At 47.1% G+C, this 72,089-nt stretch overlaps 1 protein-coding gene across 1 annotated transcript; it reads left to right on the forward strand.

The window, feature by feature from the left end:
* Positions 1-4,883: 4,883 nt before the first annotated feature.
* Positions 4,884-26,900, forward strand: LOC146207402 (uncharacterized). Its single transcript, XM_084587104.1, has 2 exons — positions 4,884-5,740; positions 25,549-26,900. Exons 1-2 carry the CDS (start codon positions 4,932-4,934, stop codon positions 25,856-25,858), a joined length of 1,119 nt encoding a protein of 372 aa, XP_084443230.1. The 5' UTR covers positions 4,884-4,931; the 3' UTR covers positions 25,859-26,900.
* The last annotated feature ends 45,189 nt before the right edge of the window (positions 26,901-72,089 follow it).

Here is a 72,089-nt window from a genome sequence, read left to right on the forward strand (position 1 = left end):
GTATATGTGCGTGTTTGCAGCGGCATGGGTTTGGTTCGTTGCTCGACTCGCCGCGTCTTTCGTTTTGATTTCGTTCCGACATATCCCCCACGTTATGCGCGTGCTTCGTTTTAATCTCCCGCCTCCTTGCCATCCGCCGGCAGCGAACATGGCGAAGGAAGAGAGGGACTTGATTCCGGTTGGCCCCTGCGGCGACTGCTGATGCTGAGGCACGTGCATTTCCTATATATGCTCCGCTGTCTTCGGTGATCAAAGAGCGAGCTATGAGGAAATACCGAAAGCATGAGCTGTCATGCTGACATTTGAGGATGCACATATATTCATTTGTTCGTAATTCCTCGGAAGTATACATTACATGCACCGCAATAATAATTGGTGAAAATACTTAACGCAAACATATGAAGTGATAAACGTTACAAAAATATACTGTAACGGATTATGCATCGACGTAATAAAAAGCATACAAAAGTATAACTGCGGGTAAACAAGAGCATACGTGATACGCCAACGGGTACAGTTTATGGAATTTAGTCAGATCAGATTTTATGGCAGATTGGTCTGATGGTACAAAGTGTTACACGCTGAGTTATCGTGTGCGGTACGAAAGAATATGCACAACAGGATGACTAGCAGTTACGTACTGCCTGTCTGGCTTTATATGAATGATCATGGCTGCGTTGGATGCTTGTCTGGGATTAACATATAACATATTGATGAAAAATTTCCAGGCTCTAAATGATGACAACTACACCAGAAAGACGCCACCATTTTTAAAGTGTGTCGATGCGCAGTATATGCTTACACGCGAATTTGGCCTGCGATTCCGCTAGCTTTCTTTCTTTCTTTTTTCTTTTTTTTTTTTAACCCTGCTTAGTTACAAAACATCCGTTTTCTGTTGAAGTACTCGTGTATTTGTATTTGGGGGGATGCTGTAATTTATCGATACAGTCAAGTTAAGTTTGTCCACAGAGTACCTGTTTGATAGTTGGCGGTCGTGGTATAGTGAAAAGTTCCACCACAAATCTTGAATGGCCTTTAAAGAAATGAGTACATAAATGTGGGCTCAACATCCCTAATAACTCACACCACTGTAGGGTTTCATCTCGATCCAGAAAGATTACCGGCACTTAATTTTGTAAGCTCGATTGGGGAAACAAAATTACCGCGCCAGTTGAATTCTGAAGCAACGCTTTCATCTCCCTTTATCCACGCGGTCGGTTTATAGGTGAGCGCTGAATATAACCCGGATTAAATGCCAGTTGGAATCGGTAAAAGCCAGTTATACGCTAACCGCATATGCTGGGGGTTATAAGCCACTAATCTAACTGATGACCGAACACATGGTCGAACCTGTGCGCCATTGCATGAGGTATCATTTACTGAACGGATACATGAACCAAATGCGTGGCAGACATCCGTTCCGTGTACACGTTTTTCAGCAGTGTTACAGTTTCGGGTTAGCAAGCATATAATTGAATCAGCCTCGTTTGCAACTGTGATCCACATACATAAAGAACGGAATACCGAGTGATAAATTATGCAAAGCCGTGAATGCACAGTGAAGGACGAGAGTTGTGGGTGGAGAGCTTCATGCGGTGCCGTACTGCCTCGGTCAGGACTCAGTACTGCGGAATCATGTGAACTCAGCCCAGAACATATATGAACAAGCGGGTACGCAATCCGCATGCCCCTGTGCATGTGATAGCCTATTTGCCGCGTACGCCGCCCAGCACGCAGTTCACTGTGCGCAGATATATATCCCAGTACGCGTTACGTCCTCAGGTGAAATGCTTCACAATTCTCAGTTCACACTTGTCGATCGCCGCGTGCCGCTTTATCGGACTTCGATAGCTCGCCGATGGCAGGGACCCGAAGGCGAAGGAGCGCGTGCCTTTGCGATAAAACATAACAAAAAGCAGTATAGGTAAGCGGTTGGCGGTGCGGCCTGCAACGCGTCGGTAGCGTCGGCTCCGCCGGCCTCTCCGGAGGCGTGTTCGCAGACCAGGCCAACCCCCGCCCAGCGGCGGCGGGCGACCCACCGCGGCAAGCTCGTAGCGGTGGTCGCAGAGAGTTGACGCGGCCGCCGCCTTCGTAGTAGGATTACGCTACCCAACCCATTCCTCACGCCACCGCTGTTCTTGGCTCGGGTCGCTATACAGTGCGCATCGAAGCGAGCACACACCGAGCAGGCGCGTGCCTATACTTAATGTACGTGTGCTTTGGATAGGACGACGACTGTTAAGTATTTGCTCCCTAGCACAAGATGATTGAACGCACCGAATTAGCGTTGTTACAAATACCCGGACGAAGAAAGCCGTTCATTACCCGCAATTACATTCCTGGACGAGAAGGAGGATGGTCAAGAAGAGGAAGTCCCTGAGGGGGAGGAGTGGACAGACGTGATCCGGGATGTGGTGTGGGTCACGTTGTATTCAGCATGTGTGACACTATAACATGATGCGTAGAGCCACCAGCAAATGTTTACGAAATGTAGCTGTGCCCACAAAATGATTCGCCTGAAATGACTGCTTGTATGGTGGGTGGAATGTATGCGCTCGATCAGACGGTATATCAATACCAATCGAGTGGGCAGCATTGTAGCGCTAGAATATTTTCCTTCCAGAAAACACGCACTCCACACACTTTTGTTACGAACAGTACTGCTCGCAGTGCGCCAAGGTTACTTGGCACAATTTGCGATATTTTTTTTTTCTTGCGTTCCTTTATTCTTTAAAGCCTGTCGTGATGACGTTGCATGCAGATGTCTACATCGGTGGTCCGCAGTACTTCGGATGCGCAAAAATATTTTTAAAATGAGGCGTTCATTCTGCGACCTTCCCCATTTAGTAAGATGCCATAGGGCACTAGCGGCCAAAACGTCAGGCAGTTTATCTAATCAGCTTCAGTTCAACTGTTTTATCCTTGCCATTGAAATGTATGCGTTATTTTATGATGCACTGCTTTACGCAAGCGCACACAAACGCTTCACTGTATAGTTCGACGTCCCCGTAACCATTAGTATATCCATAGCGCACTTCTTCCAGAGAAAAGAAAAAGAAATCTGTCGAAAAATGTTGTATAACAACGCGTTCTTGATAAGCATGTGCTAGAACAAACACTGCAAATTACACACTTTAATGAATACTTCGAGATTTTTAAGTCGGCATTTCTTTTACGTTGCGTGCCTGTACACCCAAGATTGAAGTGTCGAATAATATCCACGCGCACTGAGCTGATTGCAGAACGTAATAACGCTGATGCACAAGCTATAATGCCCACACACTGCTGCGCAAGAAACTAGAAGTATCAGAATCAGTGCACAATCAAGTGAGGCTGGCCTTGGCGCAACCGCGTCTCTGAGAATTCAAGCGTGCTGGAGAAATAACAAAAATAAACCAGTATTAAAAAGTGGCGAGCTACACGCAGGTGCAGTTATCTAAACGTTCGCCTTGTCCGGCCGCACGACACAATCCGTTACGCGAAACGTCGAGAACTCAGACGATGTAAACGGGTGCATACATGCTCAGGCTGGCAGTGGGTGAGTGCAATCAATCACTCCAATTAGAGCAGCCGGATCAGGAAAGAGCGCTGCGTGCCGCAAAAGGTATCGCCCACAGCCAGCCGACCGGCTCTCGCCAAAAGCGGATCCCGAATCTCTTTGGTGCGCGCATGGGCGCGGCGATGCCCGAATGAGCGAGCGCGCAAAAACGATACGCAACACGGCGATCGAGCGACAATAATAAGATACCAGAAAAGAAGGCATACACACACGCAAAGGCGCCCGTGGTGGCCGTGAAGTAATCTCGGAAGGAAGCCCATTCCGTGTGAGATAATTGCCAGGACGCCGAGATAGCGGTCTAATAATGCGTCGCGAGCGCTGAGCGAACTCGCCTCCGAGATTGAACCTGTCGACGATCCATATACTCGTTGTTTTGTACAAGAAGCGAGATATACTCGCCTGATCCGCTGAACATAGGCCACCTGGTGGCGATGGTGGTAGAGGCAAAGGGGAAGGAGGCTGGGATACCCATGACAGCAGCGTTTAGCTGTTTGCCGCTGCCTAATGCGGACATGCACGTCGATGCGTGTGGCGTGGCCGGCGGCGCTCTCATGCTGTTGGCCAAGGTCGGATACGAATGCATGCCTTGCGGGACTATGCGCGTTACACACGCCCCGCCGACGGGAACTGTCACGCTTTCGGCACCTATTTGTATAACGGCGACGTAGCTATTTGCATTTTCATTCATTCAACTTCAGCTGTAGGCGGTCTGCCTCTGCTGCCTCTGCGCCTATATTAGACATAAGGCCAGCGGTGTTATAGATATATAAGTATACACTCTAGGTGATTCGGCAGGTCAGTATCCATGCTGCTTGATTGCTTTACTGTGAATGACTACTATTACTATTTTGACTTGTTGGATATGCCGGATGTTTTGCGAGGATCCGATTCTGGCCGAGTAGAGCATGCAGAAAAACGCATCGCGTTTCGAACTTTGGCACCTCTGATGATGACTGTCGGCTCACTGTTACATGGGATATTACATATTACATTCCTATTTACAAATTCTCACATGTAATCATTATGACTCATTGAAACGTGCCGCCCAAGCGGTATCGGTGCGTTATATTGCTTGGAAATCAAAATCATCACGTAACGAAAAACATTCAGAGAACTCCGCTGTTCATTGATATACATATCTCTCCACTCTGGCTTGCACTGTTACGTTTTTGGGCATAAACAGCTTACTGACCTTACTTCTGCTTCGTTCTCTCCTATATTCCTCATTCCCTTTCTTTATAAAAATATTCTCCCCCCATAAAAAAAGTTTTTTTTTTTTTTTCCATCTCATGCAGCTCACGACCGCTGCCTGCCGACTCCGCCGCTGACCCCCGAATCGCATCTGTGCGGCGGCGTCTCCGGACTCCCTGCCATGCCTCCGTGCAGCTCCACCTCGCTGTGCCTGAGCCCCGGCTCAGCCAAGGCTTACTGCGTGACGCCACCGTCTCCACCCCACCACCAGCTCGGCAGCCAGCCCATGTCTCCCGTGGTCGTGCCCGTGCCGCTGCTACCAGTGGCGAACCCGGCCGCCTTCTCCGCCTTCGTTCACCACCACCCAGCGTTCGCGCCTTCGCTCTCGACGCAGTCGCTTCCAGTGGCCTGTATGACCGCCGCTACTGCTCCCAGCTCCGGCTCGAGCCAGCGCATCGTCCCCAGAGTCCCCGATGTCGCGCCTGCAGCTCCGGCAAGACCCCGGAAGAAGTTCGACTTCAGCAGGCTCGCGGAGTCCGCGACCGCCCCTGACGAAGAGACGGCTAACCACATAGAAGACGAGCCTGCAATTCCATCAGCAAGCTCCCTGCCGTATAGGTCATTCGTGCTAGAACAGATGTATCGTCATCATCACCAACAGCAACAGTTGTCCTCTGGCCGAATTGGTGGCAGCCTTCAGAGGCTCGAAAAACGGTTCTCTGCGGTGTCCTCCTCCCAACCTGCCAGTGCTGCGGTGCCCACATCGCCGTCCTCAGCGCTGATGGCCAGCGCGGCAGCGGGGCTCAGGCCTGCCAGGTACAGGGCACCTTCGCGACCCAAGAAAGAGTTCATCTGCAGATTCTGCCAGCGCCGCTTTACCAAGTCGTACAACCTGCTCATCCACGAGCGGACGCACACCGATGAGCGGCCCTACACGTGCGACATTTGCCACAAGGCATTCCGCCGACAGGACCACCTCAGAGATCACAGGTCAGTCAGTCTCCACTCTCCACGCCATTTATTTCTATACGCTTACTTGCATGATGCTAGTTAAAGGCATGCGATACTGGGAAGTGCATTGTGATGTGAAAAAAAAAAAAAAGAAGAAGAAGAAGAAGCAGAAAAGATTCGAACATAGACTGCATCGTGGTATACCTGTGCAAAGTGGCTGGTAAAGTTGGCACGTTATCCAATTTTCATTCTGAACATTGTCATGACTCATTTGTCTAATTTTTCATTGCTATGAAAATTCATCCACTGGACTTTTCAGCGCTAGCATTTCGTTTCGCCCACGATTCTTTCTTGCCGAAGCCCGTTCCGGCAACTCGCGTGAAAACTTTTGCGAGGCTCTCTCACGTTATTTACGTACTTTCACACGAGCTCGCCCGCTTCGGGGAGGTCTCAAAAAAAAAAAAAAAAAAAAAAAAAAAAAAAAAAAAAAAAAAAAAAAAAAGAAAGGAGGCAAAGGTCGATGACAGTCAGGACAGATCGTCTAACTTGACATGCCCGCCGGGACGAAAGGTCAGAGTTCTCTACAGGCGGGAAGCAACGGCATGCTTTTACGGGGAAGATAGGCGCCCTGCGGCACCACTTCAAACGGCGCTGCCGACTTCCCTTCTCTTATTGTGTAGAGAAGAGAAACACTTTTCTTCCAATTTGCGCACCCTTCCGTCTCGATTTCGAAGAAAGCCTCCGCGCTGACGAAAGGGTTGAGGCGTCGCGGCGCGGTCAACAAAGGCGCCTCCGTTTCTGTATGCGGCCGCCAGGCAAACGCGACAGTTAGAGAGAGAGAAAAAAAAAAAAAAAAAAAGAAACGGAAGGGGAGAGAAAGCAAGCGGAACAGGACACTGTAGATAGAAGCTAGAATACGATGGTAAGAAAAAGAAACGGGTATGGGGGGAGGGTCGTCTCGTCATAGGTCGGCGCACTCACTCATGAGTGCACTCATATCGCCTCACTCGCACTCACACTCACGCCGTGAGTGTGAGTGTGAGTGAGTGGACACGTATGAGAGCGGTCGTGAGTGTGAGTGGGAGTGAGTGGTCATGAATGGCAGCTGCCATGAGTGTAAGTGCGAGTGAGTGGCCGCGAATGGGAGCGGCCATGAGTGTGAGTGCGAGTGAGTGGCCACAAATTGAAGCGGCGATGAGTGCGAGTGGGAGTGAGGGGATGTGGGCGGTAGTGGACGTGAGTGTGAGTGCGAGTGAGTGGCCACAAATTGGAGCGGCGGTGAGTGTGAATGGGAATGAGTGGATGTGGGCGGTAGCGGACGTGAGTGCGAGTGCGAGTGAGTGGTTGCGAGTGGGAGTGGACGTGAGTGTAAGTGAGTGGATGCAAACGGGAGTGCACGTGAGTTTGAGTGGAAGTGAGTGCGAGTGAGTGGTTGTGAGCGAGAGTGGACGTGAGTGCTAGTGAGTGGTTGTGAGCGAGAGTAGGTGTGAGTGTGAGTGGACATCATTGGATAAGTGTCAGAATAGAAATAGCACAAGAAACGTTATGCAATATCAATATAATCTGGTCGGAATGCTTCTCTTCCCAGACATCCAGGTACAGAAAATCATCAACCCGAATTCCTTTATTTTTCCTCAGCAGGAAATAATTTCCTTTCAGGCATTTTTAGGGCATTCAGGCATTTTTATCAAATTACCACGCAGATAGTAAATTCTCAGCACTGCACAGCCACAAGGATCAGCAAATTTTTATTACCGAACAGCCAAACTGATCGTGATGAAAGGAAAGCCTCAGCCCATTAACCAACAGTTCATTGAGAAAACTTGTCTTTGTCAACCCAAGTACGTCCACCATTAGCTGATGCTATGTGCGCTCCTCACTTCAGGAGCAGGGGCCAGCGTTAAAATGGAGAACACTTAGACTTGAAAGAAATATCCGAATGCACAGGCTGTGACTGCTGATCCAGAAAGCAGGGTTACTGGCCGTGATAACCTGAAAAGAGTATTTTAGAAACAATACAAGCAAAGCAATCACGAAGGTGAAAAGTAAATGGCAGCAAGAAAAGCAAAAAAAAAAAAAAAAGAAAAGCACAGAAAATATGAAAAGTAAGACAAATCCATTTGCGCTAGCACTGCCGACATTACAGACGTGGTCAGGGAATACGTAATAGTTTTAATGGGTAGTGTGCTCTGCGTTTCAAGCATGCGTCTGCTGAGGATGAATTGTAGCCATTTAGAGAAGATAGATATTTTCGAAGTGCAGCGACAGCGCGCGCTATGAAGAGCTAGCCAGTGCGCAGTCAAATTAGCATTCTTTTTACTGCAAAAGTTTTCATCAAAAAAGAGCATGTTCAGAAATCCACATTTCGGCTGTTTTCTTCAAACTGGATGAGTTTCGTCTTTTGGGGCGTAAAATAAATACCACAATGTACAAAAAATGCAAATGTGACTATGTTCTCGTGCCATGTTTTGACCTTCAAACTCCCCGTAACTTTAAGGAGGTCGTTAACGAAACCAAACAAAGCAGGCCACCGGTCATATTGATGGCCTGACCGTTTTGTTAGGATCAAGATAGGGCAAAAGCTTGCAACCACACCACCGCCCCTTCGCGCTACAGAATATATTACTGCTGTCCAAATTGCGCGTATGTTGTACAGTCATGATTCTATAGCAAAATTAGATGCCTGCGCTGATATCCGAACCAATAGTGTGACCTCTTTATTCGCTGTGCAACTTTATGCCACTGAACGCTTTCTAGGTTAAGTTAACGCTGCAACTCAGGAGCGCTCAGTCACAATTGCAAATTTTAAATTTTGCAGGCCGGCTTAATCGTTAAGAGGGAACACGCGAATGTTACTAAAGAGTATTATTATCGCTAAGTAGTCAGTGAAATGGCCCCAAAAATAAAACCGACTTCCTGGCTTGGTCAAGGCGACTGCTTACAACCCTGCATTTGTTAACGCATTGTCAACCATGTATCACAGAGCCATAGAGGTCAGCCTAAATTAAATATGTAACTTTGTACCTACAAAATCAAACAAAATGTGATGAACCTGTTTACCTAAAGGTGGCATCAAATAAGTCCGCTTGAATTCTTGCATATCACTTGTCTCATCAATGCCGGCATCCGAAGAATTTGCTTCTGATGTGTCGTGCTGCCGACGAAGTCGTAATCAATTTTCAGGTCAGCCGTCAGCAGGACTTCGATGTCGCGGGCTTGAAATGGCCTTGCCAACTAGACTGTGTACGCCTGTAGCAGGATCTTCCGTGAATATGGCCGAGTTGAGTTTCCCCTTCATGTGGCGATGTGAGGAACACTTGATGATGAAATCGGGGTTTCTTGATGGATTGGTGGTTCGGACTCGCAAACATTCACATCACTCGGCGGCATAAAAAAAAGGTTAACTATTCATTCACACATAAATAAAACAAGCAGAAACAAGCAAGGAGAAAACTATTTACATGACTGACTGGTTGATGAGACAAAATCAGCCCTGACTTCAACCAGAGCGCTTACTTTTAAGCCCTCTGTATCCGCCCTTGGTGGGGACGGCTTCAAAAAGGCAACACTTCTCACCAATCATCGACGATTAGGGAAAGGAAGATAAAGTTTCCGTCAGCTAATCAGAGACTGGGGAAAGGATGTTAATCAAAAACTTGGGAAAGGAGAGGTCCCAAGCAAACTTACAAACAGCATTGACGTCACTGCATTCCGAACCTCTGCTTTCCCCTACGTTTTCTTTTCCACACACGTGCATAGACCAACGTATGCAGCAGGAGCAATCGCTGAAGGCTCTTAGTAAAAAAAAAAAAAAAAAAAAGAAGAAAGTTGTCTCTGAGGGTGCTCGCACCTGCAGCCCAAACGACCATTGGCGCCTCATCGCACAGTGGTCAGCCACTGTACAGGTACCTGCTTGCGCACAATAGCCCTAAAAAAAAAAGTGCACTGGCCACAGAAATGACATTTAACCCTGTGAACACTGCCTGAAGTTGGGCGCTGGAAAGGCGTCTCTGGTAGGAATGCAAGACGAGGGGGGAACGAGCGCTCTGCAGCACAACCGAGCCTCCGTCGTGCGTCCGCGGTCCCACCAATTTGGTAATCCCCGTGACAGGTGCACCTGATTGCTACCTCGCGCCAACCACGGGAGGCCAAATACCGCATCCGAAAGTTCAGCGAACTTCACAGCTATAATAAAAAAATTCACCACGCAGTTATGTGCGGAAGAGGGAACCCAACTTAGAGGGCAGAAAGGCATAATGCCTCTCTGTTAACTTGCCGTTTTCTGTTTCCAGCCGCTTAAATTTGTCGAACAGAATATATATTTTTTGGTTATACTGACATTCACACAACCGAAAAAGACGCAATTATCAGAGTGAAAATATGTCAAAAAACAGAACATTGTTTCTCCCAACATTAGATTATAATACCTGACGGAAAAACTAATGGGTTCTATGATCACCGGTTGTAAGGTAGTCCGTTGCCGGTTGCCTCGCTATAATTCCTCACGCCTTGATATTATTGAAATTACCATGTGTCTGGTGCATATGTTGCTGGACCAGATTGTATTTCCCATTCATTAAGAAGCCAAGAAATTGTTAAATGAAATCGAACTTCACCGAATGCAAGAGGTCAAGCAAAAAACTAGCCTTTAGTTCTGACGTTCATCACGTTCCACATTCTGATAAGGACTGCACAGAGATCGAGAGTTATAATATTTTGTGCTTGTCACCGTCTATTTAGATTTTATCGACGCATGAACAAACCAGCCTAACGAATGCATGAATGTACAGTAAGGTGTATCGATCACCCGTTGTTTCATATGCGCCATTGGAAGTCCTATATTTTAAATCTTTTTATTTGCCGCAAAGAATACGTTGGGGAGACAGGCCACTTGTGTCAGCAAAAGACTGCAGAAGCATATTCACAACGAGAGAAAAAATATTAGGTGACTTGACCATTCACTGTCCTTAAAGTATACGCTGCAGCTGCCGCCCTCCAAACTTTATAAACACAACTATAACGGCAAATAGAAAACCAGCTTATTCGCGAAATACTTGATGCAGCCATAACTTGTAATCAATAAACAAACTGAATTGTAGCACGCGATCGTATCCCTTTGGAAAGAAGAAATTTCGTCAATCTCTGGATCAATATATATTCCACCTGACTTAAGCCCAATGCTGTACATGCCATCATCAACGATCATTTTGAAATTTTCAATTTCATTTTTTTCCTCAGCCTATCAGCGTTGTGCCTTGTCAATTATTGCCTTAGATATATATGACTCCTTTTTAATTTTACGTTTAGTGCACCTAGCCACTTTGGTTGCTGACATTTGTTTGCTCGGCGTTGGCAGAGTTTTCTGATTAAGTTGGTGTGTTGTTGTCTTTTCTCTTTTGTTTGTTTTCTTGAGGATTTAGCCTTCGCGACAAGCCATTTCATGAGTGACTGTTATGGAAATTTTCTACTGGTACCTTCGACCGTAGGTCACAGAAATGTGCGTGTGCGCGTCACTTCCTTTTGTAACAATGTAAAGTATGCATTGAATGCTTCACAAATAAAATGAATAGTTCGGATACCATAGTGAATAGATTTGCTCAGTTCAGAAATCATTCGTCTCTGAGCGCAGCATGCTTTGTTCAAAAGAGTTAAACCAACTCATGTTCTTTCAGGAGCCTAGACTTCCTAGGGGTCTGTTTTGGCCTCGGTATTTGTTTTTTTTTAATCTATAATAAATAATGTGATTTAGGTTATATTGCACGACTCTGTCATTTATCATGCTGTGCAAAATGATCACTATACATGTTAACAGTGTACTCAGCAGCCTATGTTTCGTTAAGTGGGGCATGCCGATGAATGGTAAATGTCAACATGTGCTAATCACCCGTGCACGTCTGCCGACATCTTGGAAGGGTTTAGCATCATACATATCTTGGGGTCGAGTTTTCAGTAAACATGACAAGGAGTAGATATATTCAACATCTTATGCGTATCCTCAAATTCTTAGCCTCATTCGACGTCACTTGCATAAAGTCACCCCCCCCCCCCCCCAAAAAAAAAAAAAAAAAAGAAGAAAAAGAACAGCTTTTCATTACAAATCTGAACGGCATGCGCTATTCGCTTGTATCCCAGAGAAAAACTTGAACACATCCAAACTCGTGCTCCCAGGTTTATTTCTGATCATTATACTCCCGCAGCAATGTTTCAATGATTAAAGGAAACCTTGGCTGGAAAGAGCCAGCTACGCCGCCAACTAGCCGCGAAATTAGGGAAATTTCCAAATTTATTCTGCGTTTTGTGAAAAACAAAAACAAAACAAGAATTCGCACATTTTACCATCATACTTAATTTATAAGCGATATGCGATCACGGGTTGAAAGTTCTCGGAAAGGGCTGCCGAGTCGGCAGCACGTGGTTGATATGATCGCATTCTGCTTGTGAATACAGCCGATGGTATACCGATATATCTGGTAAATATTTTGCCTTCCCTGTAATAGTAATATAGCAGTAGTAAGTGGTTTTATTCACATAAACAAAAAGGGAAGCAAAAAGATGTTCATCAGCACCGATATCTGCTATCTAATCTCCAGAAGCACCTGTACTGAAGCGGCGGAAATAAAGGGACAGTAAAAAAGACGGATAAGAAAAGAGTTGAGTGACAGGAAGAAAGGACAAGGACTTTTGCCATTCCTCCCTTACAAAATCTCCATTTTGGTCTGATTATGGTATGGTATATATAACTTTAATAAAATGCCGGCAAACGACAGTTCTATCTTTGTTAATTAACACATCAATAAAAGCCAACGTCAGTCTATGTCCCTTAAAAGCAGGGCGTTATAAACGCAGAAGACAACAATTAGGCATGGCGAGAATTAAAAAAAAAAAAAAACTGACAACATCCGACTAATGCACTGCAACGACCGGGGCACATCGGAAAGCCTGAGCTCGGCCTGTTTCACATCTGTTGAGACCTATCGGACATTGGGCGTGAGCCGAGATCGACATCCATTTTTATAGGACCTTTCAAGCAGTTGTACTACGTTAATCCGTGGTCTGTGCTGTACTGGTTGCAAGAATGATGCATTACTTGTATACTTTGTCCCTATCATGCTATACAATTCGATTTATTGCTGCTCTAGACTGCTATCCATAGTGTTTACTTTAACTAGCAAAATAAATGGTCTCTTCTACGAGAAGTAAAAAGGCTCCAGGCCAAATATCAGGGAATTTATTACGATGTTGCAGTGCTTGAAAGGCGAACTGGAAATATGCTTTCCCGCCGGTCACAGCTCGCTTGCTCCAGATTTTAGGCAGGAGTTGCCGCGGCTAGCAGCACTCTTTTCCTTCCTTTCGTTTGATTATTCCATAAATAACCACTACCACCGCCAGTCGTCAAATCCAAAGACTTGCGACTGTTAGTGAAAGCCGCGTTCAAAGTAACCGCTGTTAGGGGCGCCTTTATATAATACACCCAAAGGAAATAATAATGCAAAGAAAGGCCAACTTTGAAAGATAAGAGAACTTTATATGAGGGACATGACTGAGAATTCCAGCTCTGGCTTTCTCAAATAAAATGTCTGAATGAAACCCTAATTTTCAGCACTAGCAGTTTTATAATTACGATTATTGTATGTCCTTTTAACTTTTTTCTGCATTGTTTTATGTGTTCCTTCTCGCTCGTATAAAAAGGAGGCAATCTTCAGTACATAATTTTCTTTTTATTTCAGTTTAGAATATCGCATACCTTTTTTGATTGGCGCTTTGCAGTGCCCTCACGGCGAATGCTCAGTTCAAAAGGAATGCACAGCAACACGAGCGATCTACGAAGCCTTAAATGAAGGCGTCAGGCATATGAAGTAGTTTTTTGAACGGCATTTCTTTCTTTGCGCCGGGTGCAGCTCGGGTGCTTAAGATGTACCAATGGACATTTTTCAAGTAGCACTACTGCGCATGTGCGACGCCTCCTCGGCCGCCACTTTCGCCTGGATTTGAACGAGAACATCTTCGACGGAAATCCGCCTGGTTGGGTTCTTGAAACAAGTTTCGGGAACACTATCTCCAACCAAAAATATTTATTAGAACCCGACTTTTCAGGACCAACTCGGTCCCTTCCTCCGGGGCGACTGGTTGGTTGGTTGGGGGCTTTGGGTTATTCTTGGGGGGGGATACCGGACACGGGTTATGCCGGCCTTAATTCGCGGCGGCACTCTTGGTGTCCGGGGGAAGGGGAGATGGGATGTTGGGAGGGGGAGGGGCGACTGAAATGCAAGGCCCGTAGTAGCAAGCAGGGACCTTTGCTTTCCCTCTACCAACCCTTCGCGGAGTCCAGTTGTGTACGTGGAGGGTAGCGTCCCCGAATTCCTATTTACTGCTGCTGCTGTCAGTCGGATGAACCAAGACTTGACGTGTCGTCTTTTGAAAAGATTGGTTTCCACGGCAAGGACGCTCACCTCCTCAAAGACGATTTTGTGGTCGGCGCGTTCGCAGTGCTCGGCGAGGAGGTTGCTTTCATGCCACGGAAAACGACGTCCCTCGTTTCATCGACGCAACAAACTGTTGCACAATAATTGTGCACAGTGCTAGCAACTTCCAGGCCTTCGGAATGTAAGCATTGCATTGTACCTGGCTCCCCTAGCTCGCCTCAAGCGAAGAGACATGGCTAGGTTCGTCACCGTCCTGTTGTCAAGAGTTAAAAGTGTAGAGCGGAAGAAGGATCGGAGGGGGGAGTGAATCACGGTGGGTCCACAGATGCCTCGCATCTCTGCCTAGGTTAGGCGAAACAGCCCTGCACACAACTACTGCTTGGAAAATAAGCCCACCCCACCATTGTGAAATAATTTCTGCACAATAGACGAGTTGCAAAACCTACAAGTCAGCTTCCCTGTGAGGCAGAAATTCATGCACAATGGCGGCAGAACCTGACTCCGCGGCAATAGTTAGGTCCAGTGCATGCATCTACTACAGTCCACGCAGCTTCGGATGCAGTCCCCGTCGCACAGGCCATTGTGCGAGAACAGGTTTTTTGGGACATTCTTGACGCGGGCATAAAGGAAGGGAGAGCACTGCCACACTGGGTGAGGAAAGGAGTTTTAGAATTGGCGACCCAAGTGCGGAATGCTGTGACGAATGGGCAAGGGGTGCGGGAGTTACTCTGCCGCCAGTCGCTGTGCCAGCGCTGCTCCCAACTATTATTCCAAAGTAAGTCTGTGCCGCCATTGTGCAGGAATTCTTGCTTCACAGGGAAGCTAACTTGTAGGTTTTGCAACTCGCAACAGCAAGGCAGGAAAATTAGCTTTTGTCCCCGTGCAGTGTGTGTGTGTGTGTAAGGGGAAGGGGGGGGGCGGGGGGGGGGACAAACGATCACTAAAAGGATGAATAAGCCCGAAGCTAATGTTAACAATATGATCAGTGAGCAGCAGTAGGGCCGCTTCCTTCGCTTTTCAGCTGGCGTGCGGAAGGGAGCAGCGTTCCCAGTAACCTGAGTCGCCTTTGTGAGCTGGGTGTGATACAACTTGAGGGCTGTATGTTTCACAGCTCACTTCCTCGAAGGTGATCTTATGGCCAGGGCGCTCGCCGTGCTCGGCGACGGGTCGCGTTCAGTGTTATTTGACCGTTATTTATGTGTTGCCGAGTTATCAGATATAGGACTTTAATGCGATACATATGAGAAGTGTTGTGGCGAAAAACGAGCAAGTTGGATGGAGGAATGGGCAAGAACGAAAGAAGCCAGGACGAGAAGTATAGATATGGAGGGAAAAAAAGAAGTACATGAAGCAACGAGAGCGCGCGTCCGAAAAGTTGAGCGAGGTGAAATATACGAGTCGATCCGACCCGGCAATCTTCACCTTTCATCCGCTCCAGGAGTGTGGTATTGTCAACAAATGTTCATTAACTGAAAAAAAAAAGGGCTATACTATGCAGAGCTCTAGAACCCAATCTTCTAGAGAACCAGAGCTATACTCGATCTCTGTACTTCTTGGCAGCGCTACCAAAGCTGCGATGAATATGTTCAAACGCTGCCGCATAAAATCGCCATGCGGAAAACTGAGATACCGTACTTTAAATTTAGTGCGCTTGCGCCAAACGAAAATATTGATGTTGATGTTGCAGTGTGATTTTTGATCAGTGCTTTCGCATGTGACGCTTATGAAGTGAGTACGATTCGACCGACACGCAAGAACAGCATGCTTGATGTTTGCATAGGGAATCCAGGATTTCTCGCGATAATGTTAATACGGAATGCGTTGATATTACAATTTCAGATTCAGTGAAAGATTCAATTTAACTAGAACAAATAGAAAAGAAAATAGTTTGACCTCTGCCGCGGCAACTCCTCTCACGTGACCGCACATCAGAGGACGCCCCGGTGTTCGTCAGTGTTCGGACGCAGAGCGAGCACAGTGACGCTGCTCGAACAGTTTGAGGCTAGACATACACTGTTCTGTCGCAGGCTGATGATGATCGCAATGTCAGCGGGTGAAACAGCTCTACATAAAACGGGCGTTTAGCATGCGCGATTCTTGTTCGTGTTTATCGTTTCCAAAATCACGGCTCACTTTGACGCCGGACCCATCGCTTAGAAAAGATCTCGTAGCTCTAATTTTAGTTTATTTGTTATACGGAGTGATGATTTTGCCGCAGAAATGGGACCTAACAAGTGTTATTTTTTTATAAAAACTACTACTGTTCTAGCAACAAGATGACGCCAGTAGACTGAATTAACGGCAGAGCCAAAAGAGCTGACGTAACAAATTGCGTAATGTCCTGCTTAATGCTTTTTTAGCGTGCGTAAAGCTATGTGCTCTATTCTAATACTTTCTTGCATCGGTCGGCGCACTCCCTCATGAGTGCGCTCATATCGCCTCACTCAGACTCACGTGGCTGGGAATGGGAGCGGTCATGAGTGTGAGTGAGTGGCCGGGAATGAGAGCGGTCATGAGTGTGAGTGGCCATGAATGGGAGTGGCCATGAGTGTGAGTGAGTGGCCGTGAACAGGACCGGGCATGAGTGCGAGTGAGTGAGTGGCCGTGAATAGGACCGGGCATGAGTGTGAGTGGGAGTGAGTGACCGCGAATGGGAGCAGCCATGAGTGTGAGTGTGAGTGAGTGGCCGTGAATGGGATCCGGGATGAGTGTGAGTGTGAGTGAGTGGACGTGTATGAGTGTCGCCGTGAGTGCGAGTGTGAGTGAGTGGCCATGAATGAGAAATGGCATGAGTGTGAGCGTGAGTGAGTGGATGGGTACCAGAGTGACCGTGAGTGTGAGCGTGAGTGAGTGGCCGCGAACAGGAGTGGCCATGAGTGTGAGTGTGAGTGAGTGGCGGTGAATGGCAGCGGGCATGAGTGTGAGTGCGAGTGAGTGGGTTGAGAGTCACTGGTCGTGAGTGTGAGTGTGAGTGAGCCCCTCCTCATGGTGCCGACCTATGCGTCTCGTTAAGGAGTCGTGGAAGTCGCGGTATCTTTGCTGCGTCGCGCCGTCACTCCTTCCGTAATTGCTAAAAAAACGGCATGCTTGGCGTAAAAGGAGACAAGCTGGGCACAAGCTGCCGCTGTCGCCGCCACCACGGGCTCCCCTTGTCTTTTTTTTTTCCCGTTTACTGGTGACCCTTGTAGCCTTGTGGGGACGACGTTGGCGCTTATGGAAACAGACGGCGTGACCAGACTCTGTAACCCCGCGGGAGGGGGCACAAAGAAAAAAAAGAAAAAAACGAACCCAGGACATCGTGTTTTTCTATGTGCCCTCCGGCGTCAACGTTTTGTTCTTCCTTTGAGCAGCCGCGTTTCTCTAAGCGTGGGAACGGGAAACACCATGTTTGGTCTTTCAGCTGCATTTTTTTTAACCATCTCTCACCAACCCTTTACTTCAGCCGGGAAAAGTGCGAGTTGTAAGAGAAAGTTGTGTTTTTTTTCCCGCTCTCTCTTTCATTCTTTATGCTTTTCTCCCCCCTGCGAGTTTTTTACAATCAGTTCCGAAATGGATGACAACAGGTTTCTTGATATCCTTGGCACTTTTCTGCACCCTGCATGGACGTCCGTTATTAGTTGTTTTTTTCCTGACCCTGGTGTCAACCTTTTAGCGGCAAAGTTGTAGAGCGGAGACTTTTCTTGAGGAGCTCAGACGCCGACAAGCACTCGTCTTCTCTAAAGCCGCCTTTAAGAGCTATATACCTTTGCTTTCGGCCCATTAGCCGACAAGATAAGAAGCCGAACTTGAGCTACAAGAGAGACACCCATCGGCCGTGAACAGTCCGACCATAGGTTGCTGTTTATTCGTTTCCAGAAGTTCAATCTGCTGACTATATTTATAATGCTGCCACGTGAGTTTTGTCTACCTATACTTTAACTGCATTCCACTGTGTTTAATTGCTGCACTTTATAAGTAAAACCGACGGCGCAATTCATTTATATGCCTGAAAATTCGATCAATAGGAGCTCCCCTTTCAATGCGTCCATTCTTCTATAGTAAACAAACGATAATTCAGCGTTTTTTAATATGTGACGATAGGACTTTGCAAGTAATCGCTTGAATATTCGATGTACCGAGCGTATGCATGCAAGTTATTTAGCTTTATTGGTTTTAGAGGAACACCGAATGCTTTGTGGAGCGCGATCATGCAATCAGCATCAACGTGAGCTGCAATAGAACGATTTGTCTCATTTTTGTAGCTGTGTAGCTACACAGATGTACACGCTATAGTCTAATTATTCCCATGAGTGAAAGTGAGTTTTTTACTCGTTAACCTCCCTGCCTTTCCTCCTCCTCCTCCTCCTTCTTTTTTTCTGTGTACGTCGTCATGTTTCGTTTTCTTGTGACTACTGCATGATTACAGCGAGTACGTATACCTACTGAGAAATTGTCGCAAGCGAACGTGCTAGTCGGTCAGAAGGTTAAATAAAATATTCATGTAAACAGCTCTGTGGAAAAATGTGTAAGAGGAAAGAAACCAAAGAGACATTCCGAAGCAGTGCGGTTCCTATCCGAAAACTAAAAAAAAAAGAACAGTATGCCCGAGCCCTGAGAGCATCCCCACATTCATCCAGCCTTTCTGACCGTGGAGGTAGCGCAGTACTCGCGCGTGGGATCTTTACGACAGCCATTAGCGTTAAGGCCACTGTGGCACACGCACATAAGAAGATAGAGAGAGAGAAAGAAAAAAAAAGAATGTGGTCGCGCATGTCAGCACAGCTGGTACAGCCTTCCTTTTAAGTGCCTTAGGCGCAGCGGAAGCGATTAGGCTAATTGCTGACTCCGGTTGTGCGCGCCTTGCTAACAACACCGATGGCCACCCTGTCGCCAGAGCCTGGTTTTCCGTGAGATAGGCGGGATAATGCCAAGAGCGAGATCAGTCTGGTTGAGGCCCTGAGAGAAACAGCAGCAAAGAAGGAGCGTAAGAAAGTGAAAAGAAAAATCCGAACCCCTATACAGCCCTAGACTGGGTTATTGGCATAGAAGCAGAGCCCATGTTCATTTGTTTTCCCTGTCTTCTCCACAGCTGACAGCTGTTGGTGGTGTATATATAGGGGCTTTGCATGGGATCCCTGCCGGGGGCACACAAAACTTTGGTGATGTTGTGGTTAAAGCCTCGACATTTCGTTGTTGGTGCTTAGTGTTTAACGTGTCGATTCGTGTACGGTAGGGAAATAAATGCGGTATATTTGAGCACTGATATATTTATAGCATCGCAAAAACAACGTAGACAAAACATTCTTGCCGTTCCTGTAAGCACCTGTCCTGTCTCCAAAGAAGTAGATCTTCTATTTCCGAGGAAGCTCCAGACGTCCTCTCCGCGTCAGGTTGCGAGACCTCCGGCGCATGCTACTCATGCATGATTGCAGCTCAGGTCGGCACGGAGGCTAGGCCTAGTGCTGCCGCTGCCACGCTGGCAGAGGCAGCTTCGCCGGAGTTGCTCGCTGCAACTCCTGCCCTGCCGTCGACACCTCAACCTGACCATCGGCCTCAGGTCCAGCTTGGTGCTCCCGGTTCTTCAGCACCAGCGCCCATTCAGCCTTCCCAAAATGGACAACAGCCCGTAAGTGAACTGTTCTCTGGGCGGAGCACGGCTATGGCCACTCAGCTAACACGACGAGATGCACATCCAACAGTGCGTCCTGAGGAGACAAGCTCTTCAATGGACCTATCGGCTCCACCATCCGTATCAACGAGCACCCGTGCGCCTCACAAGCGTCCTTCGGAAGATAATCAACCGAATTCGTCCTCGGCAAGTGGTGGCTATCAAGGAAAGCGCTCCTGTTTAACTATCGAAAACCAGGTTGCACCTACACCGGGATCGTCATCTTATAAAGTGGCGATTAAATCTCTTGCCAACAAAAGCCTCACCGATATACCAAACAGGATCATCCAGGCCAACTTGGACGCGTGTCTCGGAACCAGAGGTTTTCGGGGCTTCACGGCAAGGAAGAAGTCAAACACTATAGCTGTGTGGCTCCCGACACTTACTGCGGTGGAACGTGTCCAAACGCTTAGTTACATTTCAGTCACAAGTGAGATCTCAGTGCCTGTGCAAGTGTATCTAGTTGAAGGCTCCGACTTGCAGCGTTGCGTTGTTTACAACGTCGACATAAACGAAGATCAAACCACCCTTCAACGTGAGCTGTACTGCCCAACGCACCGAGTCATACAGGCCCGACACATAGGAAAGGGGCGTTCCTGCATGATCACCTTGCAAGGCCCTCCGACACTCCCAGCTTGTCTGTACTACTACGGCTGCATATTAAGGCCACGGCCGTATAAACCGAGTGTGGTTTACTGTTATAACTGTTTTCGGGCAGGGCACATGCGCAAATCTTGCCCCTTTGCTACTGCCGATGAAGGTGCGTCTGAAGGAAAAGTTACGTACCGATGCGGCCTCTGCAAATCGGACGACCACGAGATAACATCTCCAAGTTGTCCGACAAAGCAAAAGGCAACGCAGAAGGCTCGTCTTCGGAACACTAAGCGTTGGCCAATAGAGGACATGACGCCGGTGCAGACATCCAATCGCTTTGCAGCTCTTCAGTGGAATGATGACGAGTGGCCAGAGCTTCCTGAGCCCGCTTCGAATGCACCTCCAGCTAAGACAAAGTCTAATGATACGGTGCTCAAGAAACGCCGTCGACAACAGCCAATACAGCAGTGTACTGATCTACCAGACGACGATATGGCTGTAGTGGATGAGCAAATCAATCGTCTCTTAGCAGAGGTCTCTAAGCTCCGACAACACCGCGAAATGCTTGCTCGACGTCGGCGAGTTGCAGAAGTAACCGCCAAATCTAGTAATTGCCCAACACAACCGCCTTCATTCCGCGCAACAGGGCCATTTGCTGCCTCTTCCCAGTGTAGCACAACGCCCAATGATAACTCTGCAACATCGCTGCTCCGCTATATGGTCAACCAGTTATCCAACCTGACATCTGTGATACTACAGCGCTTGGACTAGCACACAAAAATGGCGAAATCCGGTCGTCCTGGTGTACTACAGTGGAACTGTAGAGGCATTTCCACGAAGGTTGCCGAGCTCAGGACCCGACTGCGATTTAACAAGCTTCGGGTGTGGGCTATGTTACTTCAGGAAACGAACGCCTTGCCATCTATTCCTGGCTTCAGCGGCTACGTGTCCCCTTCAATGACCGACCGTCGCGTGCAGACTGCTTCTCCCCCGGGAAAGGCGGCGATATATGTCGAAACGAGTATTCCTCATGTACGCCTTTCTCTCGAAAACTGGTGCACATCATACCAAGAGGTAGTAGCAGTTGCTGCGAAATTTCTGAAAGGAACAGTTGTTCTTGTTTCTTACTACGTTCGACCAGCTGGAGGCGCCTCTTCCCGTATTAATCTTGGCTGGTTATTAAGTGTTCGTCAGCAATACCCCGGGTGTCCAATTTTAGTCGGAGGCGACTTTAACGCCCCTCACCCAGATTGGGGGTATCCGACTGCAAGCCCTCGTGGTAGGCGTGTGCGGGACGCCTTCACTGATGCCCTGTTTGTTCTGCTTAATCACCCTGGGACAGCAACACGGCCTGTGCGTCACATACATAGTGCTGCTTATGCTCCAGACTTGACGTGGTGGTTGGGCGCAGGAACTCCCTCATGGCACATGGAGCCGGACTGCTGGGGAAGTGATCACCACCCTATCCTCATCGGTCTCCATCCCTCCCGCCTCCGCCCTTTACGCCGCAAATGTTCTGTGATAAACTGGGACAGCTTTCGCTCATGTCTCGACAGTATGTCTTCAGATTCGCCGTCACTCCTTGTTGACCGTATACAAAGAGCACTAAACAGCGCTACGACTACTACCTGGATTGATGTAGGTCGACCGGCACCAGATCTCGGCCTGCTTAACCTGTGGGCAGCCCGCCGTCAAGCTGAGCTGGCTGCTACACGAGACCCTACTTCGGGGCAGGCACGTACACGACTGAATTATCTCACCGCGAAGGCTCGGAGATATGAACGCGATCTATCGCGACGCCAGTGGCATGCATGGTGTGAACAATTTTCTGATAAATCATCGAATGCCTCACTATGGCGAACGTTTCGTGCAATGGAACATGGTCGTCGTTCTACTGACGCAGCAGCAACAGCATGCTTTGCGGCTAATCTTTCGCCGGGTGATTTCGCCAAAGAAGCTGCTCGAAAATTTTTCCCAAAATACGATATACTGCCTCCTTCAGCTGTAAACCTTAATTTGGCAGGTATCCCTGCAGACGCATGGAAATTACCATCTGCTGCCGACGCAGATGGAATTGCGAGCCCCTTTTCGATGTGCGAGCTGCTGGCTGCAATTGACGATGCGAAACGGAAAACAGCGCCCGGCCTGGACAAAATTCCGTATGAGGTTTACAAGAACCTCAGTACTGCTGCACTTCCTCAACTACTAGACACCATAAACAAAGTGTGGCTTGATGGTGTCGTACCCGAGAGCTGGAAAACCGCTGTCGTGATCCCTATTCCCAAACCTGGGAAGCCTCCAACGGACCTCGCCAACTTGCGACCAATCTCCTTAACATCAACGCTTTGCAAGCTTGCAGAGAAAATGCTAGCCACACGACTTTCTTGGTGGCTTGAACAGCACGGTTTTTATCACCCTGCTCAAATTGGATTTCGTCCATACATAGGTACAGAGGACGGGTTGGCTGTCTTGGCCTCAGCAGTTCTGTCATCTACCCGCAGCCGCGATGTACGTACCATATTAGCAATGGATGTTGAAAAGGCATATGACAACATCAGTCATGCTGCAATCCTGAATGCCATTGACATGCTCCATCTCCCTCCGAGAGTACGCACTTTTGTCGCGTCATTTTTGGATGGACGAAAATTTGCAATACGTCTCAGCGGTGACACTGTTGGTTCATTCGTTTCACTACGTGGCGTGCCCCAGGGATCAGTATTGTCTCCGACGTTATTCAATATTACTTTCATCCCATTGGCGTGGCGCTTACATGATATCCCTGAAATCAAGTTTTTGCAGTACGCAGATGATATCACGGTATGGAGCACTCACCATGATCTTCTCACTCAAGAGGCCGCCCTTCAGTCAGCATTAGACGTAACCTCTGATTACGCCTCCTCCATTGGCCTTCAACTTTCTGTGTGTAAAACGTCATACACGTCAGTCGCCAACCGCTGGGGACGCCGTAAACTTGCCTCAAATCCAATTCGTCTCTCTCTATCAGGCACCCCAATACAAGAAAGTTCGAGCCTGAAAATTCTGGGCTTAACAATTCACCAATCAGGATCAGCGACTGCTTGGCTCTCTCAGGCAAAAAAGCAAGCACTTCAAACTATAAGTTTAATAAGAAGAATTGCACCTAAAACGGGTGGCGCTGGCTCGTCTGTTGCACGCCAGTTAGTGAGGGCGGTTCTGCAGCCCCGTATTGTTTATCAGGCCCAGTTCCAGCATCTTACAAGGGCACAATGGGATCGCCTTGAAGCCTTAAATCGAGAAGCTATGAGGACCATAACATGCCTTCCACGAATCACACCGGTCGTAGCGTTACAGGAGAATGCGCAGCTCAACACCATCGATGAATTGGTGCAGCAGCGCCGAGATGCTCGCAGACTCAAGGCCACTTTGTCACATTCCACGCAAGCACTGAGGGCGTATGCAACGTCACACATTATTCTTCAGCCACCTACGCCAGTTCTCCCTCCCTGGAAATTTATACAGTTAGGAGACAACAAGCCAACTGACATCCGCAGACCGACGTCTGCCAACTCTGCATCGTTGCTACGCCAGAGATTTGAAGAGCAAGATGCTAACCTGCCTCAGGATTCCGTAGTAGTGTACGTAGATGGAAGCCTGCAAGGCTGTGAAGCCAAAACGGCAATCCACTGTCCACGGAGGCCTAGCCTGAATCAGACAACTACGTTTCAGCTTTCGGAACCACTCACATCTTTCTGCGTTGAGCTTGTGGCAGTTCAAGAGGCACTCTGCTCCGTGACTTCTATAACCATGCTCCCTACAGCCCACATTGTAATCCGCACTGACGCACTTCAAGTAGTACGTCTGCTCCGACGTGTCAGCCGCTGCCCTAAAATTTGCCAGGACATCCACCAGCTTGCGGCGCGCATCCCACAGTCAATACGCATTGAGTGGGTCCCACGGGATCTGCTGCCTTCCCAAAGTCAAGCTGATTTTGCAACCCGCCTCGTGAACCAAGACGCATCAATCCCACAGCTTCTCGAAGTCGACGACGCTACCCTCCTTTTGTCAAGAAAGGAGCACCTCCGGCGCCGCACACGTGCACTTATCCCTCCGTGTGCGATATCCCTTCCCCGCGGTCTCACCCGTGCAGAGGAGGTTGCGCTTAGGAGGATCCGGGTCGGTGTTGCCCTTACACCAGCTGTAACTAGGACGTGGTCATACTTCCAACACTTATATCCTCGCCCAGGATGCCCGATCTGTAACAACGAAGATGTCGAGGCCGACATCCACCACTTGCTGTGGGACTGCCCAGCACTCAAGCCAACACGATTCCGGCACCTGAGAATAGCTGGCCTTTCAGCAACCAATCCTGCCTCATACGTCACTTGGACGCAGGGACCTCATCATCGCTCACTTCTGGACTTCATAAAATCAGCCAACCTTTTTCCATTCATTTAATCATTTATTCATCCTTCATCTCATAACCTACTGATGCCCTGAGGCAATAAATATCGACTTAAAAAAAAAAAAAAAAAAAAAAAAAAAACATGGCGTAATATGGTGACCATGCACCTCATTTACATTTGCCATGTACACTCGGTGTGGTTGGCTAACATGCATTATATTTAATTTTTCTTCACTTAGTTCTTTCTTATATGCAGCGTGCATGAGGCGACTCTGCGTCGCGTCGCAACGTTATTTAATTTATCATGACATTAATTACTCCTTGCACGCAGTGAGTTTGGAGCTATGACTTCACTACTTTAGTGAAGGGATCACTTTCATAACGATGGTTAAAATCATGCTTGTTGTGAACGGTATGCCAGACATGGTATTTTTATTATCTAATTTTGGTTATTTTCATCTCCTCTGTCGACTATAGATTTCATCATTCAAAGCTGCAAAATTGTACAAGCCGTGAGCACGTGAGAAAATCCAGCACAGAATGCTTGTCTTGCCCTTCCTGATATACAAAAATCTACCCGCAGTCCTTTTCTCTTCATTTTTTTCTCTCCGTCTCTTTTCTTGTGTTTCCTCTGGATATATACTACTCGACCTTAGGCTGCTTGTTTCCTTGGCTGTTTGCTCCGCTGAGTTGTGCATGTGTATAAAGGGCACGTGCGCACCAGCAATCCGTACGCATATATGCACAAGCTATCGAAGTTGAAAGCGAGCTTGGGCCTTCATTCTCCTTTTCCTCTGTGCAGGTACATCCACTCGAAGGAAAAGCCGTTCAAGTGCGGCGAGTGCGGGAAAGGCTTCTGCCAGTCGCGCACCCTGGCCGTGCACCGCATCCTGCACCTGGACGACTCGCCGCACAAGTGCCCCACGTGCGGGCGCAGCTTCAACCAGCGCTCAAACCTCAAGACGCACCTGCTCACGCACACCGACATCAAGCCGTACCACTGCCCCGCGTGCGGCAAGGTGTTCCGCCGGAACTGTGACCTGCGCCGACACGCGCTCACGCATGGCATCCGAACGCCTGACACCGACTCCGAGGACAACGACTCGCTGTGACTTGCCTGAGCCGTACTCTCTTGCCATTTTGAGGCTGTCGTTGCGCAAGACGCGACAAAAGAAGGAAGAATGTCGCGATTATTCGTCAGACTTGCGCGGCCCTTGCTGTACAGGATGTGAAGGGACTCTGTTTCACAGCATCAGTGTGTGATCAGCCGCTCAAAAAGGTGATCCCCATCCAGAGACAGGCCTGACACTATACGTGCACTGTGCCGTCGAAAGGTGTCCCTGGCAAGGAAGCTCAGCACCGACGCAATGTTCCTATCTCCTGATGGCGACGCTTCAAAGATAGCTTCCGTCACTCACCGATGAACTTTAACGTTTTTAGTGAACAATGAACAATGCACTAACGTTATGATTGGCTCGATGTGCCAAGCACAGCGGAGGCGGAGCTAAGTCGAGCCTTAAATGTGGTTCATGTTCCTTCGTAACGCTACTCAACGCTGGCTGCGGACGCCCCAGCCTTTGGACTAGTTTGGTCTGTGTATCTTCTCGACATCTTCGTTCGTAGTGTGAAGTCAGAGAATAATCGAACTACACTTGTTTCGGCAATTGCCCCCCACATAAAAGAGGCAACAAAGGACTTCACACAGCGTAAACACTTTCTAGACTGGAGTATTTCTATCCAACTGCCCTCTGTGCCTCAAGCAACGCATAATGAAAACTCCGTGATAACGGAAACCAGTGAGATGCCTCTATACAAGAACTTCAAAGCTAAACTCCGCGTATTTCTCACTGAAAGAAAAACGCGGCTGAATGGAACTTATCGCTGAGTTTTGTGCTGGAGTGATGGTTTTTTGTTGTTTTTTTTACACTCAGTGGACTGGCTCATCGCACAGCTGTTCGCCAAAGAGAAATGAGAACTGAAACGCCTGTTCCCAATGTTTAGTGCGCGTTAAGTTTCAGAAACTTGCTAATTGACTGTATAATCATCGTGTTGTGTAAATAGGCTTTTCGAAATGTGTGTTTCCATTGATCTCCTTGTAGAAAAACGTACATGTGTTCGTACGTTCTTCTCTCTTTTTTTATCCTTTGATGAGAAGTGAAGTTGTCTATTTGTATTAAAATCAAAAATTTGTTTCATAAAACTGAATTCTTTTTCTTCGTTCTCATAATGTTCCGCGGCATCGGACAAGTCAGTGGATTGGTTATGGTGGACCCGTTAGAGATTGTATGCGTTATGGTTCAGCATCATGGCACACAAATGTGCCTGCCACTTACAACGCAGCCCATATTCATAAAGCTGTAAAAAAAAAAAAATGCTCTAAACCATGAAACATAAAGGTGATGCGCGTGAACATGGGAGCCTTCCTTGCAAGGAAAGCACATGGCAATTCAAAACAAATTTTAGTTATTAGGAAGCTTTCCACGAGTGTACAGCAATTTCCGGACTATAGTTCGAACAAAAAAAATTGAGCTCAAAATAAGTTTTTTATTAGATAGTCACTTGATGTCTGCAGGGACGGATTTGGGCTGAAGATAGCTTTTTTTATATGTTGTCCGCAAGCGATATAAAATAGTCAGTGCATCAAGGTTGATTAGTTGGCTTGCCGTGACTACAAATATAGGCGCAAGGAACGTCACACGAAAACGAGAAGAGGCAACGTGAACGCTACTCAAAACTAATCTTCTGTCACAAGTCGAGTGCTAAATAGCAGGCATTGCAAAAATAATTAAGAAAAACGCACAAGAGAGGATGTCAACCAGCGACGGAGAAATGTCATGGTTAATAAATACAGCTAGCTAGATATAGCCATCTCCTTTGGTAACTTGAGAGACAGTGCGCGAGCTCCATCCAGGGTTTTTATTTAATTTTTATTTTTATTTTGCTGGTTGGAGGTTTCGATACCATCGATTGTGCATTTTGTGCCTTTGTAACGCTTTCTACATCTTGTTTCGTTTGCAGTAATCCAAGCGAGCAGCATATATTCCTTATCATATATCGTATATAGCTTAAAGCACAATGCAGCTGATTTTGTTATGTCACTGAGCACTTAAAGTGTCGGCACACTCCTGCGACCTGCTTTAACGAGTGATCATTAAAAAAAAAAAATAAGATTCATGTAATCAGCACATACTAGTATCCGCACAAACACGAAATTTCAAATTTTAACGGTCCACGGATTATAAGCCCGGAAAATACATATACATACGTGTGGCACTAACACATATCCCGTCTTGTGAGGCGAAGTACACAGCAGCAGAACATTGCATGGGTCGCTGATAACGCTTGCCTTCCTGCCATGTGCTAAATGTTTGGTGCGCCATAGGGAGGAGGTCAGCAATATGATTGTGACTGCCACCGCATACATAACGAGGCGGACCAGTAAACCGCGCGATGGTAAGAAACACGGAACAGAAGTGACTAAAAACATTCGTGGCCCGAGAACTGCGTAGGGTGAAGCATTTATATTCGGCATATTAGAAATGAAAAATAATGCCTATCATTTATTCGCACAACATAGAAATTGAGGATTTAAATATACACATTGAATTTAAAGAATAGGGTGCGTGTGACTTTTAGGCATTAATCAAATTCACTGAGTAGCACACCATCTCCTTAATTAAAAAAAAAATTATTTTTCGTAATAGTTGAGCAACTTCTTTTTTATTTACCGCATAAATCCAAGACATTTTTCTCCCTCACACCATCTCCTTAATTAAAAAAAAAATTATTTTTCGTAATAGTTGAGCAACTTCTTTTTTATTTACCGCATAAATCCAAGACATTTTTTTCCCTCTTGATGACAGCGCTTCAACTATTCTACAATCATTTCCAGGTGCGCAACTTCGGAACTCATTTCCAACTCTCATGATGATGATTTACGCATGAAAAGAGAGAGAGAGAGAGAGCGAAACAATCTTTTCATCGTTCCCCAGCACGAATAGACGTCATAAAAGCTGTACTTGACTCGGTTCCATTTGGACTAAGAGTTTTTTTTTTATTTATTTATTTTTTTCTTTTTTTCCTGGCTGAAACTCAGAAATGCACCGACTCGTTTATCTGTGCCGAACGTTGCGTGTTCTGTTCAAGTCCATCTCCTTATCGCCTTTTTAGATAGCGTCTCGGAGAGCATATACCATAGGTGCTGAAAAGCACGGCGTTCACGGTGCAACATTGAAGACATAAAAGTAAACGCGTGCTTTTAGTAAGCACTTCGTCTCACTGTGGTCGCTACACGTCTTTGATAAAAGTCCGGCAACTGCTTCAGCGACCGGTATATAAACTTAGTGCTGACCTAGCATACGCTGTACATGTTCTTTCATGAAAAGAAACGAACAGAACGATGCATGCGCCGTGCTCAAAATCCTACTGCAAGAGGGACTTGTGAAAATCCCTGCCTGTACAGCGGAGTTGACAAGAGAAGGGTGTGCTAGGATTTTTGAATCCTAATAGGAAAAAAAATAGATATTTTAATGTTAGATGTAAAACGCTGAAACTTGTCTATTGATACACCCCATCTGTACTGTTTCAGAAGCAAGTAACTGAGCGGAATATTATAAGGCTTGTGAGAGATTGAAAATAAATTAAGGAGCACGGCGTGCTGTTAAAATAAATATTTCACCGTGATAAATGGAAATAGACCAGAGTATAGAATAAAGTAAGCTCCAATTAATAATGTCACACCAGTAATGAAGAGCAGAAAATTGACGTGGTTGGGTATTATCATCACCATCATCAACGTCAGCGCTTCTACGCCCACTGCATAGAAAACACAGGCCTCTTCAATATCTATCCAAATACAGCGGTCCCGTGCGAGCCGTATGATGCAAAATAAAAATATAATAGTGGTCTGTTAGAGTAACGGAATGGATTCCAAGAGGAAAAAAGGGCGTTGAGCGATTATATTAGGAAGTATATATGCGGATGTAGGTGGCGTTGATTAGCACTAAACAGGTGATAAGATAAGTATTGAGAGAATCTATTGCCTCTTTCAAGGATTACGAGACAGGCACAAGCAAATAACCATAAAAAAAAAAAGCATTAGTCAGGAGCCGCAGTAAAAGAGGAGTCTGGCGGTTATTTTTTATTTATTTTTTTAATTCGTTCACTACCTCTGATCGTCGGAATAAATACCACTCATACTGCGATTGTTCATATGTGTCCCTCAACTGTGCTTCTACTTTCTGAAGCAAGCACGTCGAAATTTTGTTCTGGAATTTGGATGCTGTCCACTGGAGCAGCTCAGTTGGTGTTCGTCCATAAGGGTCACACGCTGCTTTGACTTCATCGCTTTCATTGCCGAGAAGAATATGGAAGAGGAGGAGAAAAGGAGACTCGCCAGAGAGTTGCGAGAAACCGCATGCCGCTTAACTACATGGAAGCGCAGAGTGTTTAACAGTACACACAGATGTAAAGTGAAAGGAAACACGCGAGAGTACTGGTCGGACGATCGTGCGCTGTACAACTGTTTTAAATATGGAGGCACGCTCCCTCGAAAACGCTGCGGAGATCTGTCTCCAATTTTTAGAGCATCTAAGATGATATGAGTAATGCCACCAACTTTAAAATCGGTAAAAGCACCTAACGAATTCGGTGTCTATGACTACCACGCCTTTCCCTTATAGCCCCTAGAGCGCCAGCCCGACAGGGCGGGGTTACAATATTTAAAAGAGGTGCAGGGCCTCTACCGGCCCTGATTGCCGCGGGTTCAAGTGTTGCCTTTTATGTCGCTTCGGCCTGTACCATATGCCGCCAAAGGAAGTGCATGCTGGTGTTTTACCAATATCTAATACGGGAAAATATGTAGCCTAACATTGCAATTTCAGTAGCAGGTAAATGTAGTTTAATATTTGCTAGGGCAACGTCTTACGGCTGTGCGGATGTGTTATTGCATTTGCTATCTTTAAGGGTGCAAAATGTTCTTGCCTTTCATTCCTTCATCGTCATAGCGAGGTCAAAATAAATAAATAAATCATTGCAGCTGTATGTTTCGTCAGGGGGCAGCCATGTGGCTAGGGAAAGAAAAGAACAAAAAAAAGACGCCTTTGACTCCTCATTCCTGAATTAGATGCTGTGCTTGCACGCACTGTCTTGATGGCGCAAACTATATAATCTGGCGTTGATGCACACACCGGAGTGTTAACGTATTTACCCTGTACTTTTTATACAGACTCCAAATGGTTAAGTTCAGGACTCAGCCCATCAAGCTTCAACGAGAGTGCAGAGGCTTGTTCCGGGTCTAAAAAAAGAAAACCATAGCGGAAGAAAGGGTGCACCGCGAACGGCATCGCCCGGCGTCATTACGCAATTCATTACACACTATTGCGAGGTACGGGCTGCGGACTCCGTGAAGGTTTAAAACGGGTCTTTATTTAAATAAAAGCGACCCAAAGAAACGAAGAGGGCCCCAGGCCCTTAAAAAGGTAGCGGGCTCCCCGAGCAGCCGTTCTCGTCTGCTGCTGGAGGAAGACTCTCTTCACCGCTGCTGGCCGCACTCCGCACAACGTGGTCACGTGACCCAGCCGCGGTTCCCGGAAGCGATGGTCCGTGGGTGGCCGAGCCGGGGCCACCTCAGAGTTCCAATGCGGGGAGAGGGGAAGGTGACGGTCGCTCTTCGCGACCCTCATAAACATGTCAAGTCCGAGCAGGACGCTCTCCTTCCTAATGAGAGCACCGCGCCCTCGCTGGCACCCCGTGGCGCGGAGGGTCTGCTGGCGCGCTCGCAGCACAATGCTCAAGTCCTCTAGTGTTCACAGCCACCAGCTACTTGGAACGTAACAGACTCCTCCCCCGGATGAAGTCCTTCGCCGAGGCTGCGTCCCCAGATGCAGGGTCGGAAGAAGGCCAACACAAAGCACAACACTCGCGCTGGCTTTGCACGCACACATTCGCGGAAACCCCTGGTCGGTGGTGCCCAAGCGACGAACGACTGCCAGACGTCGTTTACAGAATTTTTGCCCCATGCCGGTCCTCCCCGACCAAGTATTCGGCCTTCGGCAACACATGAAAAAAATACAACACAAAACTAAACGAGAGTTCTGAGAGGCTTTCTTCCTTTTTTTTTTTTTTTTTAACGCCTCGTCGCTTAAAACCTCTGCTCAAACCATCTACATTTTCGTTCTCGCTTCCCTTCTTAATCTCCCCGAGTTCCAGCATTCTGTCGACCTCTTTCCTCACAACTTCTAGTGTTCTAACAGACGACAGGTATAGCTTAAACTTGAAAGAAACCTCGGATATCAATTCGATATCATGGGTTACCAAATCGGTTTTTCCTCGTTTGTCTTCATAATGACTGTACAAAAGCCCGTTTTTCTCCCTGAAGGAAATGTCCTGTGACGAGACTCCTTCAGTCAAATCGCCACTACATACCTTCAGAGTCGGGTCAGCCTTCTGCTCTGACCTCAGCTGCTCTTTGTTTGCCTCAAGTAGCTGATCAAGGCTACATGCAGTAGGAGCGACAAAAGAAGTGTTTAACTCACTTTCCGTCTCATTCGGACGCTGACTGCTCTGTGACTTGTGCGCTTGGTCAGCTTCACTTTGTTCCGACCTTTCAAGTCTCTTTTTATCCTGTTCCACTACTACCTCAGGATTAACTGATTTGCTGGCATCAGTTGAACTCTCCCGACCTTGGTAGATCAACTTCTGAGAACGTTGTCCCGCTTTAGCCTGAGTTAAAGTCATCACTTGGGCTTCGGTTTCAGCGAAGCCACAACCCTTTTCATTTAGCAATGATTCCGAGCTGTTTGAAAAAAGGTAAGGGTAGCCTTCGGGCAGACCCTTCGATACTGCCGCTACTGTTTTTAGTGTGCCAAATGGCCCCTCAATTTTAACATTAGCCATTGGCAGACAAACGGAATCTTCACTTACTGCCTGACGTATCCACGCACACTCCGACACATAGTCTTCTTTTGCAACAAATTTAGGGTGGACTACGTCCATGGTTGCGGCCGAATCCCTGAGAACTCTGCACAACTGACCATTTACAGTGCACTCCTTAGTGTACGGTTTCAGGAGTTCGTTGTTACTCGGGTGGTCTCTCACTGAAGCGAACACCTGCCTTTCTTTCGTGCAGTTTCGCGCGAAATGCCCTGGCTCTTTACAGTTGTAACATGCCAAGGGCCTCCTTTTTTCAAATTCTTCCGAATGATCACTACTCTCCTTACTACCTGATTCATCGGCTCTGCGTGAAGTATCGGGGTGCAGTGAACCATGTTCTCTGACGCGGGGTTCTACACGAGGCTTCTGCTGCTCTCGATGGTAGAGTTTCTGCCCCTGATTCTCGTTCCTGAAATCCTGCCCAGCCTTAGCTGGCTTAAAGCTGCGGCTTGCCACATATTCATCTGCAAGCTGCGCCGCTTTCTCCACGGAGAGATCCTCTTGCCTGTCTCTGACCCACAAACGAACATTTTCAGGTAAAGTCTCAAAAAATTGTTCAAGGCAGATCAAATCTTTCAGCTTTTTGAATTCATCTGCCTTTGAACCTTTCACCCACTGCGTCAAATTGTCATTTAATGTACAGGCGAATTCCAAGAAGCTTTCATTTTGTTTTTTTCGAGACGTGCGAAATCTCTTCCGGAACTCTTCCGTTGAAATCCTGTACTTCGCGAGCAGGCTTGATCTCACCAAATCATAGTCACCCGCTTCGCTAGCACTCAAGCGTGCTACGACCTGCGAAGGTTCTCCAGGAAGCAATGCCATTAACTTTTCCGGCCACATGTCACGGCTAATGTTGTGTTTCTCGCACATCCTCTCAAAATTGATGAGATAGAGAGCGATGTCATCGCCAACTTTGAACGGCTGAAGCAAGTTCGTCATCTTTACGTTACCTCCCTGAGGTGTGACGGCACTTTCTCCGCGTTCTATCCTTGCCCGCTCGAGCCTTGTCTTTTCAATCTCGAGTTCCATTCTTTTACTCTCTCTCTCAGCTTCAAACTCAGCCTCCCTCTTTTCCTTCTCCTTCTGCTTCTCTCGCTCCTCAGCTTTCTCTTTTTCAATTCGGCATATCTTTTGCCAAGCATCAGTTAACTCGTCTTCTTCAAAGCCCACCTCCTCAATAGCGAGGCGAATTTCTGGCTTTCTCCTACTTTGGCTTATCTCTAAACCAAGTTCAGCTGCCAACAGCAGCAGTTCATCCTTAGTTAACTTCTTAATATCCATGGTTGTCGAGAGCCGACTACAAAGCCTTCAATAAATCGCACACCCAGTGGTGATTAATGAAATTTTGCCCGAACAGAACCCAGTTCTAGCTCGTCTGGCAATACGTAGTCGCTCCAGCACTCACCCAACCAAGAGTCTGCGATGGCCGCTGTGCCTCCCGGAGTTACGAGCTGCCAAGTCCGGCGATCCCAGATCGTCGAGGTTGCTCCTTGAGCGGTTGCTTCCACGCCTGGCCCTCAAGTTGCGCTGCGACGAAGGTGACTCCCTGAGCCACGTAGCGGAGCTCCGTCGATCCCGGATCGTCGAAGACGCTCTCCCGTCAGCAGTTGTCTCTTGAGCTGTTACTTTCACGCCTGGCCCTCAAGTTGCGCTGTGACGAAGGTGACTCCCTGAGCCACGTAGCGGAGCTCCGTCGATCCCGGATCGTCGAAGACGCTCTGCCGTCAGCAGTTGTCTCTTGAGCTGTTGCTTTCACGCCTGGCCTTCACGTTGCGCTGTGACGAAGGTGACTCCCTGAGCCACGTAGCGGAGCTCCGTCGATCCCGGATCGTTGAAGACGCTCTCCGTCAGCAGTTGTTCCCTTGAGCGGTTGCTTTCACGCCTGGCCTTCACGTTGCGCTGTGACGAAGGTGACTCCCTGAGCCACGTAGCGGAGCTCCGTCGATCCCGGATCGTTGAAGACGCTCTCCGTCAGCAGTTGTTCCCTTGAGCGGTTGCTTTCACGCCTGGCCTTCACGTTGCGCTGTGACGAAGGTGACTCCCTGAGCCACGTAGCGGAGCTCCGTCGATCCCGGATCGTTGAAGACGCTCTCCGTCAGCAGTTGTTCCCTTGAGCGGTTGCTTTCACGCCTTTGTATTAATCCCGCCGCTGCCAACCAGATTATTGCGAGGTACGGGCTGCGGACTCCGTGAAGGTTTAAAACGGGTCTTTATTTAAATAAAAGCGACCCAAAGAAACGAAGAGGGCCCCAGGCCCTTAAAAAGGTAGCGGGCTCCCCGAGCAGCCGTTCTCGTCTGCTGCTGGAGGAAGACTCTCTTCACCGCTGCTGGCCGCACTCCGCACAACGTGGTCACGTGACCCAGCCGCGGTTCCCGGAAGCGATGGTCCGTGGGTGGCCGAGCCGGGGCCACCTCAGAGTTCCAATGCGGGGAGAGGGGAAGGTGACGGTCGCTCTTCGCGACCCTCATAAACATGTCAAGTCCGAGCAGGACGCTCTCCTTCCTAATGAGAGCACCGCGCCCTCGCTGGCACCCCGTGGCGCGGAGGGTCTGCTGGCGCGCTCGCAGCACAATGCTCAAGTCCTCTAGTGTTCACAGCCACCAGCTACTTGGAACGTAACAACACTGATTCTAATTGATCTAATGGTTAGGCCGGGGGATGAAGGGGAAGTGCGGAGCCGCCCGCGGATGTGGTTCTCTGTAGCCGCGTATACGCACGCGATGATATGCCTCGCGTGATGCGCGCGTATGATTAGCGGCTGCGGCGTCCGTATCCTCGTCTTCGTGGGTGAGGTCTTCTCCGGCGCGGAGAAGTTTCCGGCTCGATCCATTAGGGGGCGCTACTTCGTCTTAATCTGGGGGACGCAGTGGTCCCCGGCGCGTAATTACCACCCTGTCTCTGCGACGCACCCAGCGCAAAAAAAGGAGTGCGCGCAGCTCAGCTCAACCAACGCTTTTTTTTTCTCTCTCTCTCTCTGTTCCTATAGCGCAAAGGATCAAGCTAGTGTATACGCCGCGGAGTGGCGTTGCGGGCGCGAGCCGCCAACCGCGGGGCGGACTTGGAGGAGCGACCGCGGCAAGCTCGCTGCTGCTGCAGAAGTTGCTGCGAACGGGTGTGCGTCGGCTTTCTGGCTTGCCATAACTCACGCGCAGGCATCGAGCGCCTGTCTGTGTTTTGAGCGCGTGTGTGTGCTTCACTCAAGCGCCCTCACCCTCGCTGCGTTTTGTGCACCTCTCTCTGTACTTTCTCTGAAAGCTTGGAGAAACGAACGGTCGCTGCATGGAGTTTTATGGTTAACTCACGCAACAGCGGCCCGGCTGCACGCTGGATGCTATTCAATTTGCATGTAGATGCCTGAGCAGCATCAACCGCCAGATGCCTACTCGAATGGGAAGATATACGGTTATCACTACGGCGCGAGCGGGAGCACGTCACGGGTGCTTGTTCGTGAATACATGAAACAGCAATTTTCGTGAGCAGTACCGACGATCCGTAAGGGGCGGTTTTGTGGTTCTGCTCGTGGTTGTTCCCTGGCAACTTTTGTACCGTGACTCGGCCTGCGCATGCTTACTGGATTACTGGAGGAGTATTAACCTTGTTGAACCCTAAGTAATATGCATTAAGAAACATAGGGCGATTTCGTAAATTTCATAATAGGTGTTCTTTTGTCTTCTTCGCGATGCACGGAACACACACACACACACACACACACACACACACACACACACACACACACACACACACACACACACACACACACACACACACACACACACACACACACACACACACACACACACACACACACACACACACACACACACACACACACACACACACACACACACACACACACACACACACACACACACACACACACACACACACACACACACACACACACACACACACACACACACACACATCCCGGCCTCGGCGGCAGCTTTTCGATGGAGGCGAAAAGCAAGGCGCCCGTGTGCTGTGCGATGTCAGTGCACGTTAAAGAACCCCAGGTGGTCGAAATTTCCGGAGTCCTCCACTACGGCGTCTCTCATAGCCTGAGTTGCTTTGGGACGTTAAACCCCACAAACCAACCAACCAACCAACCAACCAACCAACCAACCAACCAACCAACCAACCAACCAACCAACCAACCAACCAACCAACACACACACACACACACACACACACACACACACACACACACACACACACACACACACACACACACACACACACACACACACACACACACACACACACACACACACACACACACACACACACACACACACACACACACACACACACACACACACACACACACACACACACACACACACACACACACACACACACACACACACACACACACACACACACACACACACACACACACACACACACACACACACACACACACACACACACACACACACACGAGGGAGTATATCATGTCGAGGAACGTGTCTGGTTGCAGGACATGCAGCAATTTCACTGCAAAATTCTGTTTAGCCTTCATCTAAGTGATCAGAACATATAGGAAGAAATGTCCAGTGACTTCGAAGATTATGAGTCAATCTATCTGCCTCGTTATCAAAAGGTATGAGGAATGCAGGTGCTTAAGTCTGAAAGTTTGTGACCTATATTTCTTGGTAACGTGGCTCCAATAGCTAGCCTTCTCGCGCTCGCATCCGGCTTCACTTATGAACTTGCCGGTGTCTGGCGTGAATTAATGTTGAGAGAGAAAGCTGCGACTCGTGCACAGAAACCAACTGGCAGAAGACATGCAGAACTTAATGAAGACAACTTAGATAAGTACATGCGTATTAATTACAATACTGTGAAGTGACTCTTAAGAGAAGGAGATAAGTTAAAAATACACGGTTTCATCGTCGATAAGCGCCGCCTACGGACAGTTCACATATCGTGCGTTTCTTGTTCTTATTTTTTCATGCAAAAACGCCGGTTTCTTTAAAAAGAAATGAAATTTCCCTTACCGTAACGTTACTTTTTTTAATGACGACCGCATATTCTTCTGCAGGCACTTCTTATTTTGTTGCATGATACAACCTGCAGGGGGCCACGGTCGTCTATAGTCATCGTCACCGCAATGCATATTATAACCTGTCCAGCAGGGGACCGCGAGTTGTCTTGATACAAGCCGTAGCCAATAAACCTATAACACCTAATGTCTCGTCTATGATCATAAGCATATACGATTGAGTGGGCGTTGTAAATATGAGTGCATCAAACAAAAAGGCAAAAAAAAAAGCAAAATGAGTCCTACGTGAACGATCGAAAATGCACAGATAGCCAATAACGTCAACAAAATAAAAATTTTCCTGTATAAAATACTGTTAACAAAACAACAACAACAAGAGTTGTGTTAGAAACTAAACACTGAAAAAATTCCGACGAGTTCCAAGAAATAAAAAAAAACATAAAAGCCGAAAATTCGAACGGCTAAGTACTTCTAGATCCTGGAAAAGTTCGCGCCACTCTTTAAGCCCACTGTATACACGAGGCGCGAAAGGGATACATGGAGGCGTGAGCTAATTAACTCCTTCCATGTAGAGATTACAATAGGATGGGACACATTCAACCTGGGTGATGCGAGAAGGCTTGGCAAAATCAGCCTGTGGTACAGGAATTGAAATATATATTCAAGGCATGGAAGTTTATTCTGCTCACTATATTGCGGCAGACGGCCTTGACCGTCTGTCCGAATAAGGAGGTCGGACTTTCAACTCCGGTGGTTTTTCCATCATTCTGTGTTTTTTGGTTGAATTAAAATCCTCGGCACGTCCTGACTCGAACATAAAAAACCGTTTTTCGAAATTCCAATTAGAAGTATATTTAAAAAGAAAGAACAGCAAATCGAAACCGAAACTGCTTTCACGGCCAGAAATGACGTCCCAGGTGACGAAATGGTGACGTCACACTCAGTATTAGAGAAACACTCGTACGTGCGTTGGATGGTGAAAATAAGGCATGGAAATCATGAAGCATTGCATAACATTTCCGAGGTAGTTCAATAAAAGTCAAAATTTCATAATCAGGCGGGAAGTGGACAGTAACGCCTGTATACTGTTTGTGACGTCAGAAACTCAGTGTTGCCGGCAGAAATAGTCTCAATTTAAGCCATGAAAACAGCATATTTTAAAGTCGTGTTGCGCGCGAACGGATTATTGTACGGCGCCCAAATTTTGTAGAATGCGTCAGGACGGAAAGGAGAATCTACAGTAAAATTTTTATTAGAATATTCGAATGTCAAAAAACCCCCGGAGTTGCCCTTTAAGGACACAGGAATCGCGGCGGCTTCCGCGATGGTCAACAATGGCGAACACGATGCTCGCGATGAGGCAGCAGATATAGTTATTGTGCGTATAGCATCGCGGACGGCTTTATAGACATGACACAATGTTCACAAAAGTGTCTTATGCGGGAAAAAATAGACGAAGCCGTTAACTGAAGAGCAGACGTTTTAGGCGGCGCTTTTCAAGCCGCCAACACTGTGATGTTGCGGGCGGCGTTGTTGTGGAAGAGATGGCCCATTGAAAAGAGGAGCATGAGATGAAAAAGGAAAGATGCGTTGGCAAGGCTATTCATTAAAGTTCAGACTCCTCATGGCTAACTTATCGGCATTACATGAATATAATTGCGGCACCATTCATGATACAGGCAACAAAACAAACCAAACAAATGCGCGCTGACGAATATTCATACGGGTGCTACGCCTATATATACTTTTTCTATAGCACCGAGAAACGGTAAAGCCCGAGCTCAATGTATTCGCACTCAGTGTACGTCTGGAGGCTTACCGAGAACACAAGAACCGACATGCACCCACCTCCACTGTAAACCTTCAGCTGGGCCGTTCCCTGTCCGCAGTGACAAACTGCCATGCCTTCGTGACAGACGGGCGGTGTCGGCGGCAGCCAACAGTGGATGCAAGAGAGAATCCATCGGTCCATTGCACACAGCGTACTATTGCGCGCGCATTGCGGTTTAAAACAAAATAAAAAATAAAGAAGCCACAGGCATTATATAAGTAGTCTCGGTATAACGCGAGGATGCGCCCGCCAAAGAGAGTACATGATATTAAAGAGGATGGTGTGAAGGTGGGAGAAAGTGGAATTGCTGTTCGCGGTGGGAATTCGCCGACATTACTCGTCTCCCCCCTTTCTGTCTTCATTCGTCTTTTTGTTCTATCCGAGAGTTAGCTCCGCTGGCACAGATTGCTCTGGAATGCTGAAGCGTAGCAGCCTATGTCCCGCGCTACGAAGGGTGAGCGAGGGTGTGAGAGAAAGATCGCGGAGTGCGCACTCCATGTGTCGAGGAAACAGGTGTTTCGCGAAAGTGGTGGAGCACCCCGCCCTGCTCAGATCGGAGGGCCAGAAGGTTTGAAGGCGACTTGGTAGACGGGGGGAAGAAAAGGGGGGGGGGGGGGGGTTCAGCAGCGATCAAGCTTCGCAGCAGCTCACTTTTGGGGCGGGGGCCACACGCGCGCCACAGTGCCCTCTAGTACGATTTCCCTCCCCTTCTTTTCTATCCTCGTAAGCCGCACACGCCAGCGGCGCAGGGGAGGAAAAGAAATGGTTCCTGTCGTCCTGGAGCTTGCAAGCGTACGTATACAACGCCCGTATAACACCGCTGCTGCACGCGGCATATTGCACAAGTGGCGGGCTTACACACGGCTCGGATCTGCGCATGCATGAGCGAGTGAGGAGGCCTGGACGTGATGTATCGTCGCGAGGCGAAAGTTCGGTCGGTGACTGTCTGTCTGTCTGCTCTCCCAGTACGAGCTTCGCGCTCTCTTTCGGCGCGTTCTTCTCATCCGCGTTGGACCGCTGGGTGGATTTGTGAAACAGAGATGGATATCAGGAGTGGACGTTCGGGATTTTAGAGAGGTGCGGCGATTGAGGATTACATGGCGCAGAGGCCATGTGTGATGATGGCGTAACTCTGAAAAACGCTGTCGTGTGAATGGATTTTTTTTTTCTGCGAATTTAGGCAATGGACGCTGGTAATTCGTGAAATTTAAATATATGGCTCTCACTGAGGATACAAAGTGCCGGATTTTGCTATACCTTTAGTGTTTTTTTTCTTCTTTTTTTTCTTACCCGCACGATAAGCCATCGCCCCATACCTTGTTGAGAACATCCATTTATATTCTGATGGCATGCTCTTTGTCATCGAAGCTGAGGCACATAATGTGAGCACCAGCGACGCAATTACCTCATTGTTCTGCCTATGTGGCTCAATTCAGACAAGCGGACTGCACGTACTTATCATGCAAAGGTAAAAAAGAAAACGAGAGAGAAAATGGTGCCTTATAATGTGATCTTACTGCGTGTTCTCGAAAGAAATACAGGCTTAGATGTTCTTGCGGGTTAGTTCACATTTGTCGTTGCCTTGTAGCGCAGTTTTTCCTGTATTAAAAATACAGGGTGTTATGTTTTATTCACTAGAGACATTTCTCTGAAACTTAGACAGACCTGTAAACCAAGCCACTGTATTTGAAGTCGGGTCTTACGGACAGCCAGATATCTTGCTCAAGTTTCTAGATGTCGATGAAACAAAGTTCGATGAAATACTCCCTAACGTGTTCCATGTAACCGTATAGCACGTTCTTTTGGCTCCACCTGAGCTGAATAATATAAGCCCCCTGTACAGCCGGATGTGTTAAGACAATATATTTTTTTTTTCGAAGTCTATAAACACATTCCTTATAGAAATGCTAAAATAAACCTTTCGTGCTGTAGTAATGATATATACTAAATAGTAGTAAATACTCAAGAGAAAAGTCAATGCATCCTGCAGGCATGCGCTAAGACATTTTCTTTGCTACATGCGTTATCTGGCGACTCGGAGTGGTATTGGTATATCAAACAGCGATATAGCTGACACAATGAAGATAAAAACGCTTATTGAACACAAACACGAGGGGAAGTGGAACTCATATAGGCCATGCATGCACTAATGAAGTGCCCAAAGAGGAACTTCAGAATGAGACCTGCAGATTGTTCGACTCGAAAATGAGGGAGTCCTGGGCTTGTGTCCTAGGCACGTGAAGTCACGTGCGCCTTTCTCGAGAACACTGAAGAGAATGAAGTGCCATACGCTGCTTACTCAAGCGGCGCCGGGTTGGCTGCACAAAAAAGAGCCCCCCTCCTGCAGTGTTTGTCCAATGTGCCCCTAAGGCGAAGGTATGAACAGCGATGGTGTGTAAGCGGTATTACGCTCCTTTACAGTTCTGTGCAGTGAGGAGTGTATCGCAGTTTCTTCAGATTTAACAGAGATATTGAAATTAGCCTTAAAAACAGGATATCGATGTCTATTGGCTGGCTATACATACTCTATAAATGACCTGGGATGGCTCCAGGAATGGCATATATGGGTATTAAAACGATATACTTCTGGTTTATAAACCTCGAGACTTTTCCAGATGCTAGATTTTAATGCATTCTAGCCTTTGCTCCAGAACAGACTGGTTTTATCTTATTTCTACTGATTATTTTTGTAGACTGTTCACTGTCCGCTACTCACAGCCACGTGCTTTGTGGGGCAGTTTACGTGATCCCGCATATTGTCTCAAACGTGTACCTGTAGTAAAAGCGCATCTGAGCTTTAAAGGGCCAATTATGAATCAACGATTATGTGACATAGTCGAACGCGACGAGTGGTAGTAGTAATAATAGAAGTATAGTAGTAGTAATAGTAGTAGTTGTTGTTATTGTTGTTGTTGTAGTAAAAGACGTTTGAACCTACGCCACATAGGTCACCACGCTGGCGAACGACTGCCCTTCGGAGAGTGTGCCAACATCTTCATTAAACTGCCCTTTGGAACTCAAAAACTATGTATGGGGAACCACTCCGGGCACGGAAAGTGCGACGTCACTTGCAACCAATCTAAACCGTGTACACGCAAAACCACTTAAATGAAGGGTCTAATCTCACATGCACAGTGCGTATGATCCTCCGTAGGGCGAAAATAACCCGGCTTTGCATACTTGAGCTTGCCCACGTCACGGCTTTGCACAAAATGCGAATTGTCATACTACGCCTTCGTTTACCCTAGCCGAGTTTGTACTACGGCTTTGCACAGCCTCAGATTGGCGAAAGGTCCAGTGCGCGTAACATGGGCAGGATTCACGGCGAGGCACGCCGTCTCGACTCGAGTGCGCCAGGCGCCAGCGTTGCCGCTCCTTGTTCGTCGACGGCACGGCGGAGCAACTTGGTACATTACCGAAACCCCTGCGTGAAGTGCCGGGCCAACCCCGCTGTTTGCTCGTTAACATCCGGACTAACAGCTTGTCGGGTGCGCCGCCACCGCCGTTGGGGGCACCAGCCGTCGGCCGCGCTGAGTGCCGTCTGCCACAACACCGAGAGCGTCCGCGCACGTGAAGCGAGCGACGGGTACGTTCCCCACGTGTAAGCAAACTGTGTTAGTTCGAAATGCTGGGTTCTTTATGCGCTGCTTTCAGTGGAGTGTCCGCATTTCACTTTACTAGTTACCTTCGTCTTTTGAGCTTAAAGTGTTTTCTAACTTTTTTCCTCGGTGCTCAGCAGAAGGGCTTAAATGTATACGCGCCAAGCTATGGGCTGTTATGCCGGTCTGAGTCAATTCGTATTCAAGCGATGCTGTATAGTTAATAAGTTGTTAGGCTGGTAATATGGAACTCGCTGCCAGCGAAGTTATCTTTTAGGCGATCAGGCAAACCAGCTTTTACACAGGCAAAGTAGCAAGATTCAAAGAAGTAAGTTTTCACGCAATAGCTGGTATTTCGATACGCCGCTATTTTTTTCACGCAACGTTTTCCCGAACGGTGTATCGAGAGAAAGGTTCGGTAGATCTACCGCGAATGTCATTACTCTTGAGTAAAGAGGGCAGAGAAATGCAACTGCCGAAGGAGGTGTCCAAAACGAACGCTTTGTCACTTAGGGCCGCTTACTCTCACAAGCCAACAAACACCGTGCAGTGTGCCATCCACTAGTAAGAACAAAACTTGAAAATCCATCTGCCAGACGGCAAATGCTTACTCTACAAATTTATTTCACGACTGCAATAAGCACATGTATACATAGAGTCTTAGACAGATGACATAACACAGACGCTAGATAGGTCGGAGAGAGAAGCCGTATGCACAGATGAAGTCGTTGAGAACAGACGCTGTAAAACACGAAAAAAACTGCGCGCCCCAAAATCGGAACACTTGTTCCCGGTGACGCAAGACCGGTACAATCTATGACAGGTCGCAGGCATGCCAGAAAACAGAATTAGAAGCCATAATAAACCACTGTGCCTACACGCATTAAGAATCCCAGCGGACACACGCGAGCAATGAACGACACTGCCGTGCAATAACTTAAGTGAGCGCTGCCGCTTCTCTCCCTGTTTCGGCAGCGGTATTCGGCTCGTCTCCTTCCCAGAACACAACTTTTGCTTCCAGTAGGCAAGACGTGCACACCTCACCCACTGCATACGTTATACATGGTCGTAAGAAACGTAACGCAGAACACACGCAGCCCGCAACAAGAAAAAAGTAGTTCGCTCGCAATGCTCCCGAGAACAGAAGCGATGTGTTATGCCAAGGGTGCATGTGCGTGGCTCATAGCGCCCCGAGAACAGCAGCGGACCACGGTGGCAGCGACGATGAGTGAGTATGCTGAGCGGAGTGCATACAAAGAAAGAAAGAGAAACAGCTGTTCAAATTTAAAGTATACACATAGGCTGGAGTGAACAGCGGGGAACATGACACCGCACATATCCGCTCCTCGGGCACGGTTAGCGCATAAGAGACTTCTCCAGTTCTCCAGACAGGGCGTCGTCACCATGGGGCATTGGCGCGGTGGCCTGGTGGTAGCTGCAGCAAGCGAGTCCGCTGTTCGCTTCGCGGACTTCTTGGAAGTGGAAGCGCCTTCACTTACCGCCCTCCCCTGCGCTCACCGAGTCCCCGAGTGTTTACAGACGCGCGCAGCAGACCGCAGCGGGCGCTTTGAAACGGTGCATGAGGCACGCTCTCGCTCGTTCCTGCAAACGAGGGTTGAAGTTGAGAGGGGGCATTGGAAAGTCTACGCCACGCTTCCGAGCAAAAATGTGCGTGTAACTGTAGACGGAGCGACCTTTGGAACATGCGGTAACGTCGCATGCAGGCGACAGGTCGTTCACTGGGGGATGGCGAAGAAGCATTCCTCCCTGTCGTAACTGGTGACGCGCGGTTGAAATCGAGCAGTACGTCACCGAATGTTTTCGGAGTGTTAATTGCTCTACTAAAAGCAAGTGCACAGCGTCGGTTGGTACAAAATACTTGAGTATAGATCAGTGTTGCGTTTCTAAAGAGAAAATAATCTATACAGTCGGCATGAAAATAAAAGTTCTCTCTCTCTCTCTCTCCCTAAGGAAAAATAGGACTATGTTAATAAATTCAACCCAGTTGCACTCATACGCGAGAAGAATGCTATGTATGTTTAGTTGGCAAGCAGTTCTCCCGTCGAGGTGGTTGCCAGCTGTATGTTTCGGTAACTATTTTCAGCTATCCTTCTCGAATTAAATATTTCAGGTACCTGTGCTGCAAGAGTCATTTCGCCGATAACCATGTCACATTAGCTGGTGAAATGTGCTAGACGATGGTAATTCAGGCTGAATTCGAGATTTCTCACATAGCTCGCAAAAAAAATTTACAACTAAGACCTGTTAGTAACAACTCTGATAGGAATGTAAGAACCTTTCCTTGAAAAAGATGTGTGCGCGTGTGTGAAAAGGCAACAGTCACAAAAAAAAAAAAAAAAAAAGGAAAGCGAATGGAAACGTTCTTTTTTATTTTTGATTTTGATCAATAGAAATATATTAGAGCAACATTTTTATGGGTGAAAGAGAATTGGTAAGGTATAAGAAAAAAAGAACAACTACATGCCAATCAGGGATCCGAACTCGCAATCTCAAAATTCCTCATACGTATATTTGTTGCTGTGCATGTCATGTGAGCTGGCATGTGCATGGGCGCGGGCTGGCTCGAAAGTACGTGTCCGGCCCGGCCTGCAGGCTGGGCTCGGGCCGCTCGGAAGCCATTTGCCTCGGGCTCGGGCCAGGGTATATTTGTCTGCAGGTGCCGGGACGGACGCATCGATCCCGACTGCACGCACCTTTTGTGAAAGCGCGAATATATGGTGCGACAGGCGTCTTGAATGTACAGAATTAACTGTTTTCCTGCGGCCTTCCAACGTAAGAGCAGCCGAGATTTTTCCCGACGTCGACTGCCTGACCACTATGCGCCCTCATGCGTGGTACTATACAGTTGCTTCCGTTGTTCAGCCCCGACAATGCCGTTGCTGCACCTTGCCGGCACCGCGAAAGGCACACGGTGAGCGAGGAGAGCTCATCGAGTACATGGCCGTGGAATGCATAGTACATTCTGGCTCTTCCGTGTAACTTCGGCCGGCGACGGGTTGCAAAGTGAAAAGAGGTAATTCCGCCCTTGTTTTATTGCGAAAGCAATACTACTCCCATTCTTCGTCCTTCGCGTAGCCACGGTCGGTATCAGTTTGACCTTTAATGACCCAGGGCTGTGACATCATACCAACTGCGAGAGATGGGCTACCAAGTCGAGTCGTCGGATGGCGGCGGTCGGTAGGCACGGCGCGCCGCGGATGAGATGAAGACGTCACTGTGACGTCATAAAAGCTGCGAGAGATGGACTACCAAGCCGAGTCGTCAGGTGGCGGCGGTCGGTAGGCACGGCGCGCTGCAGCTGGAGCCGCACTGCTACCAAGTGGAGGCGCTGCTGTCACCTCTTTTCTCGCAGTTGAGAGGAGGAGGAGGAGGAAAACGATGCACTGTAAAAAATATTCGTCACTTTGACGGCCTCCCTCTATTCAGTTTTGATAGAGCGCTGGCGCCAACAGAATAAACTGCCGCCGAGGAGTCAAATAGCGGGAGAGAGTGAAGAGACCAGGAGTCCTAAAAAACAAACACAATGCGCGCAGATCGTTCGCCGCTGTTTGGGTTACGTCACACAACCCGTGATCCGCATTTGGCCTATCGTAATGTTTTGTTCGGCATCGGGCGAGACCCAGCCTGCCGCTGCGTTGACTGCGTGCGAGGTCGACGTCTCCTGCACCGTTTTCGTCAGATTCTCGTGTTCCTTCTTCCTTTGTGTGTGTTGCGCCATTTTGTATTGCACTTTGCAAAAGGACGGCGTGGTTCGGAGTCAGCCCAGCACACGAAGCTGCAGTCTCCGACCAAGTCCGCCTGATTACGGTAAGTGTACTGCGTGTTTTTTATTTACTTGAAGACTTTGTGGAGCTTGTGGTGTAGGATACAAGCGCGTGCGCCGAGCTTATGCGAAACATGCATCTGAAGGCATCCGGCGTGCGCTCGTATTGTGCTCCACATAACGACAGAAGGCTGTCCGCTAGCGTTCGTTAAGGGAAAGTTGTAGGCGCGATATATTTGTATAGAGAACGTGAATTTTTCACAGGTATTTGTGCAAAGTGTGTCCATGGTTTGGTTCGTGCGGCTTAACGTCACAAATTGAAAGGTTACGTATAAGAGGGTGATTAGGAAGGAGTTGCTGTGGAGATGGGGTTGCTGAATATATGTGATAATGGCGCGGCTCACGGCGCATTGTGCAAGTAATTTTTAAAGCACGCATGGGCCGCACGTTGGGCGTGATACAGGTGCATAAGTTTAATGGTACGTTGTTCTCGGTTATTGAAGAGCAGCAGTCAGAGAGGGCTCTCGCGTGTTCAAAAACACGAAACCCAGCAGCGGGTTGAAATATTGTGGTGTTGACTGGAGTGATGTCACGAGGCTCATATTTTCAACGTGTGCATTCGCCTATTAAGAGCACAGGACAACGCTGGCTGTTGTTTTTTTTATGTGCTGTTTTCTTTATATCAAAATGCACGGATCAATTTTGAGTGTTTTGCTACTTTTGGTGACTGCAGACATTGAAAGGATTAACATCCGATGCCTGGCGAGCTGCCGTCTGTTTGAAGATCGTTTTATCTCTCTTTGACGCCTAGCGGCCTAGCCGCCAGGGCAGGGTATGTGGCGTGCACGGAAAATTTGGAAGATGGCGTCTTGCTGGCGCTCATAGTCGATTTGCTCAAGCGGCGGGGCCTAGCTAGCGCCCGCCTGAACACCTGCGTCCTTCGGCGCTGCTCTTGGGAGCTATCATATAACTCGTCGCTGCGGGCCACAGTGCGGCCATGGTTCCCCAGCTTGTCTTTCGTCTACCGCGTGACCACCTGCAGTCCGCAGAGAAAGGTGTTTGATAACAATACCTTCTGTCTCTTTTTGCTTTTTGCTGGGACGATGTTCGCTGAAAGCCTCAGCCAGCTCTTCTCTGTACTTAAGTAGGCGAACGTACGCGCGGAAAAAACCGCGTGCCAAGCGTTACACGACTCCAGTCAACATCACAGTAGAGCAGCCCGCTGCTGCGTTTTGCCCAGAGAGCCGTCTGCGTGGCAGCCCCGCCACCATGGTCGCATGCGCAGAGAAAGGTGTTTGATAAAAAGATTTTGTCTTTCTTCGGCCGCAGGGGCATCTTCTCCTGAGCCAAAACAAAGTCAAATATAGTACGAGTTCGCAGTGCTATTACTTTTAAATAATTTTGTTTATAGAATTAGAAGATATTGTAAGCATCTTTTTATTTAGATGGGCAAAGTTGTAGCTGTAATCCTTATGGTCTGTCATTAGTCATTTTCCAATCGCGTCTATTTTGTGTACATATATTATTATATTTTCTTGTTAATAGATAGCCTCATTTTGTAGAAGCAGTGCTCTTGCTAGAACAACTTGTTCTAAATCAAGAAAGGCGGGTTGCACCATGCTGAGAGTTTTTGCTCATCTTACAACTGGACAGTTTATATTAATATAGAAACAATAGTCCTGCATGTTATTATTCTTGAGATTCATTTCATATTTGTCTGTGCACTTATGCAAAGTATGTTGCAAATCCTAATTGTTTTGTGTACCCATGATGAAGTTTTATGTGAAGTAATGTGGTTTTCACATGCAGGCTCAGACATGGGGGACATCCATCGAGTTGTGCTGGCAGTAGATGAAGAAGAGTGCTTTAGCATTGCAAGCATGGAGAAAGCAATTGCACTACTACTTGGAGCGTTCTTCATGTTCAATATCTCCTATCCACCTGGCGCCCTCTTACTATGGTGTTTTGGCTGAGGTAAATGAGTTTCAAATGATGGAAAAAATTTTTTTCATCTGTTGTTGTAATTTCTGTACTAGTTACATATTTAAGACGTAAGTGTTACTATAAGGATAAAGCCCTTTAGTTGCTAGGAAATAAATAGAATTTCATCTCTAGTTTTTGAGCAATTTAATCATTGCTGAGGCTTTGTATATATTGGGTTCCATAGAACAACTTGCACAATTGATATTTTTTATTTTGATGACTAGGAGAGGTGAATTAACACTCTACACTTGGATCAACCATGCCATCATGAAACTGTTTGATGGCAATTGCTGAAGGGAGTTGTAGAGCAACTGCTGGTTCATTCTTTGGTTGTGCCTGACTATCATGCGTAAAAAAATTACTTGGCAGGTATTTAGCATGGCAATATGGCAGTCATAAATAATTTACACTAGTAAATATCATGCATATTAGTAATGCATTTTACATCATGTGCTTAATACATTTCTGACTTGCATAAAAATTGCTGAAAATGTACTGTCGCACTTAATACGCACTACAACGCACAAGATGCAGTAGGAGCTATGTTCTTGGCACACACTGACTATAGCCTTGCTCACAATTTATTCATTCAGTTGAAGAAATGGATAGCAGAGTTCATTTATTATTTTTACAAGTTGCATGCTCTCCCTAAATGCTCACTAATTTATTGTTGCATGGATGCCAGAATTGATTCACTAGTGATGCGTTGCAACTCGTATTGAGCATGACAGTACATTCTATTTACTTTGTTGAATAGGAAGCAACCAATTTGTTATTGAGATCTAATAGCCTCCTTTACTGAACTCTAGGTGATGTCCATGTAACTACCTGAAGGTTTTGAGTTCGCGTCCTGTGTTTTGGGCTGATAATTAAGGCTTTCACGGTAATAATGTGAAAATGTTTCATTGCTGTCGCTCATCGTCATATGTAGAGGCTGCTTCGATTTATTTAGCTGCATCTCGAAGTAAGTTAAGTCTTTTGCCCTTCTCTTGAAGCATGTATAGTAGCAAATGATTCTGTATAGTTGAGCATATTAAGAGTGTGAACATGTCCGCCATCAGGACGTCCCAAACATGTTTCTCTTCACCACTTCAGCATACTCAGCCTCAAAGAAGATTATGCACTATAAACATTCAAGGCATTCTAGACAACTATATGCCAAAATATATGAGTCACATTATATATGACATAGAAATGAATTTTGAGTATATCAAGAATGATTTTCCTTGCCCCCTCCTTTCTAATTACTCTTGCTTTGTTAGTGTTGCAAAAATGAAATAATTGTTAAACCTAGCTTGCCATTATTTTGCAGGTATATCATGGGCACATCTTCCATATATTGTTATAAACTGAAGCAAATTCCCATAATTGTTTTCACCTTTCCCACGATTTTTTAGTAGCCTGTATCTATGCGTAATCAAACATTAAACGGTATACTGCTCAACAAAAAATATTGATTTATTTATACCACGCATTACTTTTGATTAGGAGAGCACATGTTACCTCAAATATCTCCATCACTGGCCTTGGTAGAACGAGGGAAAGAAGAGGGTTTAGACGGTATGATGGAGAACTGAACAAGGGTAAAGGGGGTACGCCTCAGTTCGCTGGTAGAGCCAGCGTTTCCACAAGTGGACTTGTCTTCATCTAAGAACAAGGGTAAAGAGGGCAGAACTTAGTTCGCAGGTAGAGCCAACGTTTCGAAAGTGGACTTGTCTTTGTCTAAGCCCAGACGAAGACAAGTCCACTTGTCGAAACGTTGGCTCTACCTGCGAACTGAGGTGTACCCCCTTTACCCTTGTTCAGTGCTCCATCATACCGTGTAAACCATCTTCTTCCTCTCGTTCTACCAAGGCCGGCGATGGAGATATTTGAGGTAGCGTGCTATCCTAATCAAAAGTAATGCGTGGTATAAATAAATCAACATTTTTGTTGAGGATTATAGTGTTTAATGTTCGATTACGCATAGATACAGGCTACAAAAAAGTCGTGGGAAAGGTGAAAAAAAATTATGGGAATTTGCCTCAGTTTATAAGAATATATGGAAGATGTGCCCATGATATAACTGCAAAATAATGTCAAGCTAGGTTTAACAATTATTTCATTTTTGCGACACTAACGAAGCAAAGTAATTAGAAAAGAGGAGGCAGGGAAAATTTTTATTGACATAACTCAAAATTCATTCCCATGTCATATTTTCATGTCATGCCAGACGAAGACAAGTCTACTTATCGAAACATTGGCTCGACTTGCGAACTGAGGCGTGCCCTCTTTATCCTCATTCAGTGCTACTTCATACCATCACTGGCCTTGCCATTTTTAGACAAATTATTGAGTATACGCTGGAACTACTCCATGCATATCTTTACTTTCTTGTTTCTCCCACCCCTCTGCTTTTTAGTGAACCATTGTTAGCAGCGTCGCTCACCAAATCAATTTAATTTATTTTACTATTCATATTTTACAGGTACTTTGGAAAAATAAACCTTTTCAAGGGCCGAGGAAAAGGGCCAGCCAGCGGTATTTCACCGACGTCGTTGAGCCTGCTACGGGTGTTTTTACAAATTGACCTTTGAATTGATCACTGTCACTGTTACGTGGCTTGTGCTACTGTGATAGCTTATAGCAGTGTCTAGAGTTAATGCACATCTACACAATGCATTAGGATTTCCTTCACTCCTCTTAGTTCAAGGAACCTCATTCCTACATGAAAGGCTTTTTAAAGAAAGTGTTGTTCAGTGTGACTTGATGCACCATTAGACATGAAAGGCTAAGTTGCAAATTGTGTAGTGCATTAAGATAGAATTCATTTGTATTATAAATTCGTCTCAGAATAAGACGAGGAAATATTCGGCGGCAGCTGGTAGTTGCTGTGGTAGTTAATCTAAATGGCAAAAAACCCTTTACTGTGATTATTTCTTGCAGCTCCGAAAATTTGAATATCTGTAGTTGCTGAGATTTGAAGCAGACAATGTGCAAAACGACCAACTATGTAGCAGTCAAAGACGAAATTTCTGACCTGTGAGTTTTCTGACTCTCGATTATTTCGACATTTTCATGGAACCACAGCAGTAGTCATAGAACCAATGTTCTAAGTTTTTCAAACCTTTTATATTCGCTGCAGTGCTGTTGCAAAGAGCCGAACCACTATATAATATGCAGAGTGGAAAGTCAATAATTCAGAATTCAAGGGGGCCGAAAATGTGATCAGACAGAAAATTTAATCCAGAAAGGAGCCTAATAATAGCAAGTCTATTATCATCAGTGGGTTCATTCAGTACATACGAATGGCTGCAAGCTCTTACTGTTCTGAGATATCGTCCACTGCCAAAGCTTGCACTGCTCAAAGTTCGCAGAGCTCACATGTGCTTGCTTTCTTCGCAAATACAACAATCTTGACTAATTCATCATTAAGAGATGAGGTAAATGCTTAGAATATTTGAATAACCCTATGAAACTGACAAGAACTGCAAAGAACATACAGCATCACAGTACTTTAGCCTAATGAACGCTCCGAATATTATTCAAAACCATGCGCCAAGGACCATTTTTTTCCATTTAATCTTGTGTTCTGCTTTTGCACACATTCTTGGAAATGTTCAAGAAATGATTCAGAATTGTGAGTGCCTTCGCACACATTTCTGCAGTGCAACGCAGTAGCAGTGGTGACTTTTCACAGCTATAACTGCATGTTTTGAAAGTGGTTAGCCACATGAACTACAAGACTATGCAGAGAAGTGTCCCACAAAATGTGGTCGTTCAGTGAGCTCAAAGAAAAAATATGTAGCGCAAAAAGACATGGACACAAGTAGGAGAGACATGCAGTGCAACAAATGTTTATTTTAGTAAAGAAATGTTTTTATACTTCATATAACTGTGGACCATCAGGCATGCACTAGCAGAGCGTATCTGACAGATACACAAGTTCCCTTGACAACAGTGCGACCGAAGGGTTGCTTGCATAATTTTCTTTCGAAAGAAAATTATCCACTGGGCTTCAATTATTTCTCGTACTAACCTGTTTTTATGCGCTTTTAAAATCACACGTTTTCTGAGATGGGGAATGCATTCACACACATGAAATTGGGTCGATAAACCTTTCCCGCACATGCTCTTAATGCCCAGCCCATGGTCCCAAAGCTTATCACTCAAGCATCTGCCCACTTGTGCTACATATTGTTTGCCACAGCCCATAGGAGAGATAAATTGGATAGACAACATTTTCAGTGCAATAAATGGATTTTTCTTCAAGCCTCATAGTGCAGCTAACTGCCTTATTGAGTTTTGAAAACGTTTTCGTGCACAGATGACTCAACCTATAAGGAGCCGAAAAATAGAACTCTGCCACTGTGTTGCTGGGCTCAAAGAAAGTAGCGCAGTGATCTAGCAGCAGAGCGGGTTTTTCGGCTCCTAACAAGTTGAGTCGTCTGTGCACAAAAGCTTTTTCAGAGCTCAATAAGCCGGTTGGCTGCTGCACAAAGAAGCTTGGGGAAAATTTTGTTTATTGCTCCGAGAATGTTCCCTACCAAATTCCTCTCCCATATGGCAAACAATATGTAGGAGAAATGGGCAGATGCCTGAATGATAATCATCGGGACCATGGGCTAGATGTAGAAGAGCATGTGCGGGAAAAGTTTGTCGACTCACTGCCATGTGTGTGAATTCATTTACCATCTCAGAAAGCCTGTGGTTTTAAAAGTGCATAAAAACAGGTTAACACGTAAATTAATTGAAGCCCAGTGATTGTCCCTTTTCAAAGAAAATTATGCAAGCAGCCCTTTGGTCGCACTTTGTCAAGGGAACTTTTGTATCTGTCAGAAATACTTTGCTAGTGCATGCCTGATGGCCCACTGTAATATGAAGGTATGAAAACCTTTCTTTACTAAAATAAACATTTGTTGGAAGTTCGCACTGTGTTTCTTGACCGTGTGTCCATGTCTTTTTCTGCTATGCTTCTTTCCTTTTATACCACGAACCAACAAGCCCAAGCATCTACCCTTGAGTGAACTCACAGTGGCAGGTTTATTTTGAGTCTAAACTTCGTCTAAGCCCATGTTTGCCCTAGGCTTGCAGAACCACTACAGCCATTGTCATCGATTACTGCTAGTCGTCTATGTAAACAATGTGCTGCGACAGTCAAGCATCAGAACGGAAACAAAATTGCGAATCTCTTGCTCCACCTTGTTGGCAATTGGAAGTTTATGTAAAGTCATGTTTTTGTACAGAATTTGATTTTTCTAACCTTCCTGCAGCCCTAGTGAATCTGAAAAGTTTGCTGTCGGTCTTGTGGTGGTTGCAAATGTGCCTTGCGGGAGGGACATTTTGTTTCTCGGAGCTGGCCAGTTGAGTGAGATGGTACTGATGCATTCAACTAAGACTGTGCCTAAATTGCAGCATATGAGGTGCCCCATAAGTGAAAGTTTGACCTTGAGGAATTTTAAGCGTTTGTGTTCTTTAACTGAAAGAATCAGGCAAAGGAAGAAAATTGACCAATATAGTTGCCTTCACATGGGAAACATAAAAGTAATTGCATGAATATAATCTCAATGGCTTAGAGATGAAATGGTAATGAAGTGAGAAAATGAAGCCATTCCTTCCGGCAGTGCAAAATGTTTACCTGAACTACGGTACTATAAAGAATTTGGCTGTCATCTCAACTTTTGTGGTTCATCTTTGTTCAAATTGTTTATTTTCTAAGGCTTTGGGAAATAACAGCTCGGATAAGTGGACTTGGAAACAGGAATGTCGGGCTAGCTTGACAAAATCACAATCTCTCGCAGAATCAGGGAAGAGGCCGGACAAAATGACTCAAAGTTCATAAATACGGATTGGACAGATTTCTGTTGTCTCAATTTATAGAAATTACTGGAATGCAATGATGGTAACAGAAGTTTCCCACGTGTTGAATGTTTGTGTTTTTTTATATCCGAAGTTAGTTTCAGCACATGTTGGATGCTTTTCTTATGAACCCATATTGTTTTATTTAAATACCCTTAATATGATCATGTATCTAATATGAGTATACGTCATATTCTGTTTTCTAGATACACCATGCATGATTTTGGGAAGAATCTGCGAGCATCAAGCTGCAAGTTCAAAGTGTATTTTTACATTACATTTTAGCGCATTTATAACAATAAAGGTTGTTTTGAAAGTGCTAATTTTTGTGTCTTCTTTAAAGATATTCTGCGAGTCAGTCTGCAGCTTGACAGCAGCAGCAGTGGAAGTCCTTGATTAAAATTAAAAAGGAACAGATCCAAATGACAAAGAGAAGCAGTTGAACTTTGCTCTTGAGACTCGATTTCAGAGCGGCACAAAATTTAACTTAAATTTTGCTCAGCTTCTTACAACCAAGGCTATAGGAAATTCTAAATAAGTGTGTTTTAGATTCAAATAGCTGAAATGATATTGATGGATTCTTATAGGTTTATATTGATGGCTTAAATATGCTTCATGTTGAACGATAAAAAATGTTGCACTGATGCTGTACTGTACAAAAAAGTGCTTAATGTCATTGGACCGTGAAGTGAAAACATGTCAAGTTGTCATATTGACGCTTTAAATGTATTTCAAACTGACACAGCAACCGTCAATATGACGGCACATTATACAATGGCACATTGATGACTCCGTTGTATTCCTGGTTCACAAACAGTACGTCAAAATGATTAAAAACACCATCATGTGGGATTGACAGCCAGCCATCATACTGACGGCATAAGTGTATTATACCAAATAATGAAATGAACCGTCATTTGAGAATGACGATCAACTGTCATATTTACAACTTAAGTACATTATATCGAAATGAAGAAATGCACAGTCATTTAGAAATGATGGTCAGTTGTAATATTGACGGTTTAAACGTATTCCAGTTTGACAAGTAAACATCACCATGACTAAAAGCACCATAAGTTGAAATGACGGATAATGCTTGGAAATAGAGCTGCCAAGGATTTTCCGTCATTTTGACCATTTTTTTTTTTTTTTACAGTGTGGGTATTAAATGCTCGCGCTTGCTCAGCTGAGGCACTCGCAACCTACCGGGCTTAATTAAAGCGAAGAGTCGCAATGTGGAAAGAGGGAATCCGGCCCCTGTCCTTCTCTAGGAGATGGAAGGGAAACACCGAAATGTTGCTGACACAATGATGAGGTACACTGAAGAGCCAGCTCCTGCCACCTGAAACTCTTCCTCCTAGGGGAAAAAAGGGAAGAGATGTCATTGTGGCAAGTGGCACAATCTTCCGTGTACCTATAGTACATTCTGGCTCTTCCGTGTAACAACTTCGACCGGCGAAGAGTCGCAATATGGAAAGAGGGAATCCGGCCCCTGTCCTTCTTTAGGAGATAGGAGGGACACCAGAATGTTGCTGACGCAATGATGAGCTCTGCTTAACTGGTACACAGAAGGGCCAGCTCCTGTCCCCTGACACTCTCCTCTTCTAGAAAAAAGGGATATATATATATATATATATATATATATATATATATATATATATATATATATATATATATATATATATATATATATATATATATATATATATATATATATATATATATATATATATATATTAATGGAAATGAGATGTCTGCCTGGTGGTGAGCACAGCATGCTACTCCTGATGGGGGTTGAGGGATGAGGGGGACAAAGTGTGGGAGGGGAAGGGGAAATGAATGAGACAAAAAAATCGGTGTCACGCACTTTCACACGCACATAATCACACACATACGAGTTTTTAAGGGTCTGGATAAACCCTGTGTCCTCGAGAACAGTTATTAAGGCCTTTGTAGCTCCCGCAGCCGACGATCCGTCGCACCAAGGGCCCAGGACATGTTCGAGGCGCAAGGTTGTGTCTTTAGCTAAGCTTACATTATTACGCAGTGTCCTGCCATGTGCAGTAAACCGTTGACAGGAGGTTACCAAATGTTCGAAATTTTCACAAACATCACATGTAGCCTGTACAGAGGGCTGCTCGCTATGCCTATTTTATATAAGAAGTAGTTTGTGTATGACATATTCAAGCGGATTCGGTGTAGACAGTTACAATGGAACCTGTTCAAATTGTGGGGAATTCGAAAGAAGCAATTGGGATCTATTCGGTGTAGAGGTCGGTATTGAAGGGAGAGAGATGCTATTGTAGCAAGTGGCACAACCTTTGGTGTACCTATGGTACATTCTGGCTCTTTTGTGTAACAACTTCGACCAGCGACGGGTCGCAAAGTGGAAAGCGGGAATCTCTCTGTGCTATTCTAGAGACGGGAGGGAAATGTCTGAACGTTGCTGACACAATAGCCCTGTTTGCATGGACCCGACAGCGGAGGGTTGAGTTGGGGAGTTGAGTTGATTGGACTCAATCCTACTGGGTTTACATGAACCCGACCAGCGCAGAACAGGCTCTGGACGAGCGGCGATTGGGGTGGCACCTCGCGTTGAGGCGAATAACTAGAAGACAGCACCCGATTCCGGTTTTTCCCCCGCGCAGCGTTGAGGCGAATAACTAGAAGACAGCACCCGATTCCGGTTTTTCCCCCGCGCATCTCTAGCGTTTTCCCAACTGTTCTCCTCTCCCACTGTGCCCCGACTCATCCCAACAGCTATTACGAGTCTAGTAAACCCATCCCCTGCGCGGGAGTTGGTTGAACTCAACCCGTCGTCTTCTCGATCCGATCCGACGGGGTTATACACGAACCCGGTAACTAGTTTTCGACCCGATAACTCAACTCAGCCCGCTCCTGTCGGGTCAATGTAAACGCCGCTAATGATGAACCTTGCTTAATTGGTACATGGAAGCGCCAGCTGCTGCCTTGCCACTCTCCCCTCCTAGGGAAAAAGGGAAAGAGATGTCATTGTGGCAGGTGTCACAATCTATCATCTACCTTAGTACATTCTGGTTTTTGCGTGTAACAACCTCGGACGGTGATGGGGGGCAAAGTGGAAGAAGAGAATCCCCTCTCCTTTTCTAGGAGAGAGGATGTTGTCACCGGAAGGTGGTTGCCATAATGATGAATCCTGCTTGGTACACCAATCAGCCAGCTGCGACCTGCAGCTGCAGCTCTTCCGTGGCAGTAGAGAGTACTGTAGGTGGCAGACTGGCAGCAAAGAGAAATTCCTTTTCAAGAGGAGAGCTGTAGTCGTGCATTGTGCGCGTAGTAATGCATTACATACGTTATAAATATATTGTATGCGTACCGAGTGGTCGTGTATGGCAGCATACAACAAGTTGCTTGTGTTATCACGTCCTCATAACTAATCATAATGAGTGTCCTTCAACTTTTGTTTGTTGCTGCGTTGCTACACTAGAGCAAAAAAGTAAAATTCTCCAGGAACTACGCTCTGCGAAAAACGGCACTTTTCAACCCTACCTTCTGGGCTAGTTGCACCGAGGTGACGCGACACCCAATAGCCTTGAGTTGAGGGCTAGAACATTGGTTTTTAAACCAGGTTGGTTACTTTCAGCGGGGACACCTGGTATATGCTGAGGTGGTATATAATGAAGCGTCTCTTTCCCTCTTATGGCGAACATTCTCTCCTCATCACGAGCTATAGCACTTCCACGTCCCCTCTAAAAGAATTCATGTGGGCAAGACAGAGTCAGGTGGGGTGTAGGAGGAAAAGGCGGAAAGAAGGGCGGAATGCAGGGATGTTAACCAGAAATAATTCCGGTTAACTACCCTGCTCTGGGGAAGGGGAATGGGGCATTAAAGGGGGAGAGTAGAAGAGGAGAGGAGGTGAGAAAGTCAGTCTGTCAATCAGGCTAGTCTCTTAAAAAGCGAAGGAGTGCCTTGTAGGTTGTGAGCGCAGATGACTTTTGTGGCCATGGTCCCAAGATCTTCCCTTCCGTTAAGGGGTGAGTGTCCAGATGATCCAATGCAGTACGCAGCGTGGGGTGTAGAATGCCCTTAATCATGCCAGCTTCCTTCACCACACCGTCACCACACTTTGCCTTCACCACACCACAATGACGTTATTACACCAACTAGAAAAGGCCCCATAAACGTGATCCCGAGTTTGGGACTTCTAGTGCGCCCATTGAGCAGCAGCTTCTTTTTGGAACAATGACGCGATGCGTAAAGAACAGAAATGAGCTCAGGCAAATGCTCCAGTGGAACCGCAGCGCGCGGCAAAGCGAAAGTAGGCCGTCCACCTTAACTATAACGCTGCCACGCTTCTTAACCATGAAGCTGAGAAGACATATATTGTGTCCGCGATGAATTTCACCGCATATAGCAAAGACAATAAAAATAAAACACGAAGTCGCCAATGACCGTGAGCGAGAAGATACTCCCGCGGGCTCAATCAGCCGTGCAGTCCAAAACAGTAATAACCTGCGAAAAACCAGCAGCTGAAGTTTCAAAGGAATGCTGAGGAACAAAGAGGGCAAGTTTGTGCGATATAACCTTCAACACCCCCCCCCCCCCCTCCCTTTCTCAGAAAAAGCGGCTAGTCATTAGTCACACCAACTGCCGCAAGAGGCGAAAGTTCGTCGACCGACACGCAATATACGCTCAGTATATGCGGCCAACAAGCTGTGCTAAACTATGGTCGCGTGCGAGCCATGCTGCAAAATAAGGCGTATAAGAAAACGATACGCCATAAAAGAGGTCCCCGCAGACACAGGAGACACTTTACACTCATGGTGCTCCTTCGGGTTCGAGTGACGCTAACCGGGATCCGTGGACTGAGAACCGCTGAGCGCTTGGTTGTGTTATGTTTTTCCATTCTTCGCTTTTAGTTCCCTTCATTTTCTTGCTATGGGTGTCCAGATCCAGGCCCTCACATGAAGCCTGGAGGTACAAGGGGCTCTCCTGTCTGCATCGCGAGTCGCAGCTCCCCAAGCAGCCCACACAGTCATCGGTTTGTAAAGAAAAGAAAAAGTAGCGTGTTGATTCCGCATCAACAGCTAGGCTGGGGTCCTTTGCGGCGGCGCCGCTAATTTCCTGGCCGGGACAATCAATCACGCCGGGTGTCCGAGAAAGAACAGCGTCCGCCGACCGGCATGGTCGCCATGGCGACAGACCGCGGGTCGTTGGGGCGTGTTCAAAGATGTCGCGGAGCAGATAGTTCCGACCGTATTATTCCGTTTTACTTTTTATTTAGCCTTTATATTTTTGTTTATTCTTAACGGATTCCCGCATTCATAAAGTTAATATATATTCGACTAGACAGAGGGACTATATATACACGATAGTCATCGCTTTGTCATTTTCGAATAACTCCTTTATCAAAGGCAACTAGGTACTTCATAAGCGCGACAGCGGTGCAATGAGACTTTATAATGGCGAACTTATTATTCAACTGCGCCACTCCAGAACATGCCAGGTTGGTACAGCGTCCAGACATTAATTCTGAAAAAAGTTGGCTTAGTGGGCTAGGATAATGAAACCATACTTTTACGCCTTTTTTTGAGCAGAACTTATTGCAGGGCTTGCAATCATGGCAGTGTAGCAAGAACAATGATTTTCGATATTCTCTTCGCTGAAAAATATATTATGCATAGGCCCCTGTTACACAGGCAAGGCTGCGAACAGCGCATATCACTGAGACCCTTCGATCTAGCTGTTTTGCTGCTGATGATGATCGCCGCCACCACAATCATCACCACCACCCACACTGTTAAGCGCGTTGAACGACAATAATTGCAATGGCATGTCTTCACTAGAGACAAGCGATACAATATGAACCGCGGTGTAAAAGAGATGTGCTTATAACACGTGTCATACTTCCGATGCGCGTAGCTTTTCCTAGCCGGAAGCGCTACTGCCACGTTCGGCTGGTACGCGCCATCATTGGGCGCACTATATGTACGTACTTCGGAAAAGTATTCTCTCGCACATGTAGCACATCATCTTTACAAATTCACGGTCGACTCAGGCGCTAAATCTACAGAAAAGTTGCCCCCGACAACAATAAAGGAGTGGAAATCGAATAAACACGAGCAAGTCCTTAGAAAATATAGACGGGAAAGGCTGTTGTGGGGGGTTCCGTTCACGATCAGTTCAAACGGAAGCAGATGCATTTGCGAGAGGCAGATGCGCAATGCCGCCTGGAGGGGAAGACGCAGGAAGAAGGGAGGCAATTACCGGATATATAGAATACGACCTCGGGATCCCAAAGCCGGCCAGCATATTCGTGAGCAAGCTCATCGTCTCTTCTGTTTGTTCCCATATAGAGGGGAGATTTTTATCGCGGCGCCTGGTGGTAATTCGCGCAAGGCGTGCGTGATGAAGTATGACGTAGCACATGCGTCTATATATAAGCCTTTTCCGCTCCGTTCTTTCTGGATTAATGAGTATGCTTTTATCTCTTATTGGTTATTGCAAGCTTGCACAGCCGAAGCGAGCGTGTTAATATAGGTAGAGAGGGGCCCGATGTTTTAGTTTGCACGGAGGGAGTTGTTTGAGGTGTGCAGGCCGCGCCAGTTGGTGTACAGAGTGAAGGGGGATCACGGCTATTTCCGGTGTGTCATACGAGCCGGAAGATGGTACAGGAGTGACGCAGTAAAGAAAAAAAAAATGAGGCAAGTTCAAGTAGGTGCACATAGGCAGTGGTGGCTGTATACGCACAGAATAAAGCATTCAGAGTATCGAACTTTCGTGCGTTTCAGGGGAACGTTGAGCAGGCGTTTTTGGATTCGGTCGCCGAACTGCAGGCCAACCTGAGCGAAGGTCCCGCAAAAGAATAGAAAGAAACTTGTAACGTCCATGCTGCAGCGAAATTGAAGCCTCACTGTTCTGAAGCCGGGAGAAACACCACCAGATATAACCTCAGCGATTCTGAGCTAACTGTATAGGACGGAAGTTAATCACTTGCTTTCGCAACCCAGCCCGATTAAACGCTCATCACACCTTGGCTTTGCATTGCTGCAATGGTTCGCTTTTTCCGACAGCACGTATACCGGACCATTAGTTATGTTGTGTTAAGATTAGGCTGAGCTAGCTATAGGTTGCATGTATGTTTAATGATAGTTTAGCTTAACTCTAAAGAGAGGCGCGTTAACAATTCGCGGAAAGATCACGGAGGTATAAGGAAAGTGCATGGTGTGACCGTGTGCACTTTAAGAGACTGGTCGGCTTCGATGTATTCAGCTTTCGTCCGGGGTCACAAAATAAATCGGTTTACTTTTGTCCGAGTCATTTCAATATAGAGGAGCTTTTACTTATTGCTCCTTATTGCTATATAAGTGGCAAAGATAAATATTCTGTTTCATGCCGGACTAAAATCATTTGAGGTTGGCTAATATCCGCTCTCGCTTGCAGAGGTCTGCTGGAATAAGGTGGTGTCAGCTGGCACAAGACCGGATTAAGTGGTGTTACGACCAAGCATCCGCATTTGCGCGCTCTATTGTTCGCCTGTGGGCATGGAAAAGTTTTGTGAATATGTGGTGATGGTCCATTGGCTCTAAGTGAGCCTGTTTCCAGGAATCCTGTTTTGTAAGCATGTTTTGCTTTGTGGACAACCTGCAAATGCCAAATTGGCCCTGTCAAGAGAACGTCTGGAAAAACACAAAGAAACGTCCCCCTGCGGGAAATAGCAGGAAGTGCTTTCTTTTGTTCACCCTTCCAGTCGAGAAGTGCTATCCTCCAGTGATGAATGCCTCCTATCCAAAGGAGACGACAGAGTGACATGTCCGCTGACGTGCAGGACAAGAGAAGAGCATGACTCATACGGCCATTAAGTGATTTCCCGGGAATGCAGGAAAGATTTGCAATTGTCGAAAAGGGACCATGTTGGGAGCCCTATGCGGCGCCACGTGCACTCGGGTTTCTGAGAAGTAAAACCCCCAGAACCAGCCTGTGGTTTCTTTGCTGAAGAATAGAAATGTACCTCCTCTCCTCGCCGTTCCCAAGCTTTTCCCGCCAACAAGTGATCACGCCCAACGAATGAATGCCGGACCAGTCAGTGCTTCAGACCATCAGTGCAGTGATGTGTTCGATTGGATGCCGATACCTGAGGGGCGTGCCCTGGATTTGGTTGGTCAGCATCTTCAGAGAGGGGCTGGACATAGGGGGTTTTTAAGGACGCTGCAGAGCACGAAATGTCGCTCTGGGCCCTGGGTAAACGGCTCATCCAGTCGCTTCTCGCTATGAACTCTTAACGCTTGTCATTTTGCTGATGTACCCTTCTTCTTCATGTAAATATTCTTGTAAATACGTTTTCTCAAAGTGCCAGTAAACCTGCTTGTACATATTTTACCAACTTCGAAGATTCAGTCCTTCTTCAACCCGGAGTCTCTGCACGCTACCAAGTGAAGGCCGGGTCGCCATAGCCCCAGCGTCACGACAACTGGTGACCAGCGGTGGGATCTGAATCTACAAGCCACAACATCTGGTGATTGGAGGTGGATCTGAAGCTACAAGCCACAACACCTTGTGATCGGAGGTGGCATCTCAAGCAACAAGCAGGAACAACAATCGGCCAACAAGAGGGCAGCTCGGAACATCGATCGCATGTGTGGGTGAGTGCTTGGCTTTTCTTCTGATGTGGACCAGGTTCTAGAACAGGGTTAGATTTTAGAACTGGTAAAGAGAGTGTGGAAACGCCTTTAGGTTTGGTAGTTTGCACTGTTGTTTTGGAAGTAGCCGACACTCGGAGCGATCATGGACCTACAAAAGCTGCAGAAACCGGAACTGTTGCAATTGTGTGAGGAATTGGGAATTGATACAAGTGGTTTGGCACGAAAACCTTTGATTATAAAGGCAATCACAGATTTGGGAGCCGATGATGAGGAGCTCAGTGAAGCATGGAACCTCATCGGTCAAAAAAAGGAACAGCTCAGACAGCAGAAGGAGCGGGAAAAAGAGCAGAAAGAGCGGGAAAAAGAGGAAAAGAGGCGTGAGCGTGAACTTGAGAGGGAAAAAGAGGAAAGGGAGCGCGAACGTGAGTGGGAAAAAGAGGAAAAGAAGCGTGAAAGAGAAGCAAAAAAGCTGGACCAAGAAATTGAGCTCCGGAAATTAGAACTAGAGTTGAGCAAGAGGTCGGGCAATTGTCCCCAGCTAGCGGTACCTCTTCTCAACAAGGAGGCAGATTTCAAGATGTCAAAGTACATGCAGCCATATGTGATATCAGGGGATATCGGTCTGTATCTGGCTAACTTTGAGCGAACCTGCGAAAAACTGTCCTTCCAGCGAGACACTTGGTCTCAGAGATTATTGACGGTTCTGCCCTGCGAGGCAGCGGAGGTTGTCGCGCGGCTAAGCAAGGAGGACGCGGACAACTACGAGAAGGTCAAAGCTTGCCTTCTGAGAAAGTATAGGCTTAGCGCCGAGGCGTTCAGACAACGTTTTCGGAAAGCTACTAAGTCCAGGGACGAGAGTTACCCTGAATTCCTGTACAATTTAAGAGTTAATTTGGGCGAGTGGCTAAAGAGCACAGATTCCTACAGTGATAGGGACGCTGTAGTCGAGCAAATTCTTTTGGAGCAGTTTTATAACTGCCTCCCAGAAAAAGAAAGAAATTGGTTACAGGACCGAGGCGAAATTAAGTCGGCAACTGAAGCTGCCGAACTTATTGAGGAGTATGCTTCGCGCCGACAATTCAGCAACCCAGCAGTGGATAGGCCCCGCAATCCCAAGTTCAGTATGAAAAACCGTCAGGAAAGGCACTTTGCTAGAGTTGGAAACGAAGAAATGAAGGTTTCTTCAGGCAAATTCCCTAGAAAGGACGGCAGTGAGAAAAGTGGGGAAGTGACCAACGTGCAGAACACAAAGAATAAGCTTGAGGCTAGGAAGCCGCTCACATGCTTTAGGTGTAATGAGCAGGGTCACATTGCCGTCAACTGCCGGAAAGAAAAGATTGCTTTCTCGTATGTCAGGGACTGCGATGAAAATATGCAGCTTTTAGAACCCTACCTGCATGACCTAGTAGTCAACGGGAAGCCTTGCAAGGTACTGCGCGATTCGGCCGCAACGATGGATGTTGTCCATCCGGCGTATGTATCGCCTTCCGACTATACAGGACAGTGTGCATGGATCCGACAGGTAGTTGAGGAACAGAGTGTGTGCTTGCCGATCGCGAACGTGGTCATCGAGGGCCCTTTCGGCGAATTAACAACCGAGGCTGCCGTTTCAGGAAAGCTTCCTAAGTGCTATCCGTATTTGTTCTCCAACAAATCGGACATGCTGCTGCGAAAGAGGGGCATCCTTTTCGGAGACAGAGTTGTGCAAGCCTTAACACGTTCAAAGGCGCGAGAACTAGCTACACTGCTCATTCCAGAAAAATCCACAGCGGAGGAAACGGCAGTTAAAACAATGGTAAATGCGGAAGATAGCAGGTCAGAAAACTTTGAGAGCGAGGCATCTCAGATAAGTCAACTTGAAAGTGAGCTTGATGAGACGCGGAATGAGGACGTTCTTGAGAGTAACCTCTTGCCGCCAGTGTCTAGTAATCTCACGAGACTTTTAAGTGGAACCCGAGAGGACTTAGCTATAGAGCAAGCCAATGATCCCAATATACAGGAGATAAGGGAGCGCCACCGCGCCACTAAGACAGCAAACAATATTTCTTTCGAGATGAGAAAGGGAGTGCTGTATCGCTTATTCAAGGATAAGCGCGGAGTAGAGCGGGACCAATTAGTCGTTCCCCAAAGGTACCGCGGAGACTTACTGCGACTTTCCCATGGCAGCTCGTGGTCATGTCACCTTGGAATAAAGAAAACAAAGCAGAGGCTGTTGCAAGAATACTATTGGCCTGGATGTTTTAAGGACACGGAAAATTTTGTACGGTCATGCGACACGTGCCAGCGGGTTGGAAAGGCGCAAGATAAGTGGAAAGCTCCGATGGTGTTAGTACCAATCATTACCGAGCCGTTTCACCGGTTAGTAATAGATATAGTTGGGCCACTTCCTGTGACCGAGTCAGGGTACCGTTATATCCTCACTATGTTATGCCCAGCCACAAAGTTTCCAGAGGCTGTTCCGCTGCGCGAGGTGACGTCCGAGAGTGTAGTGGATTCGCTGCTGTCAGTGTTTGCACGAGTTGGATTCCCTTCCGAGGTACAAAGTGATCAGGGTAGCGTTTTCACGAGTGTCCTCACCACCTCATTTCTCGAGCGATGCGGCATTAAGGTAGTGCATAGCTCGATCCATCATCCGCAGAGCAACAGCGTAGAAAGATGGCACTCTGTTCTCAAACGAGTCCTGAGGGGACTGTGCTATGAAAACAAGCGCGAATGGGATACCTGCCTGCCTGCAGCGCTTTTCGCTTTGCGGTCAGTGCCGCACGAATCCACTGGATTTAGCCCAGCCGAGTTGGTGTACGGAAGGTCACTGCGCTCACCTTTGCGAATGGTGCGCGAAGCCTGGGAGGGGCGCGGAGAAGACCCAACAGTAGTAGAATTCATTCTGAACCTCTTGAATCGCTTACATAACACTAAGGAACTCGTTGAGGCCAGCATGAAGTCAGCCCAGGCTCGTTCCAAGGTGTACTATGATAAGTCAGCCCGTCAAAGGACGTTTTGTATCGGGGACCAGGTGATGTTGCTGAGAAGTTCAAGGCAGAATAAGCTCGAAGTACAGTGGGAAGGACCGGCTGAAGTCGTTGCAAAGCTTTCTAACACTAACTACGCAGTGAAAATTCCCGGTAGGCGTAAAGAAGTGCGCATTTATCATTGCAATCTTATGAAGCCTTATGTGCAGAGGGAAGCCGTGGTAAATCTAACGTTAAACCTTCCCGAGGAGATGGGGGACAACTTGATTTGCCTCAGCGGAAAAGGAAGCAACGCTCAGGAGCTTCTCAAAAAGACGGAGCAGAGAGGAGAACTAAAGAAATCCCAGCTGTCCGATCTGGGCGAGATAATAACAGAGTTTGAGGCCTGCTTCGTGGACAGGCCAGGCAGAACTGATTTGACTGAGCACGATATTGAGCTGACTTCAGACGTGCCAGTGCGATCAAGGTGCTACCGATTTTCTCCAAGGCAAAGAGAAATTCTGGATAGGGAAGTAACTCGCATGCTGGAATTGGGAGTAATAAAACCCTCGGAAAGCGATTATGCTTCGCCTATGATCTTAGTAGAAGCTCCAGGTAAAGACCCTAGGCCTGTGGTAGACTACCGAAAGCTAAATTCTCTCACCAGGGATCAAGTGTATCCTATTCCGAATATTGAGGAGAGAGTAGAACAGGTCAGTAGAGCGGCATATGTGACTACGCTGGACCTTACTCGAGGATACTGGCAAGTACCGCTCACTGAACGCGCCAGCAGATACGCGGCTTTCGTCACTCCGACGGGCAGCTACCAGCCAACAATGATGAGTTTCGGGCTCAAAAATGCTCCATTTTGTTTTTCCCGACTCATGGATAGGGTTTTAAAGGGGTGTGAAACATTCGCGGTGCCTTATTTAGACGACATTGCGGTTTTTTTCCGACTCATGGGCGGACCATATGGTACATCTAAGAGCTGTACTGAGCCTTTTGCGTCAAGCTGGACTAACCGTAAAGGCCGAGAAATGTTGCCTGGCAAGGGCGACCGTGGACTACTTGGGTCACAATGTAGGTCAAGGTTTCAGGAAACCCAGCGAGATTAAGATTTCTGCGGTAGCAGACTACCCGCGGCCGAGCACGAAGACGGAAATTCGAGCATTCCTGGGTCTGACTGGGTACTACAATCACTACATCCCTAACTATTCAGCTTTGGCTAGCCCTCTGACCGACGCTCTCCGCAAGACAGAACCGACAAATGTAGTCTGGGACGAACAAAAGGAAGCCTCCTTCGTAAACCTGAAGGCTGTGCTGATTAGCCGTCCGGTATTGCGAGCTCCAGACTATGGCCGAGAATTCACGGTCCAGTGTGATGCCAGTGATCGAGGGTTAGGTGCTGTTCTCTGCCAGAGAGATGACGACGGTAATGAGCACCCCGTGCTCTACTTGAGCAGAAAACTGAGTTCTAGAGAGAGGGCTTATTGCGCGTCAGAGAAGGAATGCGCTTGCATTGTATGGGCCATTCAAAAATTGCAGTGCTATCTTGGAGGGGCCAAATTCACCGTAGAGACGGACCATTGTCCCCTGGCTTGGCTGCAAACTGCGACATCGAAGAACAGTCGCCTTCTTAGGTGGAGCTTGATTTTACAGCAGTACAATTTTGAAATAAGATACAAAAAGGGGAAGTTAAATGGGAATGCGGACGCGCTTAGCCGCTCTTTCTAAGCGGTCCGAGATGTTCCTCACCATGTATCCAAATTGATAATCAGGTTTTTTTTTTTTTTTTTTTTCGTGCGCTTGAATATAGATGACTATGTAAAGCAGCACGTTTGGTTTTCGAGGCATACGTGGGTCCTGAACGTCTTGAGAGTGGGCTTTTCTCGAACAACAATGGCAGTTTTCTTTTGACCTGGTCTCTTCAGACGGGAGCCGAGTGCTTGCTTCGACAGGTGGTTGAGTTTCAGATAGCTCAATCAATTTGGCCTACAACAATCAAGACAACGCGACATGCAACAGCGAGCTTCAAGCGTTCACGTGCAGGCCATTAAGTCGTCTCTTCATGCAGCAGCTGCGGCTGCTGCCCTCCGAGTCTCTTCTGGCGGGGGAGGAGGCTGTTACGACCAAGCATCCGCATTTGCGCGCTCTATTGTTCGCCTGTGGGCATGGAAAAGTTTTGTGAATATGTGGTGATGGTCCATTGGCTCTAAGTGAGCCTGTTTCCAGGAATCCTGTTTTGTAAGCATGTTTTGCTTTGTGGACAACCTGCAAATGCCAAATTGGCCCTGTCAAGAGAACGTCTGGAAAAACACAAAGAAACGTCCCCCTGCGGGAAATAGCAGGAAGTGCTTTCTTTTGTTCACCCTTCCAGTCGAGAAGTGCTATCCTCCAGTGATGAATGCCTCCTATCCAAAGGAGACGACAGAGTGACATGTCCGCTGACGTGCAGGACAAGAGAAGAGCATGACTCATACGGCCATTAAGTGATTTCCCGGGAATGCAGGAAAGATTTGCAATTGTCGAAAAGGGACCATGTTGGGAGCCCTATGCGGCGCCACGTGCACTCGGGTTTCTGAGAAGTAAAACCCCCAGAACCAGCCTGTGGTTTCTTTGCTGAAGAATAGAAATGTACCTCCTCTCCTCGCCGTTCCCAAGCTTTTCCCGCCAACAAGTGATCACGCCCAACGAATGAATGCCGGACCAGTCAGTGCTTCAGACCATCAGTGCAGTGATGTGTTCGATTGGATGCCGATACCTGAGGGGCGTGCCCTGGATTTGGTTGGTCAGCATCTTCAGAGAGGGGCTGGACATAGGGGGTTTTTAAGGACGCTGCAGAGCACGAAATGTCGCTCTGGGCCCTGGGTAAACGGCTCATCCAGTCGCTTCTCGCTATGAACTCTTAACGCTTGTCATTTTGCTGATGTACCCTTCTTCTTCATGTAAATATTCTTGTAAATACGTTTTCTCAAAGTGCCAGTAAACCTGCTTGTACATATTTTACCAACTTCGAAGATTCAGTCCTTCTTCAACCCGGAGTCTCTGCACGCTACCAAGTGAAGGCCGGGTCGCCATAGCCCCAGCGTCACGACAGTGGAGAGATATATGACTGGCGTTCGCGATCCATGGGTAGTCAGGATTTCGACGATTATAAATGCGCTCTAAAAGAAAGCGCTGAAGGTATATGCGAGAATGCAATATAAGAAATGAAAAAGCAAAACAACCGAATGGTCGTTAAGGATAACAGACTGGGTTCCAGGAGAGGAGAGCGTTGCAGGGGGCGCTTTGGAGGGCGGATGAGATCAGGAAGTTTAGGAGATATATGTAAGCCACAGCCGGTACAAGACCGAGTTAATCGGAGATATATGCGGGAGGCTTTTTCCCAGCTCTAGCCACAGACAAGCTAATGACGATGAATTCGCTCTCAAACCACTGAATGTAAGCGAGTAAAGTAGCACAAACAGTGGACGTCGAAAGAAACGACAAGCAGGCACGATTTTTCGAGACAGACTCTTTGTTGACATTTTCCGTGCGCTTGCTCTCATCGCTTCTTTACATACTTCTGAGCGCTTGCTCCATTTCTGAGAGCTTCCTTGAGAGCGCGGGATTCTATATTCATTCACTGTAACTGCCCTCACTTCTGCTTCTTTTTTAGTTGAAACTGTTGGCATATGGACAACTAATGCCTCGGGCTGCATCATAGCATGGCCGCCATGCTCACCGAGCAGGACAACGATGAATGACTGCACATACACAACTCATTTTTAACCCTATAATCACGACACCAGCAACTCACGCGCAATCCGGCCATTCATTTATGGTCAAATACTAAATCGATTCAGCTGCTCGTTGACAGGTGTTCCCTATTACAGAGAGCAGTGCTGTGGTATACACGTGAAGTGGCTGCCGCAGTCGCGAGCGCTGACTGCGACGTCAGCAGCCGGCAGTGCACTTTCGCTCGGCTTGCAAGCATGATACCAGGGGGACACCGCTACAAGGAAGCCGCAGCAGCAGCAGCATCAGTGTCGGCCAGCGTTAAGCGCGGAAGAAGCAAGGGGCAGAAAAAAGCACCGCTGTCTGCCCTCTCGTCGTCGCTCCACCCATGCGCGCTTTGTGGCCGCCCGAGCGAAGCGCTGTGCGGCCAGTGCGTCACGTTCCAATCAAAAATTCATGACGGCAGAGGCGGTGGGGAACGGACAACGAGGGCCCCATTGTGACGGGTCCGAGGTGTGGCGCGCGCCGCCCGGTCGCACGCACACGCGCGGTGCGTGCGTGTGTCTGATCTCGTGGCTCGGTTCGTGTGCGCAGACTCGCGACGGGAGGGTATCGCGAGCCGCCGCCGGCGTTGTGCGGCGTGGAGTTATATAAGCCCGTACATCACAGGGCCGGCTGTGCTCGCATGAGTTTTGTGAACGTACCAGCGAGACCTTGGGAAACTAGAAAGTGTACTTGAAGGCCTAATATAAGAATTAATTAATCTTGAAGAATTACAGGTGATTACTTGAACGCTCGCACGAATTACACGGCATTCGGTGTGTCGTGTCTGTCTTCCGGCAGGGATCCTGTCGTCTGCGCCATGTCGGTAAGATATAGCATAGTCGATAGGAGCACCAGTTTCTTCATCGACAAGATATGCGAGTACTGCGGTCAGCGACGCTATGTTTACAGGATAACGACATGGCAGTCAATCATCGATTTTTGCAGCCTGGGCTAATGAAAGAAGTGCAGCTCTTTGAGAAGAAGATCCGTGAAGAGATATCTACTGTTAATCCTGCATGGACAAAATATCCACTTCGAAAAATACGCGAACTGCGATGTAGGTATACTTCTTATGACAGCAAATACTTTGTAACGCATTTCGGCAGTCCATACTCTTATGTGCGGACCCGATAAGTCAGCATGTGGCTCAGTCTGTAGCAGCCTCACGATGACGAATCGCACTGAAATAAACTCGAAAAGAAACCATACACAGAAGTAAATTATGCGCAGCGAACACCAACAAAATACACAAAATTGGACGCAACACCTATTGGAAACAATCACTCAGCTGTTACAAGCGATTTTATAAAATGAAAACATAGTTCCAGGCAAGACGGAAACATGCAACAGGTTACTTTGGGTGTAATTTCCCGCAGAAGGAATGAGTGAAAGTGATGAGTTAGTCTAATTAATGAACGCATGACATATAAGAGTCGAAGCAAATCTTCGATGCATTAACGAACTTAAAACAAAACAAACGACAAAGCATTGGTGCTCAACTGGTCTCTGCCGCGCCGTTTAGGCTCGAGGGTTGCATACAGACAGACCACCGCAAGAAGAAATCGGGCCTTGGGCGCGGTCCCTCGGCTTCAGCGCACGCGGTGCACGACGGCAACGACTTCCGAAGAAGCCTCCTCGGAGCGACCACCGCCCATGGCTCCTGTCGCTCCTGCTTGTGACGCCGCAGGGTAGACGCGGGGGTCCGGCTTCTGATTCTCCTGCGCGCACAAAGTGGACGCCCCGAAAAACAGGCTTGAGGCGGGCGGGAATGTGACCACTGTCTCCAGGTGTGCCACTCGAGATAGAAAGAAAGAGGGAGATATGAAATGCGTTTCGTTTCTGCACTGTCGCTTTTAGAGCATTTAAAGTGCACACTGTTTTGACCTCACCTTTTGTGCGGGAAGGCAGCCTCCGGAGGGCATGTAATCTGTTGCTGTGACCCATTTTCGATTCGGTGTGAACTTGCATACTTATACTTGATACTTATACTAATCAAATACGTGTTTATGGTTCAGACTGAATTCGTACACGCATGCAGT

This window comes from Amblyomma maculatum, chromosome 1 (genome assembly GCF_055883805.1).
Source record: "Amblyomma maculatum isolate TAMU_Amacu chromosome 1, ASM5588380v1, whole genome shotgun sequence".
NCBI classification, from domain to species: Eukaryota; Metazoa; Arthropoda; class Arachnida; order Ixodida; family Ixodidae; genus Amblyomma; species Amblyomma maculatum.

Bases quoted from the DNA above. Each gene is read 5' to 3' on its own strand.
- LOC146207402 (XM_084587104.1), top strand. From the start codon at position 4,932: ATGCCTCCGTGCAGCTCCACCTCGCTGTGCCTGAGCCCCGGCTCAGCC. The intron at 5,741-25,548 runs GTCAGTCAGTCT...TCCTCTGTGCAG, and splicing joins GACCACCTCAGAGATCACAG to GTACATCCACTCGAAGGAAA.